Genomic DNA, 72,089 nt, shown 5'->3' with positions numbered 1-72,089 from the left:
ATTCCTAAGCTATCTTAGTAAAATTATGATCACAACTCATAAATCATTAGATTACGATGAAGTTTTTACACAGTATTATTGAAATATTGTTATTCACTATGATGAGTGAGATTTATAATTGGAGGTTTATGCTAAGATAAATAATTTTTGTATTTTAATTTAAAGTTAGGTCTATACTGTTTAGTTTTGAGTTGTCTTGGTAAAAATTTTATTCTTATTTTGTTAATCGTTATATCAAGATGAAATTTTTACTCCGAGTTCATAAAACATACTACTTAATTTTTATTGTCAAGATTTCAATTTAGAGATCTATGATTATAAATTTCTTTTTCATAGGTTGAAATAGGTTATCTATTTTTTGTTTTGAGTTATTTAAGTAACAATTCAATTCTAACTTCATTAATGGTTGAATTGAATTAACAAGGTCTACTAATAACTTAATGTTGGTGTGGAGGAACGGGAAAGTTAGATTTTTGTTTGTTCTATTTTTCTTTTCAAAAGAAAATATTTTTAACTTATGATTAAACACAAGATGTTCATCAATACAAGTGCATATGAAAATTGATCATTCTAAGGACCCATATTAAGTTTTCAATTCATATTCATCGTTCTAAGGACCCATATTAAGTTTTCAATCCAAAATTAAAGAGAGTTATGCACTTTTTTAAAGGTATACAAATTACAAATAGTTACAACTCAAGACTAATATTAATATTCATGAAATGGAATTGTCAAACAATATTAACTTTAAAGTTAAAATCTTACCTTTAACTAAATAGTGAAATGAAGTGCACAGAGACAAGCTTCTAGAAAACTGAATGTGCTCAGACAAATACTTTCAAACAAAATGTGTAATTTTAGAAAATAGAAAACTGTTCTTACAAACAATAATGAACAAAAGATGACCTGAATAATCACTCTGTCTTTGACCAAGTAGATGACAATGGAAAAACTATACATAATTTTTAGTGCATGCTATAGTTGAACAAAAGCCAACAAGTAATAGAAACCAGAGTGCACCAGCTATTTCAATATATATTAGGTAATTAACAATAAGGACAAATTTTCTATGTTATTTCTTTGTTCTCATCAGGTATAGTAGCTTTCAAGCAAGCTAGCATGGAATTTAATTTCCTTCAAGGGTGTGATGATGTTGAGACTTGAAATGGTAAAAGACAAGGCATTGAAAGAGAATCTCTTTCATGGTTCATTTCCTCACGCCATTACTTTATCCAGAAAAAAATGGCTGGAGACATCCTATGCTAATTAGTTGACCTAATGAGAATTTAAGTGTGACTATAAATTTCACATAAAATAAAAATAAAAAAGTTGAGAAGAAAAAAAACTATTTAAATTATTATTTTAAGATTTTTGATAGAAAATAATATCAATTTTTTTATGTTGATTAAGTTTCAGTGTGATTGTTTGCATAGATTATAAGACTTGCCAAATCTTATATATTTGCATGAAGAATCTATTTTCTATTTTATTCATGTAAATTTTTTTGTCAATATATAAACTAAAGATAAAGATTAAATATATAAGTAAATGTAAATTTTACATTATAAATTTGATTTGTAAAATTAACTTAAATTTAAAAATTATTTTTTAACATGAGATTCAAGTTATAGCATATCTAACGAAATTTACTATTAATTATGTTATTGTTTTAACTACTATTAAACTATCTATCAATATTAACATTAATATTAACGTAAATCTTATTTACAAGTTAATTTGATTAACTTGTTATAATTATTGCAAGTAGATATTAATAAAAATAGAATTAATTTATAATATATAAGTAGATATATATTTTATTTTATAAATTAAATTTTAAGATTGAGTTAAATTTAAAATCTAAACGTAATATGAGCGAATTAGGATGGAAATTAATGAAAAAGTTATGGATAATAATATTTTGACAATATTTTTTTGATATTTTAACACTATTTAGGTATTATTCTTTAATTGATTCAAAATTACTCTACAATCAATAATAATAATTATAAATACTAACATGACCAATTATTTATAATAATGTTAAAATATTGTAAAAAAAATATTTTGAAAGTATCATCGTCTAAAAGTTATTTAGGAGACAAACAGGAAAAGAAAGTCATTAGAAATTGAAAAGATGTGATTTGAGCAGTGACACATGCGAATGATGAGGTTGTTTGAACAGTAACGTCCAATGATGGTTGCGTTGATCTTCCCATGCAATGTTTGTGATGTGTCAACGTCATTAGAACCCACGCACACCTGTGGCCAGTTTTTCATACAACCAGTTTTCTGCTGTCCTTATTATTGCTCATCTAATGTTCCATCGCTTTCCCTTCAAGACGATGCATTTTTTCTTTTTGGTTCTCTTCGCTATTCTTGAAAAAACTGTACACCAATTTCTGATTTCTTTCATACCCATTTCAATTTTTGTTTCTTAAATACTTTTAAAAGAAAAAATAAAAATAATTGAAATTAGTTGAGGTAGGTCATTCAAATTTAATATGGAAGTCAATGTATAGTGAACAATACATAATTCTAATCTCAAACAATTCAAGGAATAATCATACAAATGTGTATTTTGAAAATTTTCTTTTCCCATATCACATATCATTTCCTAAAAATGATGGTTTTTGTTTATGAATATTTACTTTTTGCTTTCCATATCTAATATTTCCCCTATCATATTCATATTGTATAAATTTTGTGAATACCAAAGATAAACAAGGGGTCATATATCTTACCAAATTATGATGCCTATAAAATTCAAACAATGAATGCATGAGCAATAATACATTTTACAATTTTTAAGCAGTTGTAAGAAATGATCAATTCCATTTTCATACTCTTCGTTAACGTGACATGCATTTTTTTAACTTTAACTTATAAATTATGTTCAAAACTTCATCTTCATCATTAATATTAATTTTAATTATTATTTTGGTCTCTATATTATTTCATATCGTGTAAATTTGTCTATGAAAATTAGACGATGTAAATTTACGTTGGACACTTCTATAAGTCTCATGTAAAAGCTCGATATTATGTGAGTTCATAATATGTCTGATGTAAAAAAGCCTGTTATCAATAAAAAAATACACTGAAATGAGCATTTTTTATCTTGTTTCAATTTAGCGTATTGCACAAGAAATGAAGGATTTGATAAAGTGGTAGAAGAATTAGTGAACAGGGAAGCTAAACTTAGAAAAGAGATTGGACCATACTGAAAGCATATTAAGTTATATAGGTTCTTATTAAAATAGGTACAACTAATATCTTCAACCAAGAGGGACGTGGAATTGATTTTTTTTCAAAAACTGGTTTTTGATGTTTCAAAATAATTTTAAAAACTTTTTTTTAATCAATTAACAAGATTAGTGTATGATATGCATTATTAATATCCAAATCAATCATAAAGAAAGATAAGAAAAATATTTATAATAAGAAAAAAAACAAGACACAAATTTTTATTCTGGTTTGATTTTAACGAAATCTACATGTAATTTTTTTAGCGATCTTCAGAAATTTCATTAAAGATAAAAAGTTTCATATTACAAATACACTTACATAATCCTAAAACCAAAATCTAAACAAAATCTTGAAGAAACCCTTCAACAATAACTGATACTTCTTTACATAAAGGTGCATTAAAACACATAAAATGGAATTACAAACTAAAGATACAAGAAAGATATCACCTGTATGAAGATATTATAATCAAAACCTATAACCAAGAGAAAACTCCTCAATCTTTTAATCTTTTTGAATAAAAACGTTTATGCAAATATGAAATATTTAAAATTCTCTCGCACACATTCTATTGATCTTAGGATTTCAAAGTGTTAAAATAAATCGAGAAAAGATGCAAGATTTAAAAGAAAAACTAAGTAATTATCAAGATTAATCGATTATATAAGTGATTCCTATAATCAAGAGAAAACTCTATCAAAATTAATCGATTATATTAGTGACTTAATAAATTAATATGTCTTAGCCACATTTTTTTAAAACTTACTAGATTAATCAATTATATAAGTGACTTAATCGATTAAAATTATTAGGTTTTACATTTATGTTTTGAATTTGATTAAGAGTGCACTTAGATTAAGACTAATTAATTATTATCTTATTAAGATTTATTGAAAGGATTTTTCTTGGCTTTACAAACATGCTAAAACACACTAATACTAATCGTGATCTATGTAAACAAACACCTCTCACAACACTTTGAGATATAAAAAACAACTAATTGAATATTCTTCTTTTGAGTGACCAAATTTAACTTTCCTATTTTTCTTTTCACTTTATAAAAATCTTTCCTTTGAAACACAACACCCTAAATAGAAACAATTACAGAAATACTCTTTTCAATAGTTTTTCTTTATTATTTAATGGTAGAAATGAGCCAAGGTTCAATTTTGGTTTTAAATGCCATAAAAGTAAAACAAAAAAAAGAGAGTCAAGTTTTAATTTTACTAATGAAATTTTACAAAGAAAAACAAAAAAATAATATCAATATATTTTTACAAACTAACACTGTAAACAAAACAAATGGGATAATGGTGCAAATTAATGCCTGAGTTTTCCAATAAACAATCATGGTCACAGAAAAAAAAAAAGATTAAAGAAAAATCTCAACGACGAAGCATAGATAACAAGGACATATAAATGAATCCCTAAACCAGCATCATTTCGTTGTTGGAAATCAAATCTTTTAACTCCCAAAAACGTCATTTGAGAAATGAAAAGAAATTCTATTTTAATAGATTATGTTTCGGTTGATATTTTGCGAGACCGAGAGACTAACCTGCTGATGACCGATCAGTCTCCTTCTTGACGAGGGAGGATGTACCTGTAAAAGATACTCCGACGCTCAAGTTAGGCGTATGATTTTAAGAGCCTCGACTCTTAGTTGAATATTTAGTGAATGATTATCACTATTGAGTATTTGAGAGTAGCATAGAATGAATAATGTGTAAGTATAATGTACCTGGCTTTTGGCCCTGGCTTTGTATTTATAATTTACCTCATGGATCCTGAGCTGATATAAGCCCAATAAAATATAAACAGAATAAGATATAAACAGATTACCTGAAAATCCGGTTGGTTGTTTATAACCACTCGATCAATATTTCATATGATACATCAGATTAAAAAACATTTTATGTCAGACAATTTTTGTTCGATGTAAAACAAATTATTTACGTCAAACATTATAAAATTCAACATAAAATATCTGTTTTACGTAAGAAAAAAAAATGTCTAATGTAAATTTCTTCATTTTATTTAAAAAATGTCTCCCTCACATATATAAATTAGGTTAAGCAACTACATGTTCTATGACTTTAATAAGGTGTGGGGGTGAGGCTAAAGCAGCGGGAATATAGCATCTTGTACACACACCCAACATTTTTGGCTGAACACGATAGTATTGTGTCTATTCATGATGATGGCATTGCAACAACATCACGAGTAGTTTCTGGGATTACTCATTCACTTCTGTTATGCATCAAAATCCAATTATCCATTCATACACGCCTCTCTTAAAAACGTAATTAATAACTTATTTACATGCTAAGGCTATGTGGGTTGAAATTATACAAATACAAAACATGTTTTTGTATACTGATTAAACAAAATACCAGTTTAAGTATTCAAATATAGTGACTAACATTTAAAACTGAAAGAAAAGCTATATATATATATATATACACACACACAGAAGTTTGGATTGTTTATATATGTATTATTTAATTATCTTTTTTATGTAGTTGATTTAGTTTTAAGATTTATTTCCCGTGGATTGTATGGAATAATACTTAGAAAAGTATTATAAGAAAATTAAAAATGAACATAGATCAGGTATACAAGTTTATTTTCAATTATTTCATGGGTCTATGAATCATGTAAAAGCCAATTTCTAAACTGAAATAATCCAATTAATTAAGTGAAAACATTGAAACTGATCATAAATTAGGGTTGATCCGGGAAGCTTTTATGAATATGTTTATTAATAACTAGGAAAGTTGTAATCACTTGTTTTAGCAAATGAAAACCTCTAATGTTTTTTTTTTCCAGCAAAGCACATTTAATTCCAGAAAATTGCCACACATCTAGCCCTAACAATGAGAAATATCCTTTGTTTTCACATATTAAAATATCCTTAAATGTGCAGTTCTTGTTAGATTAATGGAGTCCTTTGCAGTGCTGCCCAAAATTATGCAACTTCTAGTAGTGCATCCCATAACATTCCAAATAAACTTCTTGCATCTGTTGTTCAGGTTTGTGTGATCCCATTTAGATTGGATTGAAGCTGAAGCATATACTGTCTTTTTTCATGACTTATAATGTTTTTAAAGCATTGATTGATCTTGATAATCTTGAAAAAATAAACATTTGCCATTCACAGCAACTAGATTTTGTAGCTACACATTTTGCCTTGTTTATTGCACAAGTAGCTTTGAGATAAGTGCAAATTGAATTTAGTGTTTCAAACTTAAACTCATTGATTCTCTAGTTTGAAAAGAGGTTTATACAATAAATTTTTTTACTAGAATAAATTTTAATGTATGACTATGACATGTTAAAAAGTAAATTTTAAACATAAATCAACTTTACAAAACTGACTTATAAAATAATATTTTGTATTTATTTATATATTATGAAATCATTTCATCTCTGTTTTATTGTGTAACTTCCAACAAAAACATAAAAAAATAGACAACTCTATTTTAATAATATAATAGTATATAACAATATAATTCATTGTCAAATAGTTATTTTATGTGATGGATTGTCAAACTATCACAATTCATGCCACAAATTTTGCATAAAATTTGTGTTATAAAAACAATAATATTTAGTAAAAAACGAGATTTCGAATTTAAACTTTAGAAGCATACTTAATATAGAACATAATATTTATTGTATTTCAATTCCAAAAACTTCATTTATCATTGTAATCTCGTATTCCTAATACGAATATGGCGTATGCATCAGAAAAAAAAGTAAAATGATATCTTGACATCTAATTTTGTTTATAAACTAACAATCACTTTTTAATAATAAAATATTACATCAAGCTGAATTATTATTGTTTAGAATGGATAATAACGTATTTCTTACAAAAATTCTAGAATGATTGTATATGGGTATGGTGTCAATATATCAGCACTGAACAAACAATTAATATATTGATATGCAATGTGCATATCCTTTGTAGATGTAGGTATAAATTTGTTATACCAAGAGTTATAAATAGGTGTATGTTTGGTTGAATATGAACATTTAATGTGACGATATTTTCACATAATTTAAGTATTAATAGTCATTAAATAGAGAATAGGTGGAGAACCATTTTTTTATATTCCATTTTTAATAGATACGTACCATTCATTTTTTTTTTCATAAATTGAATTGTTCTTTAATTCTTTGTTTTTTTTTGGAAATAAACATATGATCGGTAAAAATTCACATTACATTCAATTAAACTTTGTTTTACAAAAATAGAAATCAATTCTAAATATAAAAACAACACAAGTTTAAGCCAGCAAAGACCTTCTTCCACAAAGCAAGAATGAACCAATAATGAGGTGCATGAAACACCAATTTTTGGGTGACTTTAATACCATAATTGTAGCTTTTATAGAAGGAGGAGGATCCGCAAGTTTCGTGAGGAAATTATATTAGCATGTTCATGAACCTATCCACTAAACATCATTCCAATATTGTGTCAATTGCCATGCCATTTTTGGACTTATCCCTCACAAATATGACCATATTATTATATATGTTCATAATGATCTCAAATGTGCATCAAGTCCTTATTGACTAGGTTGGGAGATTTGATAATTTATTTTTTATTTTGGGACAAATTTTAGGTCTTTAGATCCCTTGTTATTAACTCAAGTCATTCAAGAAGTCTTGGTTTATTTCTTCAACGAGCAAGTGAATCTAAAAGAAAAACAAATTCCCTAATGATACTTTTTTTTTATAATTATAAAAATTCATCAATAAATCAAGATTATCGATAATAAAAAATATATTAATAAAATGTTTGTCGATAAATTAAATCAATGAATAAAAAAAATTATGAGTAATTATAGACGATTAAAATTCATTAGTAATTGTCGATGACCAAAATATGTCAATAATTATCAAATAATAAATATCTGTTAGTAATTATCGATTGATAAATATTGCGTTTGAATTTTTTATTCCTCCTTCTCTTTTTCCATTTTCTTTTTTTCTTATTCTCATTCATCCTTTTTCTTTGTCATTGTTGTCGCAACAATTGTGGTTGCCATCATCTTCGTCACCATCTCCAACTTCTCCTCCTATATTGTCACGGTCACCGTAAGCCCTCGTAGTTGTCACCCTCATCTCCTCATTCTCCTTTTCCTCCTTTATATTCTTCTACTCAACTTTCTTCAGTGCCTTTTCCTCCACAAATATTTCCTTAGATTTTTCAAAAAATTTATTACCCAACCAACAAAATTATCAACAAATTTTAAAAAATTACCATTATCAATGAGTTTACTAATGACTCTTAAGAAAATTGAATTATCAATGAATATAATGATGAATTTTCAAAAATTAAATACTAATGAATTTATAAAAAAGAAATCTCATTACAATTGAATTTATTGAAAGATTTTAAAAAGATTTAATCATCAACGAACGTTACCACAACATGGTCAAAGCCTAAAGTGAAAACTTTGGAACTCATTTTACCGTAAAAATATCCCTCGGATAAACAAAATAAATCAACAATAAATATATTTGTTGATAATAAAGATTTTAATTTATCAATAGATACAATAGGTACATTACCGACAAAGTTATTCTTAATTGAAATTTTAAAATTTATTAATAAAATTCATTAGCAAATTTTGTTTCACTAAAAATAATTCTATTAACAAAATTTTGTTGATAATTTAACTAATTTCGTTGATAATTTAACATTTTAGTGTTGATTCGTAACAACAGTATCCACCATAAGATAAAATATTCAATAGATAAATGTAATTCAAGTTTGTTAGCAAGTCAATTGAAAGTGTTATAAAGAGAAATATTTAAAATCGCAAAGATTAATACGTGATCAACTCTAATAATGAGGCCAATGTATTGGATTTGGATCCAAAAATTGTTTTTGAGGAGATTCAATCTCAATCATTGGATGCTTTGTAAGTGACAAATTGTCAGTTGAGTTTCAATGGAAATCTCAAATTTGAATACCAAATTGGAGCAATAATTCATTCAATTAGTGTAAGATAATAAAGAAGTGTTAGTCGACTACTAATGTAGCAAAACTTTTATCAAACTCAAGGAGTTTTGTCTCATCCTCCTAATCTATGAAAACCTATTCGCTTTGTTTGCAAGTACGAGGTTCATTACCAAAATTAAGAATAATAAACTTTTTTTACCTTGTGTTACACCATACAAGATTTGATTCCATGCATAATCTTCAAACTTTAAAGTAGCAACTTTAACTATAATAAATACCATGAGTCCTTATGTAAAGAAAAATAGTTTTACTTTCCTTCATATTCAATGTACAATTCATTATTTAAATCCCCATTAAACTTGGAAAATGTTATATTGTATTTAGTAGGAGTGAAAAAAGTTAACTAAATTGAATTGAACTGTGAAATAATTGTATCATATTATACTAAAAATATTGAATTTTTATAATAAAAACTAAACTTAACCATAGTTCAGTTTAAAAAAACTGAATCTCTAAAGTTAAAGTTTAGTTAACGGTTGATTAACTTAAAACTACTTCGTTGATGAAATACAAAGTAGCATATATATAAGAACAAAACAGTGACACATGCTCCACTCGTTTAAACGTCAAATGATTCGTTCAAGCCTTCAAGGTAACAAAATAAAGAAATAAGAGAATTGTTCTTATTGCTCTCTCCCTCTCATATTCCAATGCTCTGTTTGTCAGATTTCGTTGCTCCTATTTTGTTTCGTTGCACAAAAAACGCAGGTCAGAATGCTCCCTATATGTTTGTTAAAATGTCTTGTACTTGATTTTGCTCTTAGGTGTTGAAGCCTTCTTAGGTTTTCATTCCTCTAAAACAAAGGCCTGCAAGCAACAATGCCTCCAAAATAGGCATGACTGTAGCCTCAATCCCACCAACAACCCTGATATTTGTTTCACATATTCTAATGTGATTAACAGTTGCATAAAAGCAGTAATTTGTTGTTGCACAAGCTATAAAAATGGAATATCGGGTCCTTTTAGACTAATGGCTATAACCAATAAAGCAATATCCATGTTGGTGATGGAGTAAGGAATAAAGAGTTTTATATTTGTGATATCTGACCACCATTAACTACTCTAGTAATATCTTTTCCTTGCATTTCTGTTTTGTTATGAAATAGATTTTACATTGCCAGGAACGGTAGAAACTCTTACACCAAATACTTTTGGAACTGATCCTTTACCATTTACCTCCTTGTATCGATATATTGTCAACTATGCCTAGTAAAGGTCAGTCAGATGTGTGGGGACATTTTACTAAACCAAATCCTTAATTTAAGAAGAAGGCTAAATGCAATATTTATGGTTATTTGATTAAATATTTGGTTGGAACAAGTGAGATAAGGAATCATTTGACTAGATGCAAAGAAATCATAATAGTGTAGCATTCAAAAGGAAAAAACTATCATCATCAACTACAAAAGGGGTTAATGTTGGCCCTTTTCCAACTACTTTTAAATTTGACCAAAATGTATCTCAAACGAAGTTGGTGAAGATGTTTGTGAAGTTTGAGCTTCCTTTTCAATTTGTGGAAAATGAGGACTTATGTGACTTTGTATGGTCATTGTAGCCATGATTTGAAGTCTCATCCCGCATTATATTGAGGTGTGAAATATGGGAACTCTATGAAGAGGAAAAAATAAAGTTGAAAATTTTCTATCAAAGTAGTGTGGGAGGGTTTGCTTAACTACATATACACATGGACTTCAATCCAAAACCTAAACTACATGAGTTTAAAAACTCACTTTATTGATAATGATTGCAAGCTTCAAAAGAAAATTTTGAATTTTTTTTTCAAACAACAAGACATTTAAGGGAGGTCATTGCTAAACATGTTGAGGCTTGTTTGAATAATCCGGTGTTGAAGCAAGTCTTTAGTATCACTATGGATAATGCTACAACAAATTATGTTGGGTTTTAGTTCCTCAAAAGAAGGATGCTACCATGAAACTGTCTTTTCTTAAAGGGAAAATATGTCCATATGCATTGTTGTACATATATATCAAGTTTGATTGTGAAGGATAGTTTAAAAGAGATCAAAGAATCAATTTCAAAAATTTGGAGTGCGCTTAAATATGTGAAATCTTCTCTAGTAAGATTTGTTAGATTCAAGACTTGTATTGAATAAGAGGGAATTTGTTATAAAGGTCTTGTTTTTCTTGATGTTGAAACCACATGGAATTTAACTTATATAATGTTAGAGGCAAGCTTGAAGTATAAAGATGTCTTTGTCTTGCTAGATATGCAAGATAAGAAATTTGGTGTTGAATGGCCAAAAGTAATGGTAGAGTGACATTATGAAAGGATTGTGAATATGTGAGGTTTGTTTTACCATTATTAAAGATGTTTTAATCTACCATATGCATTTCTGGTTCTTATTATGTCACTAGTCATATTTATATAAAGGAGGTGTTTGAAATAAGTAAAAGATTTGGCAATATTATAAGAGTAATGATGTGAGCATAATGTTGATGACAATGAGGATGAAGGATAGGTATGCTAAATATTTGAAAAATCCTAATGGAATTAATATCTTATTATTGATGGATGTTGTGCTTGACCTTATGAGTAAGTTGGATTTTGTTAATTATTTAATTGACTATATATTTGAATCTAGCATGATGAGTAAGTTGAAATCAAAATTATTGCCATATTTAAAAACTTTATAAACAATATCAAGGTGTTGAGGATGGTTCTCGAAGTAACCAACAAGAATCCTAACTAGATGATGAAGATGACGATCCTTATGACATGAGTTTCTATCTAAAAGCTACAGGACGTAGATTTGATTATATACTAGCGTTTAATAAATATTTGAGAGACGATCTTGAACCTTATACAAAGTCTGTTGAGCTTGATGTTTTGGAAAGTCAACTTATAATTAGATTTTCTATCCTTGTGAAACTGACGCAGGAAGTGTTAGTCATCTTTAATACAAGAGAAATAATGATTAGTCCTTATCCTAATTGTCTAACTCCTACAATAGCATAAATACTTGTTTGCACACAAGATTGGTTGAAAGGAACATTTTTTATTTGAGAATCCTAAAGAGTTTGATAAATTTGAGTAATATGACTTTTTATGAAAAATTTATGTATTTTTTAGTTTATATTTTAAGTTTTCACAATAATATTTTATTTTATTTTGTAGAGATAATCTCTTAAGATAGAGTGAAACCTTTTAGTGCTATTGATTTTGATCGTTTAATATGTATGGATGTGTTGTATTTTATAATAAACTTTATATTTAAAGATTTATTATTTTTTTTATTATTTTTATTTATGGGAAATCTATGTTCTTGAGTAAAGACAAATATTTCTTATATACTTAGTTTTATGTCAATTTTTTTTATGAGGAACCTATATTCCGAATGAAGTTGATTAAAAAACTTTAACCTAACTTCGAAATACTATTAAGAATTTACTTAATTATATTTCGAAAGCCACTTTAAAGATTTTTCCTAATTGATTTTAAAAAATTGATTAATGAATTTTTTTAATCGACTTTCGACGGTTAAAGTTTTTATGATTTTTAAAGTTTTATATATTTTATTTGTTTAAATATTATTATTATTATTATTACTGATATTATTATTATTATTACTGATATTATTATTATTAGTGAATAAAAATAAATAAACTAAAAAAATATATAATTTGCTTTCGAAAGTTGTTGAAGGAATTTATTAATTTTGAAAAACGGTTAAGATTTCACGAAAACTGAGTTTTAACAGTTTTTGAAATTCGTAAAATTTTCGATCGACTTTTGAAAGTTAATGATTATTAATGAAAGGGACAATGTTTGGAAGTGCAAGAACAAAAATTAAGAGGTGAGGAGAGCTGCTATTCATTTAAAAGTATAAATATTTTCTAATATTAATATATTACTTACCTGTTAAAAAATACACATATTTCAATTTTCAAATTCGAATAAAAAAAACAAATAGGAGGTCATGACCCACCCCTAAACCTACCCCTGCTCATGTTTCTCTAGCATCTCACACCATTACACAAAATCAATCAATCATCCACTCTTAGAAAATAGAAGATTGAAGTTTTATTAACTATTTTCTTACAAAACCATAAATATCAGTTCTCTTAAATTTTAGATGTAATTAGTTAGGGTTTCCATGTTATACTAGTAGATTATATTATATAGTTTTAATTTTTGTATTTCTAACTTTTTTCTTTTCGAATTTAATAACAATTTATTTGTATTCGTTTGAGTTCAACACTAAAACAACTTATTAGTTCTTATAAATTGTTGTTTTTATGTATTATCAAGTTTTCTCATTTTTATAAGTAAGACTTTCGATTTATATTTCATATCATATAGTCTCTAAATATTGTGCCTAATATGAGCTCCACTTGTCCAAAACGTGTTACTACTACTGGAAACTTCTATTGAGAACATTTTGAATAAAGGAATAGAATTCACAGAAGCTGTTCTAAGAAAAACGAGCAATGTCTTAATTATAAGCACAAAACGACACTGCAAACGTCATTTTCTACAGGTTGTGTGTTTTTGTCCAACTTTAACAGTACCATTCACTATGATTCAACCTAATAACCTTTTTTTATCACTTTGGCTCCAAACTATATGCTATTTATTGGTTTGGGTTCTATATTCTATCATTATTCTTCACACCACTCATCACCACTTCAATGTCATTCCACCTTATCAAATCTCACAATTAGTTTAAAAAGTATATAAATTATATGTTATGTGTTTGACTGATGTGCTAGAAAAAGTGGGAAAGCATGAACAGTATAATGGAAAACGAAGCATGTGTTGGAGTAAACTAAAAACATAGTTAGTGATTTAAAAGCTATGAAACCAATGAACTTCTTTGACTCCAAAATAACAGTGCATTTGATATTTTGTTTGATCAGACAAAACCCCAGAAAGTGAGAATGGTGGAATGAACAGTGTGTATGAGTATGCGTGCAAATGTAAGAAACACTAAACACGCCCAACCAAGCAAATGTTGGACGTAGCTAGGTTACTATATAAAATAATATCTATCTATCGTTTATTGAAGCAAGAGAATAAGAAAAAAGTAAAAAAAAAAAAAAAGAGAATGTTCTCTCTCTATATCTATCTATCTATCTCCTCCATCTTTCACGTACATGTATGTCTGCATGATCATTGGATCTGTAAGTGTTTCATTTCAACAACCTTTTTCATTTAAGACAAAGGTAAACTGAACTTAGGTTGTGTTTTGTTTTACTTGTATGTAAATAAGAGAAGGTTTACTTAAGAGGGCTTGAAGAGATTCAAATGCTGTGAATAGAAAAAAAAAGTAAGATTAGAAAGAGGAGGCACTAATAATGAAAGAGCTAAGATATCTGACAGAGACTGATGATTATTTATTAAACTGATAAAGGTTTCTTAGCGTTGTTAAAGACAACATACGTGTACGTAGGTGGTGGTGCAAACATCTCTATCTCTTGGGGAGACAACCAGCAATTGTCTTATCAATGACTCTATCTTTGGCTTTCCCACAAGCTTTTTTAACTTCTCTTATTGGCTTGCAGGGGGTAATTTCTTCACTGTTTTGTACTTCAACACATTCCTTTGCTTCCATCTTTTTAGTTCTTTTACCTTAATTTTACCCATATTGTTTTCTCTCCCTCTCACCCTCAAAACACTTTTGCTTGATCCAGTCTGACAGGTACAGACATGATTGAAATATAGTCTGTGATTAACGTTTTTGTTTCTATTATTGAAGGAAAGAGTAGTTCTTGTTCATTCAAAAGTTAATCTAACACTAAAAATACACCATGTACTTAAATTTCTTATAAAGTATAATTAAGAAAGAAAGGGTGGTGTTAGTACTTTTTTTCTATTCACTAAGAGAAGAATGAGACGACCAGGACAAAGACTATAACAAGTTGATTTGAATCCCTTATTGCTCTTTCTCTCTCTTCACATGCTGCAATATATTTATACACAACTCTTATAGCTACTGGCCAAAGATCAGAAAAACCATCAGTGCCTTCACTATGACAGATCCTCACTCCAATTTATACGCTGGAACCTTCAACTTCATGCCCCTTTATTCTCACCGTTCTTCTTTCACTTCTCAACCAAACCATTTCTCTTCCTATTCATACTCAAACATAACTAACACCACCAACACCTTCTCCAATATTGTTCAATCAGAAACCTCCTCTTCATCTTGTGCAGCTCCTCCTTCTCCTCCTCTCAGAGAGGCCCTTCCTCTCATAAGTCTCATAAAGCACAAGGAGAATGAACCCTCCAACGCTGGCTGCGAAGCTGAAGAGGAAGGGCACAAGAAAGGAGACATGGATGAGACCCTTTTGACTGAAGATGGTGATGATGAAACTGTGGCAGTAGCACTGCACATAGGTCTTCCTAGCGTGGATTCTTCTGATCTTCTGGGATCGGGGAAGATCTCAGCTTGTGCACAAATGGGTGAGAAAGGGGAAGTGAGTGTGGTTTCTGGACACCCTTTGGATAGATTAAACAAGGTTCAGTATTGGATTCCCACCCCTTCCCAGATTCTCATTGGCCCTACTCAGTTTTTATGTTCTGTGTGCTCCAAGAGTTTCAACAGATATAATAATCTTCAGGTATGCAATATGCTAATATTTTTTTCCTTGTACTCTTTATATATACATAATTATTAGATAAAATCCGGTTAATTTAGTTACAGTGTTTTTTCTCTTTCATGTAAAGTCTCTAAGTTTCGATCTTTTCTTTATATACATATGATTCCTGCTGTGTTTCATCTTTTTGGTTTGTTATCCACCCTTTCTGCATGCTGTTCTGATCTTTTTCGATCTTATCTATATCTATCTATCCATATCTATATATGTATATGTGTGTGTATACGTGATTAAGTATTTGGTATTGGAGATACTAGAATGATGAAATTTGTTGTCTCAAAACATTAAGCATTTTTGAAACATATATTGTTCCTGGTACTTCTATGTCGCCTAGAATTTATGATATTACGCTGAGGAGGACTGAGAATAAGTCGAAAGTGAGACAAATCATGAAGTTACTAATGCCATCGTCTTCTGGATATATTCTTTTGCAACAGCTGATCTCGCTCCAGTTGTTTAAAACACAGTAAAAATTTCAAAGCCATGTCTATGACAAGATTCATATACATGGAATCACATTGGATCTCACTACCGTTCGATGTAATAAGACAAACCATGTTAAAATATGTGCTTGTAACTTGAAAGTTCCTCTAGTTGCAGCGCTGTAAGCCATGTATATGATGTAATTTGTGCGCTGTGCATGGAAACTTGAAACGTGATAATTTAACCTCACTCACTATTTGCCTTGTTTTGCCTGTTGATTTACTATAGTATTGTACCTTGTGATTAGGCAAATTATACAAGTTAATTGTACAAAACTTTCTGAACACAGCCTCCATTTCTCTTTCTATGGTAAGAAATCGGTTAAATTTGATAACTGATAAAGACAGAAGAAGGAGAAAGATCTTGAAATAAAAAAGGTTGTCTTTCTCTATGTTTTCATGGTTTTGCAGATGCATATGTGGGGACATGGATCTCAATACAGAAAGGGGCCTGATTCTCTAAAAGGAACACAACCATCAGCAATGCTAAGGCTTCCATGTTTTTGTTGTGCACCAGGTTGCAAGCACAACATTGACCACCCAAGAGCAAGGCCTCTGAAGGATTTCAGAACCCTTCAAACACATTACAAGAGAAAACATGGTATTAAACCCTACATGTGCAGAAAATGTGACAAAACATTTGCAGTGAAGGGTGATTGGCGGACACATGAGAAGAACTGTGGCAAAATATGGTACTGTTTATGTGGGTCTGATTTCAAACACAAAAGATCTCTAAAAGATCACATAAAGGCCTTTGGCCATGGTCATGGAGCTGTTGATATTGATTGCATGCAGGAAGATGAAGCTGCATCCGAAGTTGAACATGATGGAGATAGCTCAATGTGAAATTAATGAGATGGATAAAGAAAATTTAAGTAACTTTTCATGTAGTTAATTTCACATACAAAGCTTGCAATACAATGTAAAATGTGTATGTTTGTGTATACCTCTTGTTTTTTTAACAGTTGCCATATCAGACAATATTTTTGAGAAAAGAGATAAAAGTAAAAAAAATAAAATCTAGAAAGCTTCAAATATATTTAATATTTTTAAATATTAATTTAACACTTGTTGACTGCATTAAACTCTTATTAGAAATAAGCAAGAATACCAAGAAGGGTGATGATGGTTTTATTGTAAATGGCATCATTGCTTATTAAAAAATGGAGGAATTGTTTATTCCATGTTTGTATTGTCATCAATGTATGATGTACTTGCTTATTAATTTTTTTTTTGTATTTCCTTCAATGTTATTAGTTTAGTTTTCTGTTTTATTAAATTAAAATTATATTATTTATATTTTAGCTTGACTGGTAAAACAAATAGAAGATTATTGACTGAAAAGTGTAACATCCCAAAATATAGTAATAACCATAAATTAGAATTAATTACATTTCATAATTAAACAGTGCAGTCTTTACACTAAGATCAGAGTTCAAAAACCAAGAGGCTTAAGTACAAAGTTTTACTACAGTACAACAGAAATAAGAGTCCGGGACGAACGGTTTTACAAAATCAAATAACCGAACGTTCCAATATTAAAACTAAACAACTAAAGTCTAAACAAACGAACGCGCTAGGGCTCGGCCTTGACTTCCACGTCTACGAGGTTCGCATCTTCCAAATTTTCTTCTTCCAGTGCCTCTTCAAGTAACGCACTTCCATCTGCTCACATCCACACGGATGATCATTGCAAAGACAAGACGGACGTACAGGGACGAGAGACAACACAAGGAAAAACGAAGGGTAAGCTTATGTAATTTAATTCATACATCAACATAAACATTTAACATTTCAAACACACCAGAATATTTCAACATGAATAATCATCCAAAAACTATCACTAGACGGACCGTCCGGACTGTATGAATCTGTGTATGAATCTGTGTAGTTGTTGCTAAGTTTTCAGCCATTACTAGAAAAATTAAATTTGGGTATAAAATTTGTCGTCTATGAACTTCATACTTGGCATTTTGGAAAAATTGTTTTAAGGAAAGTAATGTAGAAAGTGTGAGAGTCCAAAAATTTAGTGTTATGAGGGGGACAGATGTCTCAAAATAAAGAGACCAAGCGTTGCATGAGCATATAAATAGAAAATTTAAACAAAGATGGTCTCATTATTTTCAGACTCTATATATCTCTAAAACAGAATCATCTACCTTTCCTCTTCCTTCTCTCTAAAAATTCTCACTTCTTCTTCATCTGATCATCAACCAGACCGTGGCTGAGCCTTCCTGGTGTCAAGAGCTTTCCTTTGCACCGATCAAGTTGTTGTTTTGAGTTGGTAAGTTCAATTCCTTTGTCTTTTTGAAAAATCCTGCATTTCCTGTCACATGCAAGCCTTGTGCGGTCTTGCATGTGTTCATCAGCCTTTCATTCTGATTCTGTTTCTGTTTCTGGTTCGGTGGTCGGTTTCCTTTCACCGATCCAAAATCTGTAGACTGTCTTGGTATCACTTGCGGTTTAGTAAAACTGTGGAGAAGTTTAAATTTGTCAAGTTGCTTTGAGGTAAGGGAAACTATTTAATTTAATTGATTTGGTTATGATATATGAGAATGATGGTTGTTGTGGTTGTATGTATGTGAAAATGGAACGTTTGTATGTTCGGTATTGTTTTGTGAACTGTTAATTGCTGTGGCCATGTTTGATTTCGGTTCTGAAAAATTATAGTTACTATGCCGAGTGAATTGTAAGAAAGTAGTGAAAAGGGGGAAATTGTATCAGGAGTGGTTTTGGTATGTAAGGATAATCTAGGTAAGTTGTTTAGGGACTATTAGAACCCTTAAGTCCTTCTAAAATGTGTAAATAGTAGGAAAACATATTTTTGGTCTTTGAGTAGTGGATTATGCAGAATTTGAAGTGAAATCTGGTATGAGACTCTTTGGAATGATGTTAGAAAGATTTAGGTACTCTTGGAAGGTGTAAATGTGTATATGATTCGTGTTTGGAAGATTAGAAGTTTGGAAAAATGTTTAGTTTTGGTAAAATTTGATGTGTTCATAATTATGCATAAGTTTCTGCAGAATTATGCAGAAAACTGAGGGTTCGCTGTTGACCGCTCGGTCATCAAGGTGGATTTGTCGGTGTTGTGTTTGGTTGTTCGGCCTTGTCCTACGCTCGGTCATTAACTGGGTTCGCTGTCTTTGGAGTCCTCCCAGTTCATGACCCTTCGGCCTTAGTAGCGCTCGGTCTCGGTAGTGCTTGTTTTGTACTAGCACTCGGTCTCGGTAGTGCTTGTTCTGTACTAGCGCTCGGTATCGGTAGTACTTGTTCTGTACTAGCGCTCAGTATCGGTAGTTCTCGGTCTTGTACTAGCACTCGGACTTGGTAGTGTTCGGTCTTGCACTAGTACTCGATTTGGTATTGGTGTTCGATCTTAACTACGTTCGGCCTGTGATGAGTCTTACCTGTTAATGAGGTCTCTCTTAGTGGTCGATCATAAATAGTGTACGGCCACTCCTTCAGTCTTATCTGTTATGAACCGTTCGGTTTTGTCCTTTGGGAAGTGAGAAACCGTTCGGTCTCCACCAGTCTCAGAGTGTTCGGTCTAAGCCGATAGTGTTCGACATAAGATAAAAACGTTCGGTTTAACTCTAGTTTTCGGTTGTTCTAGTATTCGGCCCTAAAATTGTGTTCTGCTCATGCTTGAGTCTTACTCTTAAATGACCGTTCGGTCATGTTAGTATGTAGGGAGAGTTTCTCCCATTTAGTCTTGTTAATAGGTTAGGTTGATCTTTTTAGTTCGGTCGTGTTCAAGAATGATGGTTATTTTACTGATCAGTTTGATTATACTTAAATGTGATGGATGAGGAAGTATGTTGGTATTGAAGTATGGTATGATAATTCTAATGTAATGTGAAGGTATGATGAGATACTTATAATATGGATATGAAAGAGTATTCCAGGGAGGAATATCTCATGGTTGGTTATTGGAATGGTAAAGTATGAATGTGGACAAAGCTTAGCTAGCGTTTATCCTAATATTTCGTGATTGCTCATTCTCACGTAAAGAAGAGTAACTCATGTGTGGGAATGGCAGGAGGTCCTAGACCATAAGGTGAACTTGGGCGGAACGGACTAACCTTGGGTGGCAACTGTTGAGGGTATCCCAGCTATTACATCACCCGGGTGCAAAATCGTTGTAGCTACACAGAATTCATACAGTCCGAACAGTCAGAGTAAAGTGGTTGGTCATTGCATGCATTGTTGTATGATTATGGTTGGAAATGTATGATTGGTTGTTGCATGATTAATCTATTGAAAATCTCAGAATTGTGTGAATTATATGTTTTACTGAATTAATTAAATTACATAAGCTTACCCTACTTTCCTGTCTTGTCATGTTATTCGTTCGGTCGTCCTTGTCATTGCAATGATCACCCTGTGGGTGTGAGCAGAAGATATTGAGGGTTCTCTGGAGCATGCACTGGCTGGAGAGGATGATTTCTGCTAAGAGTAAGATCGTTCGGTCTTGTGTTTGTTTTCGCAATTAGTACATGACCGTTCGATGTAATACACTGTTTGTACGACCGTTCGGTCGATACACCTCTTGTATGACCGATCGGTCTGCTTTTATAATTTGTATTAGTGTAGGTTTCTTTAAAGTTTTAATTTATGGTTATTTTAGGATAACTATAAGTTAGCTTTATTTCCTGTAACTGTTCTATCTTATTGTAAATGTAAGAACTCTTAAGTATAATTTACAGCTATATTTTTGGGATGTTAGATAAAAGTCCTATAGGGAAATCGAGACTAAAAAACTCCAACTCAAAAAATTTAAATTTCAATAAGTTTTTATTTTATTTTAAATTAATTTCATTATATCCTATCATTTTATATAATTTTTACAATTTTATTTTAATGATAATTTTTTATAAAATTAACATTTTTATAATTTTGTATCTGTACTTCAATTCTTTTATAACTTAAAAATTAATTTAATGTTGATAATATTAAGATATGTTATTAATATTTATTGGATATTGTACCCGAGAAAGTGCAGCCACTGAAGAAGCCCATCGTAGCCAGAGCAACACTGAAGCAGAAAGAGCTAAGAGATGCAGAGAGGGAACATGCTAAGGTAAGAGTAAATTGAAGATTTCATTTTATTGATTATTCAAATATCAATGTACAAAAGAAAATCACTATCTTAAGTTTCCGAAAACCAAGCAAAAGGGAAAAACAAATTACTGCGTGCAAGCAGTAATATTCCAACTAACTTAACCACTCTGCAACCTCTCTCAAGGTGAATGGTGTATATTTTACCAACCTTTTATACATTGATGCGAAATATTCTATATCTCTCGTTTAACATCAAAATAAAAAAGCATTCACGTTAAAAATTTGTTCAAAGCATAAAAAAATTCATGAAAAACTCACAAAGTTTAGATTAAAATTCAAAATTTAAGTATATAAAATATTTTTACAAAATTAAAAAAAACGCAAAAATAAATTGACAAAAAATAAAAAACGTTTTTTTTTTCAAAATCTAGAAGAAAAAATCAGTTATGTGGATTACCAAATTTTTTTCTATCCCAAATCAATATATAATAATATCAAATCTATATAGAACAAAAGTTATAATATTTAAAGAGATGCACTTTCCAAATAATTTTAAACTTCATACAAAATCAAAATAAATACTTTGAAATCTTTTTTCCTAAAAAAGGGACTCCAAGAAGTGGTCAAACAAATTTTTAACAAAAAAATAATAACTATAACTATAAAAACCAAAAATTACAAGTAAATAGTCACTATACACTACTCATTATTACAGTACTAGTCCTATAATATCACTACTAATATACATATTAAGGATTGACAAAATGACAGGCTAATGGTGCATACAAATTTGTACTAACCACATTCCTACGATTTTTTTATTTTTCAAGTTTTTATTTGTGATAGCTTTAGTTACAAATTTGAAAATAAAGTCTAGATATATTAAATGTCAAAACTGAACTACATTGGTTGGTTTTTAGGTTTTGGTAAAACTATAAAAATAAATAATTTATTAAAAAAAACAAAGGAGAAGAATTTTCAATTAATATTGACCAATTAATACGTTAATAAACTTTTCTTGTTATGACGGCCGTATTTAGACAAACATCAAAAATCGAAAATAACATACTTTCAAAACTCGTTTTTTTGTAATAATGATACTTTAATATCACTGTAGTATGATAAATAGTGAATTAAAGTTTATTTTTATATTGGGTTGTATGATTTTTTAAATAAATACATGCATTATAATTTATATATTAAATTTTTTATATTTGTTGTAGTGGATTTTTATGTGGGCGTAGATTAAAGCTCGTTCATGTTAAACTTCTTTATATGGTTATTATTTTTGTTCTTCTATTTACCTTCTATTAATTCCAACATTTATAATTGTTCTCTGTTTTGGATGTTTCGATGTTGTTTGTGTGGTGGACGTTTATGAGTTAATTCGTGAACTATTCCACAACAAATAAACCATCAATGTGACAAGTGATTGCTATAATGATGCTGATATTAAAAATAAGCTTTAATCCTTTTCGACATCCCTATTTATGTACCAATGTCTCAATTGGGTCCTCATTTTTTAAAGTGTATCAAAATGGTCCCTAATTTTGAAAATTGATATCAATTGAGTCCTTTCCGTTAAGTTGGCTGGACGGCGTTAAAAAAATTGATGAGTGGATGCTGAGATGACGAACGAACGCTCGTCCACCAGCGAACGAATGCTCGTCCACCAGCGAACGAACGCTCGTCCATCAGCGAACGAACGCTCGTCGACCACCGAACGAACGGTCGTCCAGTGTGGAACGAACGGTCGTCCAGCAGTAAGAGGTCGACGAGCGTTCGTTCGCTGGTCGACGAGCGTTCGTTCGCTGGTGGACGAGCATTCGTTCGTCATCTCAGCATCCACTCATCAATTTTTTTAACGCCGTCCAGCCAACTTAACGGAAAGGACTCAATTGATATCAATTTTCAAAATTAGGGACCATTTTGATACACTTTACAAAACGAGGACCCAATTGAGACATTCGTACATAAATAGGGATGTCGAAAAGGATTAAACCTAAAAATAATTATCATAAAAGTGTAATTGACCAACTATAATTTATCTATTACGCGTGGATATATGAATATATGGTAGAAAATAAAATTTTCCAAAACTGAAATTCCTACAAGTATCAAGCTGAAGCCAATTGTTCAGGAATAACAAGCATCTTCACACGAAGTAAAAGTTTCTAATCTATGTTATATTGTGGTCATGCAAGTAAGGGATATAAAAAAACATCTCCAAGATATTATAAAAACTCCTAAAATTGAATTTTTCATGAAAAGTCAAGAAACATCAGAAATTGAGGTTTGAGTTTTTGAGCAATAAACAACCAGAAGCATAGTATACTCACAGATTCTTGTAAATCAAAACCACCCATACCAAAAATTCAAGCATGATGACTAGCAGTAAATATCCCAAAATCATCAAACCAAACCATCCTCTGCATAGAACAGATAATAATTACAACTCCAGAGGAATATTTCAAATTCCAGCTCTTTTCATCCCCTACCCGGAATTTCATTAGTTAGAGTTCTAGTTTACAAATCATAAATTAAATTTTCCATGCCAAAATATTCTGAAAGCCCCAAATTCTCAATTTTCCATGAGAAGTCCAACAACGTCAATGAACGTTTTAAGCTAAGAACAAGCAGAAAAACACTCACAAATTCAACCAAAAACCACGCAAAAACTTAGACTTGCAAACAGCTACTTCAATTTTCCCAACACACCTCGTTTTAGACACTGATGCTTTGAAGCCAATCCCACCAAAAATCCAAGAAACATGACAGATAGTAAAATTTTCAAATTTATCAAAAGATCATCTCATCCTCATAATATACAATCATTCATCATTTGATTACCTCTACCAAATGCTTAACTCCAAAATCAAACTAAAAAGACCCCACAGTCTTGAAAGACTCATGAACATGCCTCAACATGTCCTTATCTCTATTCCACTCTGGAGTGGGGGCATTGACAAAATGGGCATAGAGCTTGTTCTTGGCACAAGTCACTGAGATCAAGCTATGAGTGCCAACCCCATCAATCTCATACACATAATACAGTTGCCCCTTATCATCCTTCACCTCCTCCGAGCTCAAGCTATCAGCATTGGCTATCAGGTCCTGCAAATCCACATCAGAGAGTGCCAAGTTGTTCAAAATCACATCTTTTGGTGCAAGTTGGCGAAACCCTGCCAAAAAAGTGAGGTACTCTTTCTCTGCCTTCTTCTTCGGGTTGTAGAACTCACTGTCCGTTCCATTAGTACCTATAATCCACAAACACTGTCCTTTTATCACATTCCATACTTATCCAATACAATAATACTTTAGAGATCTCACGTCTACTCAACTAGATATAACACCAATTCATAGTATATGAATAGGTATAATTCATCATATTTTTCATTCTCAAATAAATTGACAGCTTCTCATGCATTCAGAGACCAAATAGATCATTTATCAAATTCCAATTGTTAACTAATAAGCATAACTCTATTAATTAATCACATTCCTTTTGTTAAATCATGTGTGAAGATCAAATGGAAGAAATTTTACTTTTTGGTTCATAATGGTTCCATATTTCTATATCATATGTCTAGGGTTTGATGCTTAATGCATAGCAGACATCATATAGACAGACAGATGGAACAAATTTTAGTACCCTTTTCGACCTTAGACACCAACCGTTCCTTCCAGCCAACAGGCACGTCATAGACATACTCAGCAGAGTCCTTCTTGTTGGAGTTTCCGCCGTAGCCGCCGTAGTTGGCGGCGCTGGCGGCAGTGCCGTAGTAGACTTGGTAGGAGGGGGACTCTTGCGCCAGGGAAGGCAGTGGTGCGGTGGTTAGAATGGCGGCGATGGTGGCGGCGGCAGTTAAGTTAGTTAAGGGCTGTTTGAAGGGGAGAAGGAACTTGCATGGGGAGGGTGGGGTGGTGGTTGTGGTGGTGGAGGAGAGAATGGCCGATGGGGGTGAGAACATGGTGGTGGTGGTGGTTGCCATGGTGTGGTGGATATGTGGATGTGGAAGTGATGATTTTGTGTGCTATTGATGTCCATTGAAACATGAAACTCTGTTGCGCATGTTTTTCTTATCCACAGGATAGACCAATTACGTGGAAGGTGGCACCAATAGGAGTGTGCCATGTAGAGGAATCTAAATCATAAAGAGAAATTATGTATTTACAACAAAATTTGACACAATTTTTATGGGATGTTACATTATTGTTATTGGTATCAAAGCCTAGCCTCTCCCAGTACAGTGTGGTTCGAGGACGAACCAGACGGAAGCTGGTGGGCATGTGACACCCGGGCACTGAGACGAGGGCGGGGAGTGTCGCCGGTGCAAGAGGCATGGTGCAGGGGGCACAGACAAGGAGCGGCTCCTGGCAGGCTTCGAGTGAAAGGGGTACATGGACGAATCGAACATACACCGGAATGAGAGGGATCTGGAGACTATATAGGTATGGGACTATACAGTTGAAGGATAGCTTAAAGGGATTGATTTGGCTACTCATATCACCAAATGCATTTGTTTTTCGGTAGCCTGACTCATAAGAACTCCATGGTTAAGCGTGCTTAGCCTGGAGTAATTCTAGGATGGGTGACCTTCTGGGAAGTTTTCCTAGAAAGTGTGCGAGTGAGGACAAAGCACACTGGTGGTGATCTGTGGGGGCAGGAGTGGACCTTGGAGAGTTTTCTGCAGCACCACCCAGCCAAGTTCAATGGGAAAGGTTTACCGGACGAGGCTGATCAGTGGTTGAGAGACTTAGAGAGAATTGCTTGGCATTCACGGAGTATCTGCTTACCGGGGAAGCAAGCCACTGGTGGGCGAGCATGAAAGCTATTTTAACGGACGCTCACAGTCCCATCACTTGGGCAGTTTTCAGGAGCAAATTCTATGAAGAATACTTCCCAGACAGCGTTCGTTACGCCAAGGAAGTTGAGTTCCTTCAATTGATACAAGGAGGGAAGTCTGTGTTGGAGTATACCAACACGTTCAAGCATTTATTGAGGTTCAACACTATGGCTACCAACGAAGAATGGCAGTGTAGGAAGTTTGAGAATGGGCTGAGGAGTGATCTGAAGGTGTTGATATCTAGCCTATGTATCCGGTCATTCCCTTCAATGGTGGAGAGGGCCAAGGTATTAGAGAAGAATGTGGCTGAAGTGGAACAATAGAAGAAGCAACAAGCAGCCAGGGGATCGATTCTATCAAGAACAAATCTGAATCGGAATAGGACGCCGTACACTCGTCCAGCACAATCAAGTGGTTCTCAGGTGATGGTGGTTGCTGGACAGTCTGGACAGTAGGGGGCGATCAAATGTTTTCAGTTATCATCAGTACATGCTTACTATAGGGACAGTCTTGCTGTGTGTTGTTTGATTCGGGGGCAACACATTCCTTCATCTCGAAGGCGTGCGTTGAGAAACTGGGATTGGCAGAGAGTGAAATGCAGTTCGACTTGGTGGTGTCAACCCCAGCGGCTGGTGAGGTTAGGACGTCTACCGTCTGTATTAGATGTCCTATAGAGGTCGAGGGGCGTAGTTATAAGGTCAACTTAATCTGTTTGCCTCTGAAAGAGTTGGAAGTTATTTTAGGAATGGATTGGTTAGCCACCAATCGCATTCTAATAGATTGTGGTGAGAAGAAGTTGGTCTTCCCTGATGAAGAAGAAGAAGTGTTATCAGTGACGCTCGGTCAACTGAAGGAAGATATCATGGAGGGCGCCAGCTGCTTTTTGATAATGACGCATTCAGATGAAGAGTTTGAAGGTGTCAGCTGGGAACGATCGTCCAGTAATCAGTTGAGTGGAGGACGAGGTAATAGAGGAATTTCCTGAAGTCTTTCCAGAAGAAATACCTGGACTACCTCTTATTCGCGAAGTTGAGTTCACGATCGACTTAGTGTCAACGGCGGCACCCATCTCTGTCCAACCGTACCGAATGTCACCAGCTGAGTTGGTTGAGCTTAAGGAGCAAATTGAAGATCTGATGGACAAGCAATTTATCAGGCCGAGCGTATCACCCTGGGGAGCACCTGTTCTTTTGGTGAAGAAGAAAGATGGCAGCTCTCGGCTTTGCATTGATTACAGAAAATTAAACAAGCTGACCATTAAGAACAAGTATCCACTGCCTAGGATAGATGATTTGTTGGATTAACTGAATGGGGCCACAGTATTCTCGAAGATTGATCTGCGCTCAGGGTACCACCAGATTCGGGTTAAAGAAGAAGACATCCAGAAGACTGCTTTCAGATCTCGTTACGGACACTACGAGTATGTAGTGATGCCGTTCGGTGTGAAGAACGCACCAGCAATCTTTATGGATTAAATGAATCGTATATTCAGGCCATACCTGGACAAGTTCGTAGTGGTCTTCATTGACGACATCCTCATCTACTCCAAGAGCCATAAAGAACATGAGGAACACTTGAGGGTCGTACTTGGCGTCTTGAAGGAAAAGGAACTGTACGCCAAGTTATCAAAGTGTGAATTTTGGATGAAGAGCGTGCAGTTCTTGGGGCACGTTGTGTCGGCTGAAGGGATCTCGGTAGACCCGGCAAAAGTACGAGCAGTTTTGGAATGGGCGAGTCCGCGTTCGGTCACGGAGGTACGGAGTTTCGTTGGTCTTGCGGGCTACTATAGGCGCTTCATCGAAGGATTTTCTAAGATAGTAGCACCGCTGACGCAGCTTACGCGCAAGGATCACCCGTTCGCTTGGACTGATCGGTGTGAAGCGAGCTTCTAGGAGTTGAAGGAGAAGTTGACGAGCGCCCCAGTGTTAGTCATCCCTGACACGGCCAGACCCTTTGAAGTATACTGTGATGCGTCTCATCAAGGGTTGGGCTGCGTTCTTATGCAAGAGAAGAGGGCTGTCGCGTACGCTTCTTGGCAGTTGAAAGTACACGAGAGGAATTATCCAACGTACGACCTAGAGTTGGCAGCGGTCGTCTTTGCTCTGAAGATTTGGAGACACTACTTGTATGGATCTACTTTCCAAGTCTTCAGTGATCACAAGAGTCTTAAGTATCTCTTTGATCAAAAAGAATTAAACATGAGGCAACGACGTTGGTTGGAGTTTTTAAAAGATTATGAATTTGAACTGCTTTACCATCCGGGAAAGACTAATGTAGTGGCGGACGCTTTAAGCAGAAAAGCAGTTCATGTCTCGGTCATGATGGTAAGGGAGTTAAGTTTGGTGGAGAGTTTCAGAGATCTAAGGTTGCAGTTCAAGTTAGAACCGAACAACATTAGATGCTTTAACCTTAGAATATCTAGTGATGTATTCGACCGAATCAGGGAGAAACAATCTGAGGATGAAGAACTGGTGAAGATTCTGAACGCGCTTGGTACTGATCAGGCCAGAGAATTTAACCCCGGAACGGACGGCTTCTTACGCTATAAGGGTCGGACGTGCATTCCAAATGATGGAGAGCTGAAGCGGATAATTCTTGAGGAAGGGCATCACAACCGTCTTAGCATACATCCTGGTATGACTACGATGTATCAAGATCTCAGGAAAACCTTCTGGCGGCCGGGAATGAAGAGTGATGTCGCACGTTTTGTGGCATCATGCCTGACTTGTCAACGAGCAAAGGCGGAACACCAGAGGCCGAGCGGTCTGCTACAACAGTTGGAGATTCCGGAATGGAAGTGGGACAACATTTCCATGGATTTTGTGACTCACTTACCTCGCACGGTAAAGAACCACGATTCTATTTGGGTCATAGTGGATCGGCTTACGAAGAGCGCCCACTTCTTAGCCGTTAATTTGAAGATGTCCTTGACGAATTGGGCCAAGCTTTACATCAAGGAGATCGTTCGTCTGCATGGAGTACCCTCGAGCATCATCTCTGACCGAGATACGAGATTCACGTCTCGGTTTTTGCAATCCTTACAATGCGAGCTGGGCAGCAAACTTCAAATGAGTTCGGCGTATCACCCTCAAACGGACGGTCAATCCGAGAGGACCATCCAGACGCTTGAAGACTTGTTGAGGACGTGCGTCCTGGATCACATGGGCGTTTGGGATGAAGTGTTACCGCTAGTGGAATTCACCTACAACAACAGCTTCCAATCCAGCATTGGAATGGCTCCTTTTGAAGCTCTCTACGGAAGAAAGTGCAGAACGCCACTTTGTTGGTTCCAAGAAGGGGAGAAGGTGTTGACTGGACCCGAGCTTATCCAGCAAACAACCAAAAAGGTGAAGCTAATCCAAGAGAGATTGAAGACGTCTAGGAGTCGACAAAAGTCGTACGCAGACAGAAGAAGAAGGCCGCTAGAGTTTAATGCTGGAGATCACGTTTTCCTCAGACTAAATCCGACCACGGGAGTAGGCAGAGCCATGCGACCCAAGAAGTTATCCCCAAAGTTCATCGGACCTTATCAAATTTTGAAGAAGATCGGACTAGTGGCGTATGAGCTGTCCTTACCACCTCAATTGTCTAACCTTCATCCAGTATTTCATGTTTCCCAACTCCGGAAGTACGTAGCCGACCCCTCTCACATACTGGAGTTGGAAGACGTTCGTCTTCGTCAAGATCGAACGCTAGAGATGAAGCCAGTTCGCATTGAAGACATCCGCACCAAGTACTACAAAAGGAAAGCTATCAGATTGGTGAAAGTGGTGTGGGACGAGAAGACGGGCGACTCTACATGGGAAGTGGAGGATGCCATGAAAGATTTGTACCCTCACCTGTTTCCGGGTAAGTTTTAATTTTCGAGGACGAAAATTTTTGTAGTTAGGGTGAATGTCAGACCTCGGAAATTTAACCCAAACCCCACATGTCAAATCTCATTTAATACACCCAAAAACCCTGTCGGACCTCATTAAAACGCACCCAAATCCCCTCTGCGCGGACGCCAGGTGTCGTGAAACGAGGATCGAAAATCAGTTAGTGGGATGCAGGTGTCAGCAGGAGAACGGACGTTCGTTTTTAAACAAAATTGAACTTTCTGAAAATCCGAGTCACTCTTCTGCACGCACCGTCTTCCTCCCAAACTCTGAATATCCATTTTTCTCCTCCTTCTCTCTACTGAAACTCATCATTTTTCTTCTCCGTTCATCATTCAGAAACCATAGAAGTACTCCCGGCGTCGTGAGCTTCTTGCTGGACCGAACAGTTTCAGAGTCTGAAGCTGGTAAGTTCTCGACCTTAGCCGTTCGTTTTTGGGTTACATGCAAAACCAAGATTTGGTTGCATGCAGGGGTACAATCTAAATTCTTCTGTATTTTTATGGTTAGACTTAGTTGGAGGAATTAAGAAAATCGTTGAGGGTAGAAAGCTGTAGTTGGACGAATCAAAATCATACTTTTAGGACGTTCATCACTGATCCAGGTAAGGGAAGCTTATTCAATTTAATTTGTATGTTTGTATTGTACTGTATGAACGTTCTGTGTGTTGCATGAAGTATGATCTGTATTATTTGATTTTTGGTATATGATTATGAACGTTCATCCTGATGTTCCGTGAGTGCTCGTCCTCAAGTAGAGGGGAGTATGTCATGTGTGGGAACGACAGGAGGTCCTAGTCCATAAATGTAACTTGGACGGAACGGACTAACCTCGGGTGGTAGTTGATGAAAATTCCAGTTACTATATCACCGGGTGCACGAACGTCGTAGCTACATAGAATTCATACGGTCTGGATAGTCAGTCTAGTAACAGGAAATTGTTTGAATTACAGAAGTTGATTGAATTATATGTTGTGATTTAATTAAAATGTTTGATGTGTTATGAAATATGCTTACCCTTCGTTTTTCCTTGTGTTGTCTCGTCCTTGTACGTCCGTCCTTGTCTTGCAATGATCATCCGTGTGGATGTGAGCAGATGGAGAGGCATTGCTTGAGGAGACGCTTGAAGAAGGAATCTTAGAGGAAGAAAATCTCGTCGATGTTGAAGTGAAGGCCGAACAATAGTACGTTCGGTTATCTGTTTAGTTTAGTTAGATTAGAGTGATGTATTAGAACGATCCCTTCCCTTTTTGATTAATTTGATCGTTCGGTATTTCTATTTTGTAAACCGTCCGGTCAGGTATGCTTAGATCGAACATCTTTAATTGTAGTAGCTTGCGTAAGGCCGTTCGGCCAAGAGCGTACTTTATTCCCTTTAAGTGTAAGACTGAATTGATATATTAATATATGTAAATATTCTATTTGTATGGTTTATGACTGTATTTATGGGATGTTACATTATCAAAACATGATTGCACAAAATAAAATAGGAGATAAATTTCTTGCATACAATTTACATTAAAAAAGAAACTAAAACTTTTATATATGATTTAATTATTGATAGTTCAATAATTTAAAGGTTTAATCCTTTTCGACATCCCTATTTATGTACGAATGTCTCAATTGGGTCCTCGTTTTTTAAAGTGTATCAAAATGGTCCCTAATTTTGAAAATTGATATCAATTGAGTCCTTTCCGTTAAGTTGGCTGGACGACGTTAAAAAAATTGATGAGTGGATGCTGAGATGATGAACGAACGCTCGTCCACCAGCGAACGAACGCTCGTCCATCAGCGAACGAACGCTCGTCCATCAGCGAACGAACGCTCGTCCACCAGCGAACGAACGCTCGTCCACCAGCGAACGAACGCTCGTCCATTAGCGAACGAACGCTCGTCGACCACCGAACGAACGGTCGTCCAGTGTGGAACGAACGGTCGTCCAGAAGTAAGAGGTCGACGAGCGTTCGTTCTCTGGTGGACGAGCGTTCGTTCACTGGTGGACGAGCGTTTGTTCGTCATCTCAGCATCCACTCATCAATTTTTTTAACGCCGTCCAGCCAACTTAACGGAAAGGACTCAATTGATATCAATTTTCAAAATTAGGGACCATTTTGATACACTTTAAAAAACGAGGACCCAATTGAGACATTCGTACATAAATAGGGATGTAGAAAAGGATTAAACCTAATTTAAAATAATAAAGAACCATCTGTTAGATGTATGTATTTTCTTTTATAATTATAAGTGTATTAAATTACATATTCATTTTAGTTATATTAGCTATAATGATAAAATATAGAAATGAGTTAAGGGTGTTGCTCCCTCCACCACCACACCTTTCTCCCTCCACCTCCCATTTACTATTTTGTCCTTAAGTAAAATTTTTTTTTTAGGGTTATTTTTTAATTTTACCCATTCACAACCTATTCCACTAATAACTTATTCCAGTCAGTCCTTCGTATATGAGTAAAATATTTTTTCTTTTATTTTAACATTATATTTCTTCCTCTCTTTCTTTTGTCGGTGTGAGATACTACAAGTTGTAAAGGTTGATGGTGGTGGAAAGAATTATCAAGCAGTCTCCCTCTCGTGGTGCATTGTCGCTCTCGTGGTGCAATGTGTAAGACCTTGGAAAATGAACATCGTAACCCACCTGTCAAATCAAAATTAATGCACTAAAACCCTGCTCAGACCATTTAAAACGCACTCCCAAACTCTGCACACTGACGCCAGGTGTCAAGAATGGAACGTTCGAAAATCAGTAGTGGAAGACAGGTGTCCGTATGAGAGTGCACGTTCGTTTTTCCTGGGAAAGAAAAATTATTTTTCTGAAACACTTCTTCCCACTCTCTACATGCACCCTTCTTCCTCCTGAAACCTGACTTTTCATTTTCTCATCCTTCTCTCTAGAAAGCTTCCATCTTCTCTCTACTGTAACTCACTACTCTTTTCTTCGATCAACATTCAGAAACCGTAGGATCGTTCCCTGAGCCGTAAGCTTCAATTTGGACCGAACAGATCCAGATTCTGAATCTGGTAAGTTCTCGACCTTAGCTGTTCGTTTCTGGGTTACATGCAAAACCAAGTTTTGGCTGCATGCAAGGGTGTAGTCTAAGTACTTCTATTTTTCATGTGGTTAGATTTGACTGGAAGAGTTAAGTGACTGTTGAGGGTAGAAAACGTTAGTTGGGCGAGCCACAAATCTTGCGTTTAGGACAATTTGCTCACGAATCCAGGTATGGGAAGCTTATTTGATTTAATTCGTATGATGTGCTTTGTATGAACATTCGTTTAAGTTGATTGCATGAATATGATGCATGCTGGTTGATATGTATGATGATGTTTGAAATGTATAAATGTGAATATGAGTTAACACTATGAAGTATGAATCATTAATGTGGAATTTTGTTAAGTATGTAAATTGATACTTGATATGAAGTTATAAGATATGAACTGTTATGTTGAAATGTGAGTTGAAAAATAGATGAAAAATCTGAATATGACATTCTCACTATGACAATGTACGTTCGTTATCGAACAGTCATTTACCGTTCGGTTTTCTAGTAAACTGTTAAAAATGGAATTCTTTCATTTGGAAAGAACTCTAGTCGAGAACGAGCGTCCTCCTGTAAAATACTAGGTTTGAACGATCGGCTCAGCCTAGTGGTATCCGGATGTCTGAAATAAAATAATAATATATTTATACCTCGTACTTTAAAAGAAGAATTTGTAACGCTCGGTCTTATACCTAGCGTTGGAAACAAGTAGCGCTCGGTCTTATACCTAGCGTTCGTAATAAGAAGCGCTCGGTCCTACACTTAGCGTTCGTCCTAAGTAGTGCTCGGTCTTATACCAAGCGCTCGTATTATTGTATAATCAACCTTGATAAAATAGCGTTCGTTCAACTGTAATAAAATATTTTTCCATGTTCGGTCATTTACTGACATTGGATTTCCGTGGGTGAATTAATTGAAACATAGTCTTTAATCCATTATTTTCTCTCTGCATTGGATATGGTCTAAGACCTTCTTACTCGACTTATTTCTTAAGAATTGATTTAACTCAAGAGAGTTAGTTCATTTAACTAACTCATGTGATAATTACCGTTCGTCACAGATTGTTCTAGTTTACTCAGTTCACTTCTTAAATTTAAAAGATATTCTCTTAGTCTTCTTCTGTACCGAATGGGAGAATTGTTGGTCTCACTATTATCGTTCGTCCTCGTTCTTTAGAGGGCTGAACGTTAGTTATTTCGTGTCCTTATAACTAATGATGAAAATAGTAATAAAGTAAAGGATTACTAAGGGTGAACATTATATGGAAAGAATATACGATTATGGAATTTGAACGAGCGTTCCGGGGAGGAACGACTCATGTATTGAATATTGGAATTGGTAAAGTATGACTGTGGTTATGCTAATGCTGACAGTTCATCCTGATGTTCCGTGAGTACTCGTCCTCACATAGAGGGGGTATGTCATGTGTGGGAACGGCAGGAGGTCCTAGTCCTTAGCGGTACTTTGGATAGGGCTAACCTCGAGTGGCAGCTGTTGAGTGTATCCCAGTTACTACATCACTCGGGTGCAAGAACGCCTGTAGCTACACAGATTCATACAGTCCAGACGGTCCGTCTAGTGATAGATTTCGTATGATTATACATGTTAAACTATATGCTTGTGTGTTGTTTGGAATGTTTAATTTAAATGTTGATGTATGAATTAAATTACATAAGCTTACCCTTCGTTTTTTCTTGTGTTGTCTCTCAACCTTGTACGTTCGTCCTGTCATTGCAATGATCATCTGTGTGGATGTGAGCAGAAGGCGAGGCATTGCTAGAAGACGTTATTGAAGAGGAGAATCTGGTAGACGTGGAAGTTAAAGCCGAGCCCTAGAGCATTTGTTTAATTTTTAGATGTTAGCCTTTAGTTTTGAACGTTCGATTATTTGGTTTTGTAAAACCGTTCGTCCCTGACTCTTATTTCTATAGTATTGAAGTAAATTCTGTACTTAAAGCCTTTTGGTTTTATGAACTCTAATTTTAGTGTAAGACTGCATTGTTTTACTGTTAAATGTAATTAATTCTATTATATGGTGATTACTGTATTTTGGGATGTTACACAATGTGTGGAGTGATGCAGTGCGTGTGTTACTTACTCAAGGTGCGTATTCGAATAAACCTTCAAATAAAACCCTAAACTAAAAAACGTAACCTTTAAACAGAGGTGACATCCTTCAACGAATGTCAAAATCCTTCAACGGATGTCAAAATCCTTCAACGGATGTCAACATCCTTCAACGGATGTCAACATCCGTTTAAGGAAAAAACGGATCCGTTTTTTCCTTAAATGGATGTTGACATCCGTTGAAGGATGTCACCTACGTTTTTAATTTTAGGGTTTGTTTTATTAGTTTATTCTTTATTTTAGAAATATTTTAATAATTTAATTTAAATGTTTTGATTTATTATTTTTGAATGTATTTTAATAATGCAAGAAAAATGAAGAAAAAGAGATAGATGAGGAGAAGTGAAACGAAGAAGACAAATGGAGTTGTAGAGTAAAACTGAAGACAAATTATTAAACGGAATTGAGAGATGGAAAGATTGAGTGCAGGGAGTAAAGTAGGAGAACTAGGTTTGAAATAAATTAAAATAGTAATCCCCCTTCCCTGGTGTAGTGGTCTCGCCAGACTTTACAGATGGAATCTGTACAGGCACCACATGGGCACTCGGTGGATGACAACCAAAAATGTGAGTGTCAGCAAAAATGATTCTCTTTTCAGAAACCCATACTGTGAGTGGCTTTCCAGACGGTTAATGACAGACAGCGGCAGCTGAAGGTGGGAATCTTCGCTGTAATGCTCAGACGAATTTTAAAACGCAGCCACCACTACTTTTTGGACGCTCGGTCAATACCGAAAACGAACGACCGTTCACATTACATGACCGAACGCTCTAAACATTTTAAAAACATAGCCTCCACTACCTTTTTGGACGCTCGGTCAATACGGGAAACGCTAACGACAACGAACGACTGTTCACATTACATGACCGAACGCTCTAAACGATTTAAAAACACAGCCACAACTACCTTTTCGGACGCTCGGTCAATACGGGAAACGCTACCGAAAACGAACGACCGTTCACATAAAATGACCGAACGCTCAGACCGAACGTTCACAAGGTAAAACCTCTGATCAAGGCCAACGCTCAGACCGAACATATCAGGATCAAACGCTTAAGAGTTACTCGAGTGAAACAAAACGCCAAAACCGAACGTTACAAACACTAGTATATCAACACGCCAAAACCGAACGCTCACAAACACTACCAAACCGACTGATCGCTTAAGACTCAAACCAAAATTAAGATCGATCGCTATCGATGGACGCTCACTCCCCGAGAACAAAGCAACATCAAGACCGAACGCTGCTTATATGAACGATATAAGACAGAACACTAAGATCGATCACCATTAACCCTTACACCAATAGGACGAACGTTTGAATCCTGGCCGAATGGTCAAAACTTAACACATGACCGACCAATACCGCATCTGCACTTAACCGCATAAATCAAAGCATGACCGAACGGTACTTAAATTACTGCTGACCAATGAGTACCAGATTAAATCCAAACCGAACGGTAAAGATAATGGTCAATAAAAACACGAACGGCTGCACAGTGGGAAGGAGACGAACGCTTGATCATAAAGGACGAAGGTCTAATGCTTGAACACTTGAGGCTAAGGATGACCGAACGTTCGTATTAAGAAACGCTTGATGCTGAAAAAATGGCGAACGTTTGTGATATTGAATGGCCGAACGGTTGAGGACGGGAGGAAGCGAACGACTCACGGTAGAGGGCGAACGGCTCACGGTAGAGGACGAACGGTCGCATAGCAATCAGAAAAGGCCGAACGAATAAAACAAATTTATTAGTTAAGCCGGACGAAATTGGGTGTTGACAGTGAGTAACTGCCATCTCTTTAGAACGAACGAACCCAAGAAAAAACCGCCATCTAGGGTTTTAAACTAAATCCTGCAACTGTTAATCCTTGGACCAATTTCTCAGTCTTGCGCTTCGATGGAGAATCCAAAGAAGAAGAAAACCAATCAAAATCCTGAGGCAAAGTTCCAATTTGAGCTCAACTCATGTTCCAAGGCTAAGGACCTGCAAGGCGCCATATCCCTCTACGACGCAGTTTTGAACAATACGCACCTCAACCAACACCACTTCAATGCCCTCCTCTACCTCTGCTCCAACTCCGTTGCCGACGACTTGCGCAAAACCACCACACTCGATTACGGTTTTCGCGCCTTCCGCCACATGTCCTCTCTCGGCATCGTTCCCAATGAGGCCTCCGTCATGCCTTCGAGTTGGTGAAGGGCATGGGCAAGTACAACAACGCTACCCCGAGGTTGCGAACCTACGATCCTGCGTTGTTCTGTTTCTGTGAAATGCTAGACGCAGATAAGGCGTACGAGGTGGAGGAGCACATGTTTGGACGATCGTTCAAAAATAAGCATCATCAAAGACCGAACGCTGCCTATGACGAGCACTATCTGAAGACAAACATCATTGAGACCGAACGTTCTCTATGAACGATCACTATCTAAGAATAAACATCATCAAGATCGAACGTTCACTAACATAATATGACCGAACGCTTAAGATTGAAGCCTTACACTATCTGATCAAGATCGAACGCTAGAAGCACTAATACGCCAAGATTTAACACTTACCAGCTAAACCTCAGAATACCTGATCCAGGTCGAACGCTATCAATTACTAATCACATAATCACTATCACACCAAAACCGAACGCTTAAGATCCAAACCTAAGAATCTAAATTAAGACCGAACGCTCACAATCACTATTTCACCAAGACCGAACGATTAAGATTCAAACCTAAGAATCACAAAATTAAGACCGAACGCTCACAATCACTAATACGCCAAAGTCGAACGCTTAAGATTCAATCCTAAGAATATTAAAGTTAGGGCTGAACGCTACAATCCTTAATACACCCAACCGAACGTTCAAGATTTTAAACCTATGAATATCAAATTAAAGGCCGAACAATACAATCACTAATACACCAAACCGAACGTTCAAGATTTTAAACCTGAGACTATCAAATTTAAAGGCCGAACGCCGATCAATCACCCTGAGAACGAACGCGAACGTTCGCTACCTAAGAACACACGACCGAACGCTATTTTGGCCCACTACTATTTGGTTCAACACTATTCGGACGAACGCTCGTTCTACAGCACCTAAATTTTTTGCGGACCACTATTTGGTCGAGCTTTGTTGGGACGTACGCTCGTTTTACAGCACGTATATTTTTGCCGACCTCTATTTGGTCGAGCACTGTTTGGACGCACGCTCGTTTGCAGCAGCTATATTTTGGCCGACAACTATTATGTTGAACACTATTTGGACGAACGCTCGTTCTATATTACCTATATTTTGCTGACCTCTATTTGGTCGAGCAATGTTTGGACGTACGCTCGTTTTACAGCACCTATATTTTGGCCGACCACTAATTTGTCGAGCACTGTTTGGATGTACGCTCGTTTTACAGCACCTATATTTTTGCCGACCACTATTTTGTCGAGCACTGTTTTGACGTACGCTCGTTTCTGCAGAATTCTGCAGAAACGCAGCAGATTTCCAGATTTCCCAAAAACCCATTTTTCACCCTTCTTCCCAGATTTGGATCAAACACAGTATATTTCAACAATCAAAGAAATAGATCTAACTCCCCTTACCTCTTGAAGACTTCCTTGAATCTACCTCCAAAGGATTTGATCTCCTTCCAACTCCAAAAGCTCTCTACTTCTCCTCTCCCAGATTTTGCAGCAACTCTTCCAATCCCTCTTTGAACCCATGGCTCTTCCCTTTAAGAGGAAAAACTCTACACTCTCAGCCACTCCTTTCCATTCTCAGTGCCAAGCCCACTAATTGATGGAGATGATGGTGTTTCTTGGTGGCTGGAGCACTTCAAAGTGGGAAGACCCACCACCCACCAGCTGTACCACTCTGCTGACAGAAAGAGTCCCCCCCCCCCCCCCCCCCCCCCCCCCTCACTTCCCTTAATTAATGGACGCACGGTCCTTACAGAACCACTATCAGTAAAAACAAATAAAGGCTAAGAGTGACATAGCCTGAACACATAAGGTCCCATCACCCTAAAGTTATAAAAGAAATTTGAGGCAATGGGTTAATTTGTTGTTATGGTGTCAAAGCTGCAACAACAGTTAGAAGACTTTTGTATCATGGTATACTACAGATAAATTTGCTCTCCTATAAGTCAATCACGAACCTTAACCCACCATAGACAGTAACCTGACACTTTGAAAACATAGAATAGAAATTTGCCAAGATCACTCTTGGGACAGAAAAACAGCAATTGGAAATAATTGGAGGAGCGAATTTCTGTAGTTAACCCCTCTTTGAGCTTCAACTTTTGCTTCAACTTTATCATATGTACACAATCTTACACCGAATGGTCTTTCAATTAATATAGTAAATAGTAAAGCATGGATCATGCTCCCAATCATGGTATGGTGGATGCAATCTGGAACCATAAATTACCATTTGAAAACTTTACTGCTTTACTTGTGTGGGAAAAAACTATGTTCTACAAATTAAAAACTACCAAGGCTGCATCTGAGGTTCATCCAAACCATGTTGAATAGGAAAAGGTTCCGCAGTCCAGAATTCTCCATAATTGCTTTGGGAGAAAATCTTGTCTCCTTGATCATCATCATCATCCTCAGCCTCGAAATCCAACTCCTCAAATATATTCTCAAAACCATCATCATACACATTCTCAAAATTGTCGATCCCAATATTATCATCGTAATCATCATCACTGTCAGAATTATTTTGATCAGCTTCATTCAAGCTGCCAATATCTTTCCTAAACCTACTCTTCCTTCTCTCTCGTCTCATTCTCTTGGACTCCCTAGCCAAGTCCATCCATTTATCCTGTATGGATAAAATCTCTTCCTTCTCCAATAAGTCACCCTTCTCACCAAACCCCTCCACCAAGAAAACTGAATGTCGTTGTCCTTTCAAACTCACATAAAACAATTCCGGGTGCCTTATTATCATCCCTCTCAACTTGTTTGGGAAGCCAAAGTCCTTTCTGAAATGAGTCAAGTGGTCTATTAAAGTCCTCTTTTCAATTGTCATTGCAAGAATCTCCCTTACTACTGCACAAGATCTCTTTTCTGCCTCTAACGATTCCTTGGAAAAAGCCTCAGCAGGATTCCTATAGGGGCAAACTTCTGGCATTTCTTCAAATCTCAGCAAGAAATCCTGGTGACGTCTCTTTAAATTAAGCCCCTTTCGAAGCCTCAATTGCTTGAACTTCAAAGGACGATCAACTATGAAACCAGGATCACGGGATGCACGAGGCGGCAAACACTTTGCCAAGTTGACATCCCAAGATACAAGCTCAAGTGCACGGCCATAGGGCGTGTCAACAGTCCTGAATTTCTCCGGATGATCATTGCACAACCTGGACCTAAAATTAGGAGGGAGACCAAGATGTGGAGCAAAGTGAACCAATTTGGACAGAAGTAACTTGCGGCGAGAAGATAGCATAAGAAGCTTTTGCAGTTTCGCAGCCAACATGTTGGAAATGGAAGATTGAAAAGCCAGTTCCTCAGCAGCAACAGCAGCCGCAGCTGGGGTCAATCGAACACAGAGTTTGGGATGTAACTTGGTAGCATTGAGTGGTTTGGGAGGCCATGACATATTGAAGAGTTCAAAAATGGATGGATATCTATGAATCATAGAAAGTATAGAACGAGGCTTGGGAAGACCAAGATAAGAACGGCATTTACACAGAATATGAACTGGAATATAATGTTTCGATTTAGAGAGAAGTAAAGTTTTTAACTTTTGAACAAACCTAACCCTATACTTCATGACAACATGCTTATCGAGTGCACGGTCATGGACAAGTTTTATAGAGGAACAAGAAATTGAAACAGAGACATTTTGGAGACGGTTACCCGTTTTCAATTTCTCGTTGATCGAAAAAGATGAAGGTTTTGTTCCGCCATGAACGAAACTGGAACTTAGGGAAGCAACTGGTTTGGGATTGCTGAATGAAAGAGGGAGGCAAAGTGCCATGTTTAACGCTTCAACCACTCAGATAACACACCATAACATACCTGAAAATGACAAAAAGAACAAAAATATTACAAGAATGAAACGTTATTGAGACAGAACACCAAATTCTTACAGCATAACAAGAACACCAAATTCTTATAGCATAACAAGAACACCAAATTCTTATAATATTGAATTTGTATAGAAAATTTAAAGACAGAATTATGATTTCAATTAGAATAAAGCTTGTGTCGATTACACGGCAAAGAAGTGGTTCGCAAGGCAAGAAATGTGCTTTTCCGGCGAGGCAGAGAGGGTTTAAGAGAAAAGAGAGAGTAGGGTTTCTTCCGTCGAGGCCGTGAGGGAAGAAGGAGAATTTTATTCAAATTGAAAAAAAAAAAACTAAGTTCTGATAAAAGTACTGTAACATTACTCAGACAGCTTATCTTCTCCCAAGTAAATAAGATGACATAAATAAAATAATAATCATGATGCTCAGATAACAAAAAAAGTTACTTAATTTAAATATATAAATTTTTTGAATACTAAATAAATCAAATAAAATATAACAATTGAATAAAATTTATTAGAAAGGTTAATGAAAGGTATAACATTCTAAAATTGATAAAAAAACATAGAACTAAACTATTTAAATAAAAATATATATTAACTTTATTGTATAATGCGTAGAAGATTAAATAAAACTACACAAATTAAATTAAATTAAAATTAACTAGATAAGAATAGTTATCTTTTATAAACTAATTTGAGGATTTGTTGAATTTAGAGACCAATTAATCCCTTCTAGTTGAAGTAAATGGTTACTTTTAATTCCTAAAGATATACATTAATTTAATTTATAAGAGAATAATTTATTAAATTAGGCCTTAATATGTAAAAAGATGTGGAAATTTGGTTATGTAACATCCTAAAAATACAGCAATAAACTATATATTAAAATAATTACATTAATAATAATTCAGTACAGTTTTTCTTCTTTTTTTTTCCACTAATGAACGAACGCACAAAGACGAACGTCCTTACAAAAAGAGTTACAATATAAAATCGTACCTCACTACCCAAACTATACGATCGGTTTACAAAAATAACAATACTGATCGTTCATACTTAAACAAAAGAAAAGGTGAGCAGACGTCCACCTCACTAAAACTAGACTATTGCCCGAACGTTCTACTCTCCGGTCCTGACTTCGATTTCTTCCAAATTTTCTTCTTCCAGCGCCTCATCCATCCGCTCGTCTCCTTCTGCTCACATCCACACGGATGATCATTGTAATGACAAGGACGAACGTACAAAACCAGACACGACAGGAAACGCAGGGTAAGCTTATGTAATTTAATTCAAGTAATATCATACCTTTTCACATGTAAGCACAGTCAAATATATATATCAAATAAACAATTCAATCAAAACAAGGTATATTTCGTCAAACATATCATTCAAAGACTATTACTAGACTGACTGTCCAGACTATATGAATCTGCATAGCTACAGGCGTTCGTGCACCCGGGTGATGTAGTAACTGGAATACTCTCATCAGCTGCCACCCGAGGTTAGTCCTATTCATCCAAAGTACCCCTAAGGACGGGACCTCCTGCCGTTTCCACACATGACCTACCCTCCTCTACGTGAGGACGAGTACCCACGAAACATCAGGATGAACAGCCAGCATGAGCATGCCCACATTCATACTTTAGAAATTCCAATATTCATCCAAGAGTCGTTCCTCCCCGGAACGCTCGTTCAAATTCACATCATTTCATTCACATCACAATCTCTTCTTATTTCATTCATAATCATTCTCAATTCCATCTTTCATTATCACTATTCTCAAATTCATCTTTATTACCAATAAGTTAAATTTCATCTTTGTTCAAAAGTTTAAGACGACACCAAATACCGAATGTTATATCCTCACTCAAGACGAGGACGAACGCATGGAACGAGACATAGAGATCTCCAGTTCCAAAATAGAATGAGACCGAGAGTTTTACTGTCATTTTGAGGGAAAACTGAACGTAATAGATATAGCAGGGAACGAATGAACCAAACGTTCCTTGCAGTGAGGATTCATTTATGTGAATTGACTTTAAACGAACGCTGAAAAGATCTCGCCAAAGGCTACGACTCTATGCTGGAACCAACGACACTTTATGACATTCCAATAATAATACTTAGAAGCATTTGCATGAAGAAACCGAATGTTTATGAATATTTAGCTTATTTAAATTTACATCAAGAAATCCGAATGCCAATCAATGACCGAACGTGGTAATACTCATTTTCTAAAATATTTGGACGAACGCTATTTACGCCCGTTTGGTAATCAAAAGTAAGGACGAGCGTTCGGTATAAGACCGAACACTACTTGGAACGAACGCTAAGTATAATACCGAGCGCTACTTTCAACGAACGCAAGGTATAAGACCGAGAGCTCATTAGGACGAACGCTAGGTATACGATCGAGCGTTGCTTATGACGAACGCTAGGTATAAGACCGAGCTTTACTAATTTTAAAGTATAAGGGTATGAATATTATTATTTCATTTCAAAGACTCGGATACCGCTAGGCTGAGTCGAACGCTCAAACATAGCATTTCACAGGAGGACGCTCGTTCTCGACCAGAGTTCTTTCCAAATGAAAGAATTCCATTTCAAACAGTTTACTTGAAAATCGAACGGTAGAGGACCGTTCGATGACGAGCGTACATTATCATAGTAAGAATGTCATATTCAGATTTTTCATCTACTTTTCAACTCACATTTTAACCTATCAATTCATATCTTATAACTTCATATCAATATCAATTTACATACTTTACAGAATTCCACATTAATAACTCATACTTCATAGTGATAACTCATATTCGCATTCATACATCTCAAACATCATCATACATGTCAATCAGCATGCATCATATTCATTTAATCAACTCAGACGAACGTTCATACAAAGCATAGCATATGAATTAAATCAAATAAGCTTCCCTTACCTCTAGTGTGAACGTACGTCCTTCAGGATAAATCTCACTTCACGGTACTAAGATTTCTTCTACTCTCAATGCTCACTCACACTCTTCCAAACTAAACCAAACAATAAGAAACCAAGATAACTTAGACTACACCCTCGAATGAAACCAAAACATGGTTTGCATATAACAAAAGAGCGAATGACTAAGGGGAGAATAATTACCAGTTCAAACTGGAAATTCAATCGGATCAAGATGAAGCTTGAGGTGCCTTAAATGCTTCCACGGTGCTTGAACGGTGATCGGAGTAAATGAAACGGGTGTTTTCTTAGAGAGAAGGTTAAGAAAACGCAGAGAGAAGTAGGAGAGAAAGGTTCTCTTCAGAATCGGAAAAAGGGGTTACGTGCAGAGAGTGGAGCGTTTTTTCTGAGAATTTCAGTTTTGCTTCCAACGCCGAACGAACGTCCTCTCTTCGGCGGACACGTGCTTTCCACTACCGATTCCCACTCCCCTCGGCATGACACCTGGCGTTCGTGAATGAAATATCACGTTCTCTGAGTGACACGCGGACTACACTACGCTCGTCACTTCAGACTCCATGCAGCGTGACACCTGGCGTCCGTTGGTGAAGTGCCTCGTCCTGCGGTCGCCACGTGCGTTGCTGATGTGTCTCGCTCTCCAACTGCCACGCGGACTCCAGCGGAAGTACGTTATTTTCCAGGGTCTGACATTCCCTCCAACTACAAAAATTTTCGTCCTTGAAAATTAAAACTTAGCCTCAAATAGATGAGGATACAAGTCCTTCATGGCATCCTCCACTTCCCATGTAGAGTCGCCCGTCCTCTCATCCCAGACGACTTTCACCAACATGATAGCTTCATTCTTGTAGTACTTGGTGTCGCTGTCTTCAACTCGAATTGGCTTCATCTCTAGCGTACGGTCTTGATTGAGACGAACGCCTTCCAACTCCAGTATGTAAGAAGGGTCGGCTATGTATTTCCTGAGTTGAGAAACGTGGAACACTGGATGCAGGTTGGATAGCTGAGGGCCATGCTATCACGTACGCAACTGGCCCGATTCTCCTTAAGATTTGGTAAGACCAATGAATTTGGGAAGCAATTTCTTAGGACGAATGGCTCTGCCTACACGCACGTCCTTAGCAACCTTTTCAACGTGGACTGGTTTCAACTATAACGAACGGTTATATTTGAGTAATGGCTGAATGGTTATGGGCAGAGAGTAACTACAGGAGAACTCTGAAGTAAGGAAACAGTTGACAACATTTAAATAAAGAGATAATGGCCCTGAAAGGTTAACCGATCGGTAACATAAATACCGAACGAGAAATTTTCTATTAGGAAGAGTCACAAGTCTTCCAAGAGGAAAAGAATTAATATGGGAGTTTGTTACTATTGGATTTGAGTGTGAAACAGAAGAAACCAAAGAAACAGAGGGGAGAAAACCTAAAAGAATAATCTGAATATCCCGGAATAAAATTATTATTGAAAACCAAGACAGTTACAATATATATATATATATATATATATATATATCTAATCCAAGTAAAGGACAAAAATAACGAACGTTAAAGAACGAACGAAACCGAGCAGTCAGAAGACCCGAACGTTTGTTCAAAACCGAACGCTTAGAGGAAAGAAAATGTTTGGCCATAATTGATCAAACAAAAACCGAACGATTTATCACAAGAAACGCAATGAATAAAATATAAGGCTGATTCTAAATGACATTTACTGTTTGAAGAAGAGAATATAAGTAATTCCCGAGTGATTGAAAGAAAGTATCAAATATCTTAGGTTTAGGCAGAGACTGGATTTTCTTGGTCATTGGAGAAAACGAGACTTCACCTCTGATCCCAAATCGATTCAAAGCGCGTGTACGTCCAGGTCTTCATGTTTTTGGGTTGTCCTATCCGTCTGGCCGTTCGTTTGAAGTAATAAGTTGAACGAATCCTTAACTGGTTGCCCAACTTACTCTTAGATGATTGCACAAATCCAAGAGATGAAATGAAAATCTCTACCTGGATTTCTACTAGATTGCATTCTAAGCAATCAAACCCTTCCCCTACTGTAGAGTTGAACCAATCCTTATCATTAACTTCTCAAACCGATGACTATAAAGTGAAAATTCTTGGTTAATCTACTCTCAGTGATTCTAATAGTATCTTAGACCTATGACCGATCGTGAAAGTTGGTGATGAATTTTATGGTAATGTTATAGTATTTCCGTTCGATGTCTGAGGCTCTTCCTCCACCTTTTTACATGTTACAATATAACACATGAACCAAATTACTTCTGTTTATAAACCCAACTACTGAATTGATGGTGATGACCTTTCTAAAAATCAATCTCTCAATTCGCTACAAAGGACACCATCTTTTATCCGAATCTTCCAAATATCGTCCATTCCTAACTCAAAATCTTCTCCTTGCTCACTTCCGATTGGTTCCATCGAACGGTTCACTCTCTACTTCCAACTGAGGTCCTTAATAACGTTCGTATCCTCGCTTATAATATTAAGTCCCGAAACTCTCAACTAAACCCAACTCTCGGTTTATTACTGCTTAAACACACCCTAGTATTTGCACTTTGCTCATCCAGTGATTCATACTTCGAACAATTCTTCATATCTTCAACACTCCTAGCAATGCTCTCCAATGTCCCACTCCTGTTGATTAATAGGAGAAGAAGCAGATGACTCAGCTGTAGGTCTATCCTTCTACACCGAATCCACATATTGCTGCTGAGACGTCTTTGCTGAAGTTTGAGCGTGCTTCAAATGTTGAAAAGTCTGAACCAACGAGACGTTCTGTTGCTGCATGTATGTGATTATTCATCCCATCAATGTCATGGAATTAAGCGTATCCACCACCGTAGATAAGAGAGGAAAGACCTAAATGTCCCCTACTGAACGTACAAGGAGGAAAAACTCCTCAATCTAACTCAGGGACCCTATCTAAACCGAACGCTGACTACAGCTAAAAGCCAAATCAGCATAGTCAACAAGACAGTGTATGTCCGAACGGTAATAAATAGAATGTTCAGTCACAAGAAAACCAGTATGAGACCGAACGATCAGTAATAAGACCGAACATCGACATCCCCTTCACGCGAAGTATCTCTTAAGTTAGTCAATTCTAGAAAATAACACTCTAGCTAAAATAATAAACATCTAACTCACAGGTTTAGATATCCAAACTAACCCGAGTGCTGGTGTTTTACCCCTCCAGATCAAACGGCTTCTTTCTCAAAACAATTTAAACGACGCTTAACAAGACATTCCATAGAATAAACAAGTGCAAGCGAGAGGTGTACCTGGGCTCGTTGCTTCAGCGTCCGTTAAGGCATAGACGCGTCCAACTGCTTGTGCTCGGCCACCTCTTCCCGGTTGACCCCTTCCAGCATTTGGTGGCCTCAACCCTGCTCGTCCTCCCATGCTGCACTCGTTTCCCACATGTCTGCTTCCCCCACATCGAAGGCAATATTTTGCTCTCGCCACTTGAGGGCACAACGATCGGTAGTGTGGTCCTCCACACTTGAAACATTTTACGGTCTTTTTCTGTCCAGACCGACCGTCAGTCCCCAAAGATTGTGACTGAGACCCACCAGAAACAGATGGCAACACTGGACGAGCGTAAGGCGTCCTCCTTGGGTTAGTATTGTTCCTTGAAGATACGGGTCCTCCTGTTGCCTGTTGTTGTTGCTTCTTGTGCTGCTCCACTTCTGTCACGTTCTTCTCTAATTCTTTAGCCCTCTCCATCTCATCAGGGAGACACTTCTCATTGAACTTAGCTAGATGATGTTGGAGGAAACTCTCCAAACTCCACTCAGTCTGATTACTCCTAGAGGAAGTGGACGCTCTGGTAATATTCCTAGTGATTTCTATAATCTCCATCAGCTGTCATCGGGTAGCTTCAGAGTTTGCCCGTGCGACCTCCAAATTTTGCAAAGCGACCGTGTTCTGCTGCACCAAAGCAGCGTTCTGCTATTGAAGCGCCTCTATTACTGATTCCAGCAGTCTGGTGTGGTTAGACGCATCACGTTCGGTAGGTTGAGAAGGAGGTCTTGGTGCCATTCGTTCTCTCTGATAAGCAGAGAAAATAATCATTAGATAAATTCGGACAGTTTGATACACTCATCAAACGAACGTTGAGCACACAGCACAAGCATAGTATGCTCATAACCTACAGTGTTCCTTAAGGAACAAAACTGCTCTGATACCACTAATGTAACATCCCAAAACTACAGCAATAAACTATATATTACAATAATCACATTAATAATAATTCAGTACAGTTTTTCTTTTTTTTTTCCACTAATGAATGAACGCACAAAGACGAACGTCCTTACAAAAAGAGTTACAATATAAAACCGTACCTCACTACTCAAACTATACGACCGATTTACAAAAATAACAATACCGATCGTTCATACTCAAACAAAAGAAAAGGTGAGCAGACGTCCACCTCACTACAACTAGACTATTGCCCGAACGTTCTACTCTCCGGTCCTGACTTCGATTTCTTCCAAATTTTCTTCTTCCAGCGCCTCATCCATCCGCTCGTCTCCTTCTGCTCACATCCACACGGATGATCATTGCAATGACAAGGACGAACGTACAAAACCAGACACGACAGGAAACACATGGTAAGCTTATGTAATTTAATTCAAGTAATATCATACCTTTTCACATGTAAGCACAGTCAAATATATATATCAAATAAACAATTCAATCAAAACAAGGTATATTTCGTCAAACATATCATTCAAAGCCTATTACTAGACTAACTGTCCGGACTGTATGAATCTGCGTAGCTACAGGCGTTCGTGCACCCGGGTGATGTAGTAACTGGAATACTCTCATCAGCTGCCACCCGGGTGATAAATATAATCGTTTTCTTTTATTTAAACTAGCTTACCCTTACTTTTCTGTTGTCTTTTTTTGTATGTTTTCTCTTTTCCGATGATCACCTGATTGGTGTGAGCTTAGGGAAACATTTGTTTTAGTTACTTCAGCGGTAGGTGATCGGGGGGATTCAGTATAGAAGTCGAACGAATCTACAGGTGTAGATATTGTCTTTAGTAGGTTTGTTCCTTATATTAGTTAATTTATCATATATGTAATATTCATTTTAGTAGTATTTTACTATTAAAAATGTGATGTTACAAAAGGCAAAACTTTAAAGATTAATTATATATTAAGATTAATTTTTTTAATAAAACCACATAATTATATATAATAACAAAAACATAAAACTAAATAATTAATTTCATATAATATATATAATATCTATAATATTATAAATTAAATAATTAATTATCCATAATATCTAAAAATATATTATATTAATATTTAAGTTGAAAAATAAATATTGATAATTTTTAACTTTATATTTTAAATAAGGAAAATTTTAATATCTAAACATCACATAAAAATTTATTAAAATAATAAAACACAACAAAAGAATATAAAACATGAAAAACCATGTTAAAACTATAATAAAATTTATATTTTACGATACATAAATAAACCTCTATTTTTAGAGGAGCCAATGATCATAATTTCTATAGGGTTAACTATGTTTTTGGTCCCTTAACTTTAAGTGAAAATTAGAATTAGTCCCTCTTCAAAACTTTTGACTAATTTAGTTTCAAAACTTTAGAAATGCATGAATTTAATCCTTTTTACCAAATTTTGTTAACTTTATTTGATGTTTCAAACACATTTCTCAATTAATATTGAAGCAAAAATGTGTCAAAAGGTGTAAACAACTCAGATACTATCATAAAACGCACTTGAAACATCAAATAAACCTAACAAAATTTAGTTAAAACGACTAAATTCACATATTTCTAAAGTTTGGGAACTAAATTAGGCCAAAGTTTTGAAGAGGGACTAATTCCAATTTTAACTGAAAGTTAAGGGACAAAAAACATATTTAACTCATTTCTATATTTTATCATTATAGCTAATATAACTAAAATGAATATGTAATTTAATACACTTATAATTATAAAAGAAAATACATACATCTAACAGATGGTTCTTTATTATTTTAAATTATTGAACTATCAATAATTAAATCATATATAAAAGTTTTAGTTTTTTTTAATGTAAATTGTATGCAAGAAATTTATCTCCTATTTTATTTTGTGCAATCATGTTTTGATAAATCATTATAAAAAAATAAAATTGTTCTGGTCAAGTAAAGTGTACACTTTATTTTACCATAGATTGACATAATTTGAATATGATTGATAATTTTTTTTTTAATTTGGATGGTTAAGAGCGTCTAGAATATAGAATAAAATAGTGAAGTTGGATTATGATATCAGAAACTTAGTAAACAAAATTATTAATTGATAGCAAGTGAACAAGTAAAAAAATCATGATAAATGTTATTTTCTTTCTTCATGTTTTCAAATCCAATAATTGTTTGAGTTTTATCACTACGAAAAACTATTTTTTCCAATACTTATATTTTAAAATAATGAGAGTATATTATTATATATATCTTAATAAACAAGTGAAAAAAATTGGGGAGGACCAAGACCTCTTATATAATAACTAAGCCCCGTCATAAGGCAAACTATAATTGTTTCGACCGGATCTGGTGGGACCCTGTTAAAACACTCACAAACGATGAAGATTTGCGGACGGATGATTTCGCATGCAACAGATCGGACGAACGCTTGATGGCGGACAACTGATTTCTCACCAGCTGAAGCAGATCGAGCGGCTCTGGTGCTTGGGAGCACTAGGAGCTAACCAGAACCGGACGGACACTGCTGAATCCCACGTGTCGCAACCGGAATCGCGACGGGACAACGACCCAAAAAAAAGGAAGAACATTTGAAAAAAGAGAGATTTGGAGTCGCCACCATAGTTTATTCTGGAAAACTACGGAAAAACCATAAAATGATAAGGTATGGTCTGTGAAAATGAGAAAACCAGATTCTGGGTTCGGGAGTCGGTTACGCGTAGGGAAGGTATTAGCACCCTACAACGCCTACCCAAAGGCAGTACCTTTAATTAAATGTACAAAGTCGATGTGGTTTTCAAAATGTTTAACTATCCCCTAAAATAAAACTCTAAAGAGACAAAATATATTTTTTAGCTTTTTTGGGAGAAATTTTTTTTTGAGAAATTGTTTAGAAAATTTGTTTGGAAAAATGATTATGGATAAATTTGGATTTTTGTGAAGGTGAACCTGACTAGGACTGGCCTTGCTCCTACGTTCTCCACTTTTGATGGAGAATCAAGGATCACGTAGTTCTGGCGAATAAGATTGTTTATTGTTTGAAGATGTTGATTTTTTTTTTTAGTTTTTTGAAGATTTTATATTTTTTGGTATTTTTTGAGAAAAAGAAGGTGAGTTGAAATATCTATGACATAAAAATGTGAAAAAGCATAAGATAAAATTGTGGTAGAAAACAGGATAAATTTTTAAACTAAAAAAAATGATCAAAATGCATATAGATAGAATGAAAAGAAAATGTGTACCTTGTTGAAGATTTGAATGATGAAGCAAGACTTTGCTTGTAATAAGTTGTGAGAAGAGATAGATTGATGGTGAAGAAGATGAATTTATAGTAGAAATGTGGTATGGGATTTACTATGTATAGAGGGATTAGGAAATAGTAAAATGTGAGAGAAAAATGGAGTAGAGTTTTGGGATGGAATGAAGAGATTTTGAGAGAGAAGAGATGGATATTATGTAATTGTATGTGTGAAGTGAAGAGAATGTAGGTATTTATAGAGTTAAGGAGGAAGAAAGTTGATGAATAAAAATAATATAATAAGTTGGTGGAAAATTTAGATGAAATAATATATAATAAAAAAAGATGAATAGAAAAAGTTAATGTGGAAAATAAGTGAAAGAAATAATATAAAAAGTTGGTGGAGAAATTAGGTGAAATAAAATATAGTGAATAGTAAAAGTTAATGAGGAAAATAAGTGAAAGAAATGATATAAAAAGTTGGTGAAGAAATTAGGTGAAATAGAATATAGTGAATAGTAAAAGTTAATGTGGAAATTAAGTGAAAGAAATAATATAAAAAGTTGGTGGAGAAATTAGGTGAAATAAAATATAGTGAATAGTAAAAGTTAATGTGGAAAATAAGTGAAAGAAATGATATAAAAAGTTGGTGGAGAAATAAGGTGGAGAAAAATGGATAATAAAAAATGTTGATGGAGAAGATATAATTAAAAAATATAAGTGGAATAATTAGAAAAGTTGGTATATAAAAATTAATATGGAAATGAGGTGGAAAAAGTGAATGAAAAAGGTAGATGATGTGGAATGTGATATGGAGGGTGAGGTGGATGGTGATGTGGAGAGTGGGGTGTGGTAAGAGAAAAGGGGTGTTGAGGAAAAAAAAAGTGGGATTATTTTGGGCCATTGGATTAAGTGTTTAAAAGAAAATTTGGGGGTGCAAAAAGTAAAATAAATAGTATTTTTTTCATTTTGGTGTTTTTATGTTTTTTATTTATTTTTCTGAAATCTTATTTATCCGGACGAAATTGGGTATTGACAACTGCCCCTCTTTACTTAGATTTTACTAGATAATATGACAAACAAAGTTTTTATATTAGGTTTAATCATTCACTAAGTCCCTATTTTCGCATGGAATCTCAATTTCGTCCCTTTCTTTCTGAAAATCTCAATTGGGTCCCAATTTTATGAAAATTGCAACAAATCGATCCTTTCCGTTAAATAGTGTCAAACGGCGTTAAAAAAATTGATGAGTGAATTCTGAGATGACGAACGAGCGCTCGTCCAGCAGCGAACGAGTGCTCGTCCAGCAGCGAACGAGCGCTCGACCACCGAACGAACAGTCGTCCAGTGTGGAATGAACAGTTGTCCACCAGAGAACGGACGCTCGTCGACCTCTTACTGCTGGACAACCGTTCGTTCCACACTGGACGACCGTTCGTTCGGTGGTCGAGCGCTCGTTCGTTGCTGGACGAGCGCTCGTTCGCTGCTGGACGAGCGCTCGTTCGTCATCTCAGAATTCACTCATCAATTTTTTTAACGCCGTCCAGCCAAATTAACGGAAAGGATCGATTTGTTGCAATTTTCATAAAATTGGGACCCAATTGAGATTTTCAGAAAGAAAGGGACGAAATTGAGATTCCATGCGAAAATAGGGACTTAGTGAATGATTAAACCTTTATATTATTAGAGTAAAAGATAAGTAAAGATAGAAATACTAATTTCGTCTGGGTATCAAAGAGAACGAAAGAGAATAACAACCAATTCAAACATATAATGACCAAATTCATGAAGAGAGCCACGATGCAACAAAGAGGGTTCGACAATTGCCTAGCAGAGGATCGATATCCCAAAGAGAAACTAAAAGTGCCAAAAATTGAACTTAGGGGCCAGGCAAAATAGGCTTGGTGGGCCAGTGTGAAAACTGGGCTTGGGGGCTAATGTGGAAACTGGGCTTGGGGGCCAGTGTGGAAACTAGGCTTGGGGGCCAGTGTGAAAACTGGTCTTGGGGGCCAGTGTGAAAACTGGGCTTGGGGGCCAGTGTGGGAACTAGGCTTGGGGCCAGTGTGGAAATTGGGCTTGGGGCCAGTGTGGAAACTAGGCTTGGGGCCAGTGTGGAAACTAGTCTTGGGGCCAGTGTGGAAACTGGGCTTGGGGCCAATGTGGAAACTAGGCTTAGGGGCTAGTGTGGGAACTAGGCTTGGGGGATAGTGTGGGAATTGGGCTTGGGGCTAGTATGGCCAGTGTGGGAACTGGGCTTGGGGCCAGTATGGAAACTGGGCTTGGGGCTAGTGTGGAAACTAGGCTTGGGGGCCAATGTGGAAACTGGACTTGGGGCCAGTATGAAAACTGGGCTTGGGGGCCAGTGTGAAAACTGGGCTTGGGGGCCAGTGTGGGAACTAGGCTTGGGGCCAGTGTGGGAACTGGGCTTTGGGATTTTGAAATTCTTGAAACTTGTAATTTGTGAAATTGTTTTATAATTTTGATAGAAATTTGATTTTTGAAAAGACAACAAGGTGTTGAAACCTTTCATTACAAAGTATTAAAATCTTGATGCAGGATCAGGATGTCAAGACCCTATAATGAGAGAAAAAGCTTGATTGACATGGAACAATATGGCTTGAAAGAGAAAATCTGAATGTTATTTTTATGTTTTCTTTTATTTTTTTATTTTTTTATTTTTTTTTTGAAGAAGGATTCGATAACCATTCATATGAATGAAGAGGGTTTCGATCAGAAAGACCACATATGAAAACATTTGCTTTGGTTGTTTTTTTTTTTGTGAGTTTTTTTTTTTGAAATTTTGAGATGTTGAAATTTTGTTGATTTTTTTTTTGAGATAGAAATGAATGTTATTTTTTGTACAAGGATTAAGAGTTTGAAACCTCGATATGCAAGAGACACATGGTTAATGTAAATTTTGAAATTGGAGGAGAAAACTTTGATGCATGTTGATTTTTTTTTGTCTTTTTGAAGGAAGAAGATTTGATAAACAAATTCATGAAAACAAATTCAAAGTTTATGAAAATATGTACATGATGTTGACTTGTGATTTGTTTGTCCGTAATGGAATATTATGAAACCATGACATTTTTTTTATTGAGTCAATTTGATTTCTTTGAAATCATCAAATTTATGAAGATTTAGACCTTCATTTTCTTTTCTTTTTTTTTTTGTAATGGATGTTAAATTCTAAAGTTAAATGTTCAAAATGAAGCTTGTGTGCTAGACATTTTTTGATGAAATACTAGTGTATACATGCTTGATATCAGGGGTTGGTTAAAATGGTAAGAAAGATTTTTCGAAGGGTTTAGAGGAGACTGAGATGGTTTCTTGGGCACATCATTCCTCATACAACCATCAATGAAGATGTAATATGCGAATGTCAATGTGAAATGTGATATACCCAAAGGTTACTTCGGTTTGGTGTATGAGAAAAGGAATGTGAGGGAATAAGTTATGAATCAGGGAGTGAGAATATCATGTGAGATTTACAAAAATTGCCCCAATTTTCGTGGTAATAGATTTATGAAATTCAGGGCAAACTAAGATCATGCGAGGCCCAACAAGGGATGCCCCAGTCTTGGTATGAGCTTTGAATATACAGATGAAAAAATTTGAGATTAACAAAGCTGCCCAATATTTGAATGGGCCAAAAACACATGAAACTCACAAAGTTGCCTTTATTTTGGAGAACGAGTGAAGAGGTTATGTAAAACTTTCAAAGTTGCCCCTAGTTTAGGAATCGAGGGAAGGCTTTGAATGGGATATGAATTTGTGATGGATATGGAAATGATTGGCTTAAAAGGATTGCCCCAATTATCTCGATTTTCCTTTAATCAATAGGGAGTTCCCTTCTTCCGAGGACATTTATTTTTTCATCATTTTTTTACAACTACATTGTTAGTCATTTTGTCTTGTCTCAAAATTAAGCTTTATGAAAATTTAAGCAACCATTATTCAATCTGTGTGGACTTTTATTGAGCTTGTAATGTGGCTTGGGCTGAAGGGTATTGAAAGAAAGATATAAAGGCTCAAATAAATGTTTGTGGATTTTTTTTTTTGAAACAAGAGTTACCATCTACACCTTGTATCAGCTATTCGTCAAATCTGTTTTGACTTTCTTTGCTATTTCTCAAATTTCATTCTTTGTTTGTCATCACTTTGTGATTCTTTCTATTTTTTCTTTATTTTTGATGAATTCTCTTCATTTGATCACTAAGTGTGTTTTTCATTGTTTGCAATTTGAGTTGACTTCTATGTTGATGGTAACCTTTGTTTAGGTAAATTTGAAAAGAAATTTCTTATTGGCTCAAATTTGGTATCAATGGATATATCCTTTTTTTTGGGTCGTCGTCCCGTCGCGATTCCAGTTGCGACAGATGGCGACTCCGCTGGGGACTTCAGAGAGTCAAGCCATTTAATTAGATGCGCAAATTCGATGTGGTTTTGCTTTATGTTTTTCTTCCCCTTTTTCTTTATCTATGTGCATTTGTTTTGATTCTGATTTCCAGTACAAATACGAACCGTGAAAGCGTGACCTATCGATCCTTTAGTCCTTTGAAATTTGAAGCTAGAGGTGTCATAAAAGTTACCACAAGGATAACTGGCTTGTGGCAGCCAAGCGTTCATAGCGACGTTGCTTTTTGATCCTTCGATGTCGGCTCTTCCTATCATTGTGAAGCAGAATTCACCAAGTGTTGGATTGTTCACCCACCAATCAGCTGTCAACACCCAATTTCGTCCGGATTGACTAATAGATTTGTTTTATTTTCATCATGAGTGTAAAATAAAAATAAAAAAAATAATAAAATAATAATAAAAAATAATAAAACAAAAAAAAATGTTCGTCCTCCACCGTGCGCGTTCGGCTCCTTCCCCTGCATGTAACCGTTCGTCCTCTACCATGCGCTTCTTTTCTCGATATCTTTATGTCGCTCGGATCGTTCGGTAATTCGGTTTCATTGACGTTCGGCAACTCTCAGGATCTACCGCTCATCCAGATCACTCCTCATCTACCGCTTGTCCTGGTCATTCCCCCTTTTCTACCGCTCGTCTTTGTCGCTCCCGCTCAGCCCACTAATAATTCTCACCAATGAAATCAGCCGACACTGATCATCCAATGAAAGCTGCCGACACTGATCATCCAATGAAAGCTGCCGACAGACGAACTCCAATCAGAGTTGCCGACAATTCTCAATCTTCTGCCAATTTAAACCATCCAACATTCACCTTCCTGAAGGAGGGGGGGGGGGGGGGGGGGGGGGGGAAGCCATCATCTTCATTTGACTCTCTCATCTTTTTCCAACCTCTGACCATTCTTCATCACCGCCAACGCCCGTGATCATCTCCAACAATGAATGCCACTGCCTAACTTCAAACTCTATCACCTCCAACAGCCCTCATCTCCAACACTCATCTTCATCCTCACCCCAACAAACATAATCCATCAATCTTCATCACCTTCATCTTCATCCTGAGATGTCTCGGCACGTGCTCACAGGAACAACGGCCACAACCAGAACCACCACCACTCATATACTAACCACTCTCTCTTCATCCTCCCTCACATACCCTATGTTTCGGTATGGATGTTTTCCAGTGTGTCTTATTGCTTCTAAATGTTTGGGACGCTTGCTTTTCCTTAATTATTGTCGTTCATGCTCCTTCAGCTCGTACCGCTCGTCTACTTTCGCCAAAGGAGGGGGAGGTACCTGCGAAGATACTCCGACGCTCAAGTCAGATGTGAGTTATGGAGCCTCAGCTCTCAAGAAAGTGATTATAATATCACCCTAGAATCTTATCTAGAGTCTCTAGAATGTAGAGGGAACGTACCTGGACTTTTGCCCTGTCATTGTATTTATAGGCCAATAAAAATAACCTTACCTAAAAATCTGGTTAGTTACTCATAAATATCTTAACCGCTTAAAATATCTAAGATATTTTATCTAATAAATATCTTACGATACATGCCCCCCAAGTCCGAGTTAACCGTTCTGTTTTATGGACGTGGTAACTATAGGACTTATGAGTTTGAGGGAAGCTGTATTCGCTGTGTTAGGGAGCGTGTTTCCGGTTGTTGCTCATTTTTGGACTGAACGGCGGGTTTTATGGGTTTTCTTTTTGCCCTAGACCGAGCAGTTGAACGTTTTAACACCTGAGGCCAAGGATGACCGAGCGGTTGAGGTCGAAGGAACAAAAAGATGCGAGGCCGAACGGCAAAAAGCTGGAACACTTAAGGCCGCGAACGACTGAACCATTGAGTGTTTGAACACGTGAGGACATGTATGGTCGAGCGGTAGAGGCTGTGTGGCCGAACGTCAGTGAGGCTGAATGCCGGAACGCTTGAGGCCACGGACGGTAGATGTAACACCCCAAAAAAATTTTGCCCTTTAAAAAAAACAAAACTTGAAATATTACAATACTACAATTACGGTAATATCTCGAACCTCAAGCTCAAATCTAAACAAAGTTTATAGCTCAGACAAAACAGTAAAGATAACATTGAAACCTTCTAATACACTCTTCCATCTCTTCCTGCACTTGCGCCAGACCACGCGACATCTCTTCATCTGCTCCCGTATAACAAAACGTTATACGATCATCGCAAAAACATGATTTTCCAATACATGCACAAAATAAGTAAGGGTGAGCTAACATGCAATAAATCATTTATAAAAATATGCATAAATGTTTTGATAAAATCATCATGTAATATTTAGGTTAAACATTCCCATACACCAACATACCAAATTTCTACTAGACACTCATACGGATGATACAATGATTAGCTACTGGACAAAGCTATTCCCCAAACCTTCTAACCGAATATTATTTGGACGGACGCTATCTGCCGAACCCTATCTAATAAATACTATTAGGCTGAAACTCATTTAAACGAACGCTAGGTGATCATGCATAATTGAGCCGAACACTCAACTCAGGAAACCATAATGACCGAACACTCTCATAATGAACACTGAGATCAAACACTAGGCTGAACGCTAGAAACTGAACGCCAGATCGAATACTGATTTCACGAACGTTAAGATTGATCACTGAGACTCGACACTAGACATCAAACGCTATTAGACGGATACCATTAGGTCGCACACCAAGAGACCGAATGCTAAGTAAGATCAAACACTAAACTTCACCCTGAGACAGCGCACTCTACTAGAACAATTACCATTATTTCGAACCCTAATCAAACGATCGCCCAAAGATCAAACCTAGCGCACCACAGATTAAGTACCATTCGGACGAACACTTAATTGATCACTTTACTGGATTTAACACTATCTGAGGGCAACCTCATCGAGATCGGATGTTCCCTACGTACGACCACTAACCGTTAACAATCCTTATCTAAGACAAGCGTCATCCAAACCGAGCACTACTTATGAATGATCACTGCCTGAATCATGTATCATCACGACTAATCACTATTTATTAATCGACTGCTACCTCAACGAATATCAAGGCCGGTCACTTCCCATAAATGATTGCAACCTTAGAGCAACATCACCAATAAAGATCATTCTCTAAGAACCATCGCTACAAGACAGAACACTAGAATAAAGAACGCCTAAGCCAGGGTTAAACGCCTAGAGTACTCTACTAAACACCTCAGTACAGACTGAACGTAATCAAACTGAACCCCAGGGTACCAAAATGCGACCGGACACTAACTACCTGAGAACAATTAACATCAAGATCAACCGTTACCTAATAACGCCTACTACCCGAAAGTAAATAATACCAAGATCGGACGTCACTAATAATAACGCACTCTACTACCTATAGACCCAACAAGTTTTACTTCCCGTCTCTCTCGAAGAATTATTCCAAATCCAGTTTTATCTGCACTGCCATCTCTCCCATACCAATACGATCATCACGGTTGGAAACCACAGCCACAACATGCAAGATGAACAACCAGAAGTATCACATCGTAGATCCATTATATACAAACTATAACAATTCTCATGGTAAATCGACCCACATGACGATGCAGACTAGTCTTTCATAAACTGATGTCGTTTACTTGTAATTCGTCGTCATAACCTGCTCTCAATAACAGGCGACCCGAGCCGTCTTCCATCGCGACTTCAGACCTATCTCCCCGACTCCTCAAGGACTAACGAGTAAAAACATCGATACTACGCGTAACGATGCACTATACTCAACACAAGCCGAAGTCATTGGGCGAGACATTCACCTCCTCGCGCAGAAGAATGTGACACTCGAATCTCAGTCTCACGCATGAGACTAGCAAAAATGCTCAAAAGACAGACGAAGTTACAAGTAAATAACATAGGATATGTACCCCTCCAACATAATAAACGTGCTCAATCACGAATTCATACATATTCTCAATAATATGTATAAATAAACCAAAATTGGATCAAGGAAATAACCAACAATTCTCAATAATTGCTTCAAAATACTCCCATGGATTCATATAATATTGCCTAACGCTAATTCCAACTCTGAGTCTGAACGAACGTTCTGGAAATCAATCCTCATCAAAGGCCGAACGCTGCAGATGAACACCAAACCTTATTAACCGAGCTCCAAGGACGAACGCTCACAAAACATAGGACGAACGCTCATAAACCAAGGACGAACGCTCACAAAACCAAGGACGAACGCTCGCAAAACCAAGGACGAACGCTCATAAAACCAAGGACGATCGCTCACAAACCCAAGGACGAACGCTCACAAAACCAAGGACGAACGTTTTGATACTTAGTCGAACCCATAGGTCACTTGGCCGAAAGACATTAAAAGAACATGAACGAACGACATAATTCAGCTACCCGAACGGTGCTTAAATCAAAACTAAACCGAACGCTCAATTACATCCATAAACCGAACGCTCAATTACACCCATAAACCGAACGCTCAATTAAACCCATAAACCGAACGCTCAATTATACCCATATACCGAACGCTCAATTATACCCATATACCGAACGATCAATTACACCCATATACCGAACGTTCATTTACACTCAAATACCGAACGCTCACTTACACTTAAATGCCGAACGCTCACTTACACTCAAATACCGAACGCTCACTTACACCCAAAACCGAACGCTCACTTACACTTGAGTGCCGAACGCTCACTACTATTCAAAAGCCGAACGCTAACTAATACTCAAAAGCCGAACGCTCACTAATAGTCAAATACCGAACGCTCACTTACACCCAAAACCGATTGCTCACTTACACTCGAATGCCGAACGCTCACTAATATTCAAAAGCCGAACGCTCACTAATAGTCAAATACCGAACGCTCACTAATAGTCAAATACCGAACGCTCACTAATAGTCAAATACCGAACGCTCACTTACACCCAAAACCGAACGCTCATTTACACTCGAATGCCGAACGCTCACTAATAATCAAAAGCCAAACGCTCACTAATAATCAAAAGCCGAACGCTCACTAATACTCAAAAGCCGAACGCTCACTAACACTCAAAAGCCGAACGCTCACTAACACTCAAAAGCCGAACGCTCACTAACACTCAAATACCGAACGCTCAACAAATTTGACGAACGTCCAGTTTCACCAGAATTGGACGAACGTTAGGCCGACCACTATTTGGTCGAGCACTGTTGGAACGAACGTTCCAAGTTCGCTGATTCGGACGGACGCTCATAACAACTACTGAACGTCCATAAATTTGGCCGACCACTATTTGGTCGAGCACTGTTGGAGCGAACGTCCAATTTTGACTCACCAAAATTGGACGTACGCGCATTCTGCAGAATTCTGCAGAATCGCGCAGATTCCAGAGAAACCCAGAAAACCCCATTTTCAACCCCTTCTTCCCAAATTTGCATCAAAATACAGATTATACCAACAATTAATGAAATAAATCAAACTCCCCTTACCTCTTGAAGACTTCCTTGAAAATTTTGGGATCTATCTCCTCCTAGACATGCAGCTCTAGATCTCCTAGCAAATTCATCAGCTCTCCACTTTCTCTTCCGATCTTGTTGGAAGAACTCCACTCTCACCAGATGCCCAACCCAGATCTACCTCTCAGCCCTTCTGAAGTTGGTACAGTTTCCATGGGTGCTCTTTGGACGGCTAGAAATGGAAGGAAGGAAGGTTTCCTCCCTTGGCTGCTCTCTCTCTCTTTCTTTCTCACATGCCCACAAAAATGAAATCCCTCCCTTGCTAAGCTCCCCCATAAATGCACCTCCAATAATTGCTTCCAATAATGAAAAAGGTGGGTAACCACCATGTCCCCACCATGTCCCAAAATTACGGGTCTTACAGTAGAGGCCGAGTGGCCGAGTGTCAGTGAGGCCGAACGGCCGATCGTTAGTGAGGCCGAACGGCCGAACATTAGTGGGGCCGAATGTCGAATGCTGGAGCGCTCGTGGCCATAAATGGTCGAAGGGTTTGAGGCCAAGCGACCGAACATCAGTGGAGCAGAATGGCCGAATGCTGGAGTACTTGAGACCACGGATGACCGAGCGGTTGAGGTCGAAGGACCAAAAACATGTGAGGTCGAACGGCCAAAAGCTTGAAAGCTTGAGGCCGCAAAAAGGCCGAACGGTTGAATGTGTGAAAAGCTGGAAAGCTTGAGGTCGCAAAAGGATGAACGATTGAGAACGAAGGACCGACAACATGTGAGGCCGAACGGCCTAGTGCTAGAACGCTTGTGGTCACTGATGGCCGCTTTCTCACAAGCTAAAGCAGACCGAGCGACTTCGTCTCTAGGGGGCACAAGAAGCTGGTGAAAACCTGACGGTTACCTCTTTACTAAGGGCTGGACGCACTGGGAAGGGCCGAACGGGCTCTCTCGTCGTCAAGTCCTTATTGTAGTATAGTGGACTTAGTGAGGGACGGTCGTGACGGCCGGTCAGCAGGGCATCCGGCCAAGGATGTCAATCCCTGGTTGGCAGCCACTCGGTTCTGCCGATCGGTCATGATGGACGCTCGGTCTTGTCGGTCGACCTGGATGGACGACCTTGGAGCGCCGCTCGTTCTTAATGGTCGACCTGAATGGGCAACCTTTGGAGGATGACAGGATCGTTTTGTCTTGGACTCTGTCGATCGCTTATCTTAGTGTTGGACGATCGTTGTTAAGACGATAGCTATTGAGGGCGATTGACGTGTGTCCGACGAATGCCTCAATGGCATTATCTTTCACGATGACAGGATCGTCCTGTCTTGGAGGTTGACGATCGCTTACTGACGATCGCTTGTTATGTATTCGTTAATACAGGGCCTGCATATTATTACTAGCCGACCGGATGAAGACGACCTTGGATGACCGCTCGTTCTACGTACAGTTGGTCAAAGGTCAGTCCTAGTTTGGACACTCGTTCTTGATGGTCGACCTGGATGGACGACCTTGGAGGACTGTTGGGTCTATGTGTCGGACGGACCGGACGATTCAGTATCTAATCCTTAGAAATTCTGCATAATAATGAAACTCATACACCACTCACCAATTCTAACTATTTTTCCCAACTTCTAACACCCCTAGATTGTGTTATATACCTAATTAGACTTGTCTAAGTGATTCTAAACCTTCCTACCACCAATCTAAAGAGATTATGAACCAAAACCTATTGTAGAACATCAAATTTCTCAACTTAAAGACCCAAATTCCATTCTACCACTTTGTACATATTTTTGACCATTTTGATGACTCAAAGAAGTCACATCTGACTTACCTAAACTGTCCCAGCAGACCAATTGAGCCCTTAACCTCTAATTCTCATTTCCACTACCTTACTTCCTCTGAAATGACTTTAAACAAGCATAATTCACTTCACTTTCTATCTAATCACTACTATAACATATTATTCACATTTAATATGTTGAATTACAGCTACGCACACCATCCAACTCAGTTCACAATCATCATTTCACAGTTTCATGATTTGGCATTCAAAGAACAGATAATTTAATCTACTAAAAACCTAAGATTCAACTCAAATAGCACCATAACACAAAATTTATCATACACACATGTCATACTACTAATTAAAACAAAATTCTAGCTTCCATTACCTTGACTCAACAGCTCACCCCCTCTAAACGCTCTGCGAATTACATGCGGTACAAGGAACTCTCAGAAAACCTACAATTCACCGATTAACAGTTGGAACCCAACCTTAGAATCACTAGAAATTTAGGAATTCAAGAAGATGAACACTTGGTTCATGCAAGAGCAGAATCATCTACAAAAGTTAAGAACCCTAAAGGCCAAGAAAGAGGGTTTTTCACTTACTTGACCAAATCCAAAAATTAATCGGTTAAGATTGAAGCCTTCAACGACAAGATCGCCTAGGCACCTCCTGATTGCCGAACAGATAACTCAGTAGAGAGAAAATCTAGAGAGAAGGCAAATACCTTTATGTGAATAGTGTTCTAGAGAGATAGAAGTGTTTTAGATAATAAACCAAACTTTAGAAAGTTATATTTATATCATAAGATTATTTTAAAGTAACTTGCTCATCTCATTATTTTAAGGTTTAATAGGTTCGGAAGTCCCTATATTTGCGGGTTCGTTTCAATTGGGTCCTTTAATTTTGGAAGTGATCAATTGGGTCCCCACCACCGGCCTAATTTAATATTTTTAATAATTTCTAATTATATTTTCATTTATTAATATATTTAACAATTAAAAATGTTAAAAATCCATCTATACAACTCAAACGGTGCCACCTGGATGTCATCTATATTTAACGAAAATGCTATTATTGAATCAAATTGACTAAATTAGGGACCCAATTGATCACTTCCAAAATTAGAGGACCCAATTGAAACGAACCTGCAAATATAGGGACCTCCGAACCTATTAAACCTTATTTTAATACACCTATCTACTCTAATACTCTATTTTCTAGGTTCTTACACCTTTTATATTTTTCTTAAAAAATTAAACTTTTTAATACTTTGTTAAAATTAATTAATATTAATTCATAATTTTCCTTTTAATAAAGACAATTGCTAAACACCAATAACGTATTTAATATAAGGTTTAATCCTTTTCGACATCCCTATTTATGTACGAATGTCTCAGATGGGTCCTCGTTTTCTAAAGTGTATCAAAATGGTCCTTAATTTTCAAAATTGATATCAATTGAGTCCTTTCCGTTAAGTTGGCTAGACGGCGTTAAAAAAATTGATGAGTGGATGCTGAGATGACGAACGAACGCTCGTCCACCAGCGAACGAACGCTCGTCCACCAGCGAACGAACCCTAGCATCCCTCCAAGCTCTCCTCTCAGTGAATCGCGCCTCCAAATAACCAAAGACCGTTTCCCCTTCGCATTTTAGGGTTAAATAGACTCTGTCTGCCACATCAGTAAAAATCGCACCCGGCGCCCTCTGTCAGTCGCGCCCGGGCGCGAGGCTCTCGGGAAAAATCGAAAACTCGCAAAAAGTCGCGCCCGGCGCTCCCTCTGTTTTGCGCTCGGGCACGAGCCTCTCGCAAAAAGTCGCAAAAAGTCACGCGCGGTGCCCCGTCGCGCCCGGCGCGGACCATCTGGATAAATTGAAAGTGGACGAGCGTCCTCTTCTCTGGCCTGGACGAGCGTCCTCTTATCCCTTTCTGGACGAGCGTCCTCTTAGCTCCTGGACGAGCGTCCACTAGCTGGACGAACGTCCAATTCTGCTCTGGACGAGCGTCCTCTGCTCTCTTCGCTGGACGAGCGTCCTGCCTGGCTGGACGAGCGTCCACTTCTGCCTGGCTGGACGAGCGTCAACTGCGTGTCTCCACTTTGGACGAGCGTCCGCTCTTCTGCCTTATGGACGAGCGTCCGCTCTTCTGCCTTCTGGACGAGCGTCCGCTCTTCTGCCTTCTGGACGAGCGTCCGCTCTTCCTGGGACGAGCGTTCTTGCGCTGCTGATGGCATTTCTTCGTGCTAACTTCTTGGTCCAGTTCTATACATGGTTGGAGACTCTTCCAAGCTCATTTTTAGCTACAAAATAAGGGATTATTGATTAAAGTACATTAAAGTAGTCAAAAACACAATTATTTAGAAAACAAGATAAAACAAGAGGATTAAGCAAGTTATAAGTTAGAAAGGAGTTGATTTTGCTACTAAAATGATGCTTAAAATATGGTAAAATTTAGCATTATCAAATATTCCCAAACTTACAACTTTGCTTGTCCTCAAGCAAAAGTACTCATGTAGCAAATAATTCAATCACAATGGTCTAGTATCTTTAAGCACGCTTTCAATCAAATAAACAAAATCAATCATGCTTGCTCATCTTAGAAATTACATTCAAGAGAGAATATGGCCTTAGCAAGCTAAACTTCAACCATGGTGCTAACAGTTCAAAATCACATGGTAGATGCAAATGATAGATCAACAAACATGGCAAGATGTTTTCAATGAGTGCATGGAACCAATCCTCACCAAAGAAAGTGTTTCACTCAAGCACAATGGTGTATAAGGATGTGTGTCTAACTCTCAAATATCACAATGTTACACAAATCAACTTTGCCTTTTGTTTCAACAATATCAAACACATTAACAAGCAAGTTACATCACAAAGACTTTTTGAAGCTTGTATTGTGGCTGGGCTAAGAAGAAAATTTGGTTTTTCTGGACAACAAAGCACCTTGAGATAAGAGACCAAACAATTTAGTTCATGATATAGCATAGTATCTTTATTTCCCAACTCTTTTTCATTGAATTCCTGTTTTTCTTCTTCTTTCTTCTTTTTCTTTCTTTTTAACTCAACTTATTGTTTTTCTCAATGCTCCCCTTTTGACAAGAACTCCCCCAAACTTAAACCATTCTCCTCATTCTGACATATATGTTTATCTCAACTCAAGGTAAGGAGGTTAAGGATTTTTCAATAAGCTTAAGGTTCCAGGGGTGAGAAAGTTTTCTTTCTAAGGTTCAAAGGTTTAGCATTGGCTTTTAGGCTCAAAATGTAGAAGAGGTGGAAGAACAAGATGGCCTTGATCATTTGTAACATGCAAGTAACTAGTTCAAATAGAGAAACTTAGGCAAAATCAACTGTGATTCCAAAGTAATAACATTCAAGAATAAACTCTGAGGCACAACATCTCACAGGTTTACTCAGGGTTCCAGAATTTGATAAACATCATGCCAAGAATATTGATCACAATTAAAACCAAGCATCTATCTAAACATATACAAGCAACCACAATCTCAGTTCAACAAGCTCAACCACATAATCTCAATCAGATTTTCAAAATAATTCTCAGGGATAAAGAGCGAACACAAAAGATTTGGATTCAATTCAAGCATAACATATGATCACTCAAATCACCAGACCAATTGCACAAGAACTATCCACAAGGCAAGTCAAAAAGAAATCAAAATCACAAAAGCGGAAAGTAGATAAAACATGAAATTAAAACTGGAAAACCGAATTTAGAATGGACTCTTTGCAGCTCCAGCAGTGTAGAACACTATCTTCACTTTCATCTGAAACATCTTCCTCCAACAGTAGCTTATACTCCGCAACTGCTCCACCTCCCCATCAGTAGGGGCCTGGCCCCCAGGCCATGCTACACGAGCAGCAAAATCTTCAAGTCATATGGTTGCTCAACTCACGCATGCCTCAAAGGATGACCACTGGTGGTTTCAAACTTGTTAAGTCCTAAAGAAGATCTTATACTATAACAAGAAAGCTCAAAGCAAAATTAGTATCCCATAGTCAACAATTGAAGAGAAGAATCCATAAAACATCCTAAAAGAAATATGCACAAGAAAGCAAAGAAACAAGACAATGAAATCCAAAACAAACAAAGACAAAAGTACATGAACAAAGAGGGAAGTCTTAGAATTAAACTTCCCAAAGGTACACAAATACAAAAAGGTTTAAAAACACAACAAAAGAAGTGTGTGAAAGAGTGCAAAAGAATGGGAAACTCATCATAAATCAAGAAAAAACAAAAGTGCAGAACCAGAATTTTTGGTGTTGGGCGCCCCTGGTGCAGCTCGCGCCCGGGCGCCCTTCAGCAGAGGGGGCTTGGGCGCCATTCAGTCAGTTGGGTGCAGGATGATCTTGGTGCAGGTCGCGCTGGGCGCCCCTCAGCAAGGGGGGGCTGGGCGCCACTCAGTCAATCTGGTGCAGAGGCCCTGGTGCAGCTCGCGCTGGGCGCCCCTCAGCCAGGGGGAGCTGGGCGCCATATCAGTTTTCTGCATAATGCAGAATTCTGCGAAATTGGCCACTCACCCTATGATTTTTGGTTCTAAACCTTCATTCAATGCACTCACACACCAAACAAGCTAAAACTAACCTAATACACTTATACAAACCATAAAAACAACATCACAACTCAAAAATCACAACAATTCAAAACTACACAAACATGCAAAACATCAGTTACTAATGCAAATAACACAAAAATCACACAAACACAAATAAAAAGGGGAAGAAAATTGGGTTGCCTCCCAAAAGCGCTTATTTAACGTCATTAGCTTGACGGATTACTCAATGAAGTGCAAACTTTGTTGTTGGTGTGCTCCTTTCACCAACTCCTCTTGAATCACATTCTAGCCACCAAATCAACTCTCATAGCTTGAATTCTTCATTTTTGCCCTTCCACTACCTTGACATCTTCAAACACTCAATCCTCTTGATCAAATTTTGCTTGCTAGGCTTGAGTTCTTTATCTCTCATCCAAGGGTGGTGGTGACTAGTCTTTCTCTTTTCCTTCTCCCTTTCTTCTTCATCTTTCACTTAGCACTTGGAGCATCTTCAATGAAGGGAGAATTTTGGGCAGCTTGTAGTGCTCAAGCTAGTTGTTTCCTTGTGTCCTAAAATTCCTTCAATCTCAGGGTCTTCATGATGCTTTTGAGGCTGCAATCCTCCTTATGTGACCATTTCCCTGCACACACTTAGACACAACTAGGCTAAAGCCACAAATTAGCCCAAACAAAACTGAAAATCTATTTACAACAAAAGAGTTAGTTCTATATACAAATCAAGTCTAAACAAGTTAGAAACCTCACAAAAGTCTAGTATTGACACGAGTCCCCGGCAACGGCGCCAAAAACTTGTTAGTCCAAAAACTTGTTGGGCTCGATTTCGGCAAGTGCACCGAATCGTTTCAAGTAATAAACCGGTAAGACCGGGTATCGTTTTCCCAAGAGACTCGTAATACTAGAGAATTGTGCGATTAACAACTCATATAGACTCAAGAACAAAACATCAATTTACAGAACAAGTGCAGAAAGATAAATTCATACATAATTACAAGGTTGGACTTTGGTATTGAAGGCACTCGGAAATGGAAAAGACTAGAAATGGTAAGAAATGACATTGTTAAGGCTAGTTTTCACCAAAGCACTCTTGTGTATAACCAATTTCATCTCCTCTCTATCAATTTACTAAAGTCAATCCACTAAAACACTCTAGCCATAATCCCTTATGTGAAAGAGCCTAGGTTTTCCTTATCAAACCCCAATCCCTTGGAAATCTAACAAGCAAAACCCGCATTAAAGAGATGGGATCTAAGACAACATGTGAATCATCTTCCATCCCTAGAATCAATGACCCACAAGGACTCCTATTTCAGTTCCGGGTTTCATCTTACGTCCCCATAATCCATAAAACCCCAAAATCAAGTCATGAACGTCCCCATTACATGCAAGCTTTAAGATTGGAAACAAGAATACTAGCAATTGATAGAAAAGGCATATATAAATTCAAATCATTCAAAAATTACACAAGAATTCAATGGCTACAACTAATCCTAACAAGATGGGTTTGGCTCTCCATTTCCATGGAGAGCCTTTAAGCTTACAAAATGGCCATGGAAGAAGATGAAGAACCTAAGAGGAAGAAGGGAGTGTTCCCACGAACCCTAGTGTAAGGACCTAGTCTTTCTTTTATTATTTTAAAAGGGGTGGGGGAAACCTGTAGGGAGTCACGGGTTGCCATTAACAAGGGGAGATTTTGGAAGTGGGGAGCAAAAAACGTCCGTGATTCCCCTCTCATGTTTTAGCACCATTGAACGAAAGGTGTAAACTTAGAAGATAAAAGGAGGTACTGGGTTCTGAAATGGAAAGAATCCTTGCTGCCTTGCTGCAAATTTTATGAAGAGAGGAGAAGTTCAAAGTTGCTGGAGTGGGAAGGAAAATCTTGGTGCTGCACATCTTGGGGAGGATGAATTCAAAGAATTCACAAAGGAAGTCTTCAAGAGGTAAGGGGAGTTAGATTTTTGTTCGTTTGATTATTGAATTTTACTGTCTTTGAAGCAAATCTGGGCATTTTTGGGTTGAAAAATGAAGTTTTCTGGGTTACTGGACTCTGGTGCGTTTCTGCAGGATTTCTGCAGAACGCGCGTACGTCCAATTTTGTGAATCAAAATTGGACGTTCGTCCCAACAGTGGTCAGCCTAACGTTCGTCCAAACTGTCGAGCGTTCGGTTCTGAACGAACGTCCGCGTTCGTTCGTCTTAGTATGGGACGCTCGTCCAAACAGTGTTCGTCCGTTACATGTTGTGCGTTCGTCCTTAATATATATGAGTGAGCGTTCGTCCCAGTGAGCGTTCGTCCTTCCCAGCGTGCGTTCGTTCCAGTGAGCGTTCGTCCCAGTGAGCGTTCGTCCTTCCCAGCGAGCGTTCGTTCCAGTGAGCGTTCGTCGCAGTGAGCGTTCGTCGCAGTGGGCGTTCATCCTTCCCAAAGAGCGTTCGTCCCAGTGAGCGTTCGTCCTTTCCCAGCGAGCGTTCGTCTCAGTGAGCGTTCGTCCATCCCAGCGAGCGTTCGTTCGTGTGAGCGTACGTCCTTGTGAGCGTTCGTCCTTCCCAGCGAGCGTTCGTCCCCGTGAGCGTTCGTCCTTCCCAGCGAGCGTTCGTTCCAGTGAGCGTTCGTCCCAGTGAGCGTTCGTCCTTCCTTGCGAGCGTTCGTCCCGGTGAGCGTTCGTCCATTTGAACGTTCGTCCTTCCCAGCGAGCGTTCGTTCCAGTGAGCGTTCGTCCAATGGCTTTTGGCGTTCGTCCAAATAGTGTTCGTCCAATGGCTTTTGGCGTTCGTCCAAACAGTGTCCGCCCGAGTGCTTTTGACGTTCGTTCAAATAGGGTTCGTCCAATGGGTTTTGGACGTTCGTCCAAACAGTGTCCGCGCAAGGGCTTTTGGCGCTCGTCCAAATAGTGTTCGTCCAGTGGTGATATTTTGTGTTATGTTTTCTCTCATCCAGTAAGTTATATTACTTAAATATTTCGGTTACAATTTATGAATACATGTTCATGTGATCCAGATTGGTTGAAAGTGTATGGTTATAAGTGGTTTATGATGTACATTGTTGATCCAAAAGAAATATCATGAGATTTAAAATGGTAGGATTTAATCGGAAATTAAGATCTCTCGGTGGGATCGATTAATGTATTGAATGAATGTAAGAGGCTTCCATATGGGGGGTTATCCCTAACACTCCAACGGTCTTTCATTCTCACTTAGAGAGGATTGACGCGTGTGGTAGGAGTAGTGGGAGGTCCTAGGGTAGACGCTGTCACTGGAGGTCTATTCCGCGGTAACGGACTAACCTTGTGTATGGTCGGGTAGAACCCCTCGGCAATGGCTTTGCAAAGCAGTAGAGGCCATCACAAGTGCACAACCCGCCCCAGCTCTACATACATTCTAGTCCGGACGAGTCGGTCTATAAAGTAACAAGTCGGGGTATAAAGTAACAAGTATTGTGATGTTAGTCTACCATGTTTGAATGACTTTTGCATGTCGTGTAAGTGGGTGAATTGTGGTTTAATGAGTATGCTCTAATTGTTCTTTTATACGAATCTAAGTATGATTATATGAATTATCCATGCTATATGTATAACATGATTTTTATATCTAGCTCACCCTTGCATTGTTTTTGTTATGTGCTGTTTGGGTATGTTTTTGGCGATGATCATCCACTTGGATGGGAGCAGACGTTGTCGAGGAGATTCCCTTGGAGCAAGAGCTGGAGGTTGTCGATATTGTAGGATAGTCTTCTTAGAATTTCTTGATTAAACACTTGTAGTGTTTAATCCTTTCAACTGTTCAAGTTTAAATTTTCAGTTTCTTTTATTTCTGGATGACTGTAATTTCACATTTAATTACACGTCTTATTCCGACTGTCCTCTATATTTGAATGTTAACGTCCTTATTATATAATATTGATTATTATATAATCGGGATGTTACACCTAGCATCCCTCCAAGCTCTCCTCTCAGTGAATCGCGCCTCCAAATAACCAAAGACCGTTTCCCCTTCACGTTTTAGGGTTAAATAGACTCTGTCTGCCACATCAGTAAAAATCGCGCCCGGC

The 72,089-nt window shown here is 37.0% G+C and overlaps 3 protein-coding genes across 3 annotated transcripts; 1 reads left to right on the top strand and 2 right to left on the bottom strand.

Moving 5' to 3' along the window:
* Positions 1-15,184: 15,184 nt before the first annotated feature.
* LOC108333501 (zinc finger protein WIP2) lies at positions 15,185-17,329 on the top strand. Its single transcript, XM_017568967.2, has 2 exons — positions 15,185-15,867; positions 16,797-17,329. Exons 1-2 carry the CDS (start codon positions 15,277-15,279, stop codon positions 17,229-17,231), a joined length of 1,026 nt encoding a protein of 341 aa, XP_017424456.1. The 5' UTR covers positions 15,185-15,276; the 3' UTR covers positions 17,232-17,329.
* A 6,894-nt stretch (positions 17,330-24,223) lies between these two features.
* LOC108333333 (thylakoid lumenal 19 kDa protein, chloroplastic) lies at positions 24,224-25,505 on the bottom strand. The gene is made up of 2 exons (XM_017568746.2): positions 25,099-25,505; positions 24,224-24,703 (listed from the first exon to the last, which is right to left on the bottom strand). Exons 1-2 carry the CDS (start codon positions 25,436-25,438, stop codon positions 24,327-24,329), a joined length of 717 nt encoding a protein of 238 aa, XP_017424235.1. The 5' UTR covers positions 25,439-25,505; the 3' UTR covers positions 24,224-24,326.
* Positions 25,506-39,832: 14,327 nt separating this feature from the next.
* LOC128194680 (protein WHAT'S THIS FACTOR 1, chloroplastic-like) lies at positions 39,833-41,323 on the bottom strand. The gene has a single exon (XM_052870244.1). The coding sequence runs from the start codon at positions 41,321-41,323 to the stop codon at positions 39,833-39,835; it is 1,491 nt and encodes a 496-aa protein (XP_052726204.1).
* Positions 41,324-72,089: the final 30,766 nt, after the last annotated feature.

The sequence above is a fragment of the Vigna angularis genome, chromosome 11, assembly GCF_016808095.1.
Source record: "Vigna angularis cultivar LongXiaoDou No.4 chromosome 11, ASM1680809v1, whole genome shotgun sequence".
Taxonomy (NCBI): Eukaryota; Viridiplantae; Streptophyta; class Magnoliopsida; order Fabales; family Fabaceae; genus Vigna; species Vigna angularis.
The sequence above is the reverse complement of the archived record's forward strand: the minus strand, read 5'-3'. Positions and strand labels throughout refer to the sequence as shown.

Excerpts from the sequence above, each read along its gene's own strand:
- LOC128194680 (XM_052870244.1), bottom strand. The coding sequence starts at position 41,323 with ATGGCACTTTGCCTCCCTCTTTCATTCAGCAATCCCAAACCAGTTGCT.
- LOC108333501 (XM_017568967.2), top strand. The coding sequence starts at position 15,277 with ATGACAGATCCTCACTCCAATTTATACGCTGGAACCTTCAACTTCATG. Across the intron at positions 15,868-16,796 it reads ACAGATATAATAATCTTCAG|ATGCATATGTGGGGACATGG; the intron begins GTATGCAATATG and ends ATGGTTTTGCAG.
- LOC108333333 (XM_017568746.2), bottom strand. The coding sequence starts at position 25,438 with ATGGCAACCACCACCACCACCATGTTCTCACCCCCATCGGCCATTCTC. Across the intron at positions 24,704-25,098 it reads GGTGTCTAAGGTCGAAAAGG|GTACTAATGGAACGGACAGT; the intron begins GTACTAAAATTT and ends TGTGGATTATAG.